This window comes from Haemaphysalis longicornis, unplaced genomic scaffold (genome assembly GCF_048455015.1).
Source record: "Haemaphysalis longicornis isolate Haplotype H1 unplaced genomic scaffold, Haemaphysalis longicornis Haplotype H1 scaffold_5, whole genome shotgun sequence".
Lineage (NCBI taxonomy): Eukaryota > Metazoa > Arthropoda > Arachnida > Ixodida > Ixodidae > Haemaphysalis > Haemaphysalis longicornis.
Window position 1 is genome coordinate 67,187,307 of NW_027526385.1, and position 71,758 is coordinate 67,259,064.

General features: G+C 47.3%; 2 protein-coding genes across 4 annotated transcripts in view; both read left to right on the forward strand.

The window, feature by feature from the left end:
* Positions 1-15,517: 15,517 nt before the first annotated feature.
* On the forward strand, positions 15,518-48,081 carry LOC144138368 (uncharacterized). 2 transcript variants are annotated; one of them, XM_077670615.1, is made up of 7 exons: positions 15,518-15,722; positions 21,229-21,631; positions 27,552-27,684; positions 31,134-31,245; positions 36,482-36,633; positions 44,085-44,254; positions 46,493-48,081. In XM_077670615.1, exons 2-7 carry the CDS (start codon positions 21,409-21,411, stop codon positions 46,870-46,872), a joined length of 1,170 nt encoding a protein of 389 aa, XP_077526741.1. In that variant the 5' UTR covers positions 15,518-15,722; positions 21,229-21,408; the 3' UTR covers positions 46,873-48,081. The 2 variants fall into 2 exon arrangements, with proteins under 2 accessions (XP_077526741.1, XP_077526742.1); XM_077670616.1 differs by having other exon boundaries at positions 21,233-21,631.
* A 16,848-nt stretch (positions 48,082-64,929) lies between these two features.
* LOC144138369 (noggin-2-like) overlaps positions 64,930-71,758 on the forward strand; it is a 15,477-nt gene continuing 8,648 nt past the window's right edge. Inside the window, exons 1-2 of one of the 2 annotated variants that reach the window (XM_077670617.1) lie at positions 64,930-66,803; positions 71,251-71,394. In XM_077670617.1, coding sequence (XP_077526743.1) covers positions 71,273-71,394 — 122 coding nt within the window. In that variant the 5' untranslated portion in view covers positions 64,930-66,803; positions 71,251-71,272. Of the gene's footprint in view, positions 66,804-71,250; positions 71,395-71,758 lie in introns of those variants that run through there. The other variant, XM_077670618.1, reaches the window with a different exon arrangement.

Here is a 71,758-nt window from a genome sequence, read left to right on the forward strand (position 1 = left end):
CCTGATCTCTCTGGCGAGGATGACAGCCGCGGCACGCGGCCTACCGGAATAGGATGGCCGCCCACAGCTCCTAACTCTTTTTCTCCCCTACCCCGTTCCTGTTGTTTCAATAAACGTTTTCTCTCTCTCTCTCTCTCTCTCTCTCTCTCTCTCTCTTTCTCTTTGAAACACGAAACGTTCTAGCGCGAGGCGTAAACGATTGCCCTGGTGTTTTTTTTTTTTAGTGCGCGTTACGTTCTAGCGCGAGGCGTAAACGTGCGTCCCGGTGTTTTAGTACCTTGACTACATTAGACGACGACGACAAGAGACACCAACAGCCCGAGCCCCAAGCCCCTTTGGGGCTCGGGTTACCTGCACGACGCCGCTGCTCCTGTTCTCCCAATTGAATTCGCCATAACCAGCGAAGCTTCGACGCTCCCTCCGATGCGGCCAATGATATGGATAGGTGCGAGATGTGTAGCTACGTGATCTATAAACCCAACCAATCCTCTCCCCTTACTTCTAACACCTCTCCAATCCGGTATTTTTTAGCGCATGCGCGTAGAGTTGCGCCGGAGAAGTTTTCTGCCTACACGGGACCGCCGCAGTTAGTTTTCGTCTACCCATGTAAATCTTCGCTTTAATAAAGGTATACCAATGGTGGGACGAGCCATTCGTATGACGGCGGTTTTTCCGTCGAAGGTGTTTCGGTTTCATTGGCTTTCACACATTCGAGAAACAAAACGCGATCGACGAGGGCGCGGTTCGAAACTCCATTGCGTCTTGCCGGCCGGCGGTGTGCACTTCATGGAGGCGGGAGCGGCTGTGTCGCGTTCGACGCCACACTCTGCTTTTGGACGTTTTTTGGAATTTTAACAGCGAAGGTGTTTAGCAAGTCCTAATTTTTCGTGTCCGCAGTTAAAAATACCAAGAAATTGCCGAGCGCGCGCATGTGAGCGCGGGCCTCGCGGCGACCGACAGGCATTTAACAAAACCAAGAAAATGCCTATAGTGCTCGTATGGGCGTGCCTCGAGACAACTGCCCAGCGTCCCCTGCGCATGTTCGTCAAGCCAAGCTTACCAACTTAGGGAGATTGACCAAGATTGCGGCGACCGCCCGGCAGTTAAAAAAAACGAGAAAATGCCGAGCCCTCATATGTGCATGCCTCGTTGTGACCGCCCAGCGTACCCTGCGCACGTTTGTCAAGCCAAGCATACCCACTTAAGGAGATTGGCTAAGATTGGCAAAAAAAAAAAAAAAACTCCAGCGTTCACCGTACTCGTTGCAACACTTGCTCGGAACGAGTGAGACACGTCATAGCGTACGCCCCTCCAAGGTGAAGTCCAATGATTATCACTTACAAAAAAATGGGAGGAGCTCACACTTACAGCAACAATGATGGAGTAAAGGTCGTTGCGGCAGCGAAGAAGAAGCAAATCGGCTGCAATCGTGGACTTGACCCTTCGTGATAGTCATGAAGGTAGCGTACAGCTTCGCTACCTTCAAGTCTTACGGGTTAGTGAGAGCTTCCTTCATTTCTTTTCTCTCGTCGTAGGGGTGGAGGGCCGTTCAGCATTTTTTTTCCCGCGAAGCGTTGAGCGAGTTTTAATTTTCCTGCACGTAAAGTTGCAAGGCAAATGAAGCCGTGAGAACTAAAACTATTTCGCCATATAATGGGTTTGAACGCCAGCTTTGGCATCTGGATTACATTTCTGCAGCGTTATCCACGAACAGACGGCTACGGAAGTTCAGACTCATCAGAGAACGCCAGAGCGCGATCGGCGTGCGTGGGGAGAGGAGGAACGCCAGGAATTAAAATGGGAGACTGTTAGCATCACGGGAGAAAGTAAGCTTCTCTTGTTTCCTTATGTCTACCAACCAGGCATGGAGTTGTTAAAAAATGGGCGCGGCCCACCCTCCTCCCTGGTCTTGGTGTGATTAGACAAATCTAGAGTTCCTGTATATAGCTCCCGCAGGGAGCTATCCCTGCGGGAGCTATATACAGGAACTCTAGACAAATCAAGCCGACAGCGCCATCGGACGACTCTCTCACCCGACAGGCTGCGCGCGCGCCGCAAATCTGCGAACTAGCCCTAACTGTTTTATCCACAAACGTACGTGGTGAGTCGTGACTCGTGACACAACCCTCAGTGATTCTTTTCGCTGCCACTTTGGAGGTCGCTGTCCCAGCTGAGTCACGCGCATGCGCAGTTCGCCGGGCAACAAAGACCAACGAAACATTCCGCGCCGGCGGCTTGTGTAGGCCAATTGCAACAATTAAACTACTCACAGCAGTTGCGGCAGGAATTTATACCCCCTAACAGCCCCCAGAAGCATTTCGACACCCCACCAAAAAGATTCCCCAACCACGAGCACCCTGCCCAGGAATTTATACCCCCACCCCACGGTCCCCACCCTTAGGAGGATTTCGACACCCTCCCACAATCGAAGTTCTGGGTAAACACCTGTATTGCGTTGAAACTGGGATCTGGCTCGTTCTTGAAATGGCTGCTTGTGCGCACTTGTGGAAAGGCAGCGCGTGAAGAGTGGGCCGCAAAACGCAAATGTGGGTTGCTTTTTGCGTATATTGAACGGCCTCGCAAGTTAAGATGGGCGTTAGGTTGACCCGAAGCGAACACAAATATTGCAGCATTCTGGATCGTCACAGATGGCTACGGATGCAGTCCGCTTGAGTGCACTAGGGTGGTCAAAATCGTTGTACTGTAAACCGTCGCTGCAACGAGATCGCTTTATTGGAATTTTCGCTTTAACCGACGTTTTTAAAGGTCACAGTTGTAATGCAGAAAGACGAATCCGATTAAATTGTATAATTGTACCATTGTTTATTTGTTAAACCATTGTTGAATTGTTAAACAATTGTGTATTGTGTTCATCAGTGGAACAGAGCGAAGTCAGGAGAACGTCATACCGTCGATGGGAACATTGAACAGGGTGTGCTCCAGGGCACGGGCCTGCGACGCACAATCTTCAACGTGGTAATTGGGGAGCTTTTTTTTCCTCCATGGTTCGCTTGGATTTATGGAGCAGCGGTCTCTCTCTCTCTCTCTCTCTCTCTCTCTCTCTCTCTCTCTCTCTCTCTCTCTCTCTCTCTCTCTCTCTCTCTCTCTCTCTCTCTCTCTCTCTCTCGCTCGCTCGCATATGGAAAAAAATTTCACTCCATGTCGCTTCGGTAGGTTTAAGTCAAAGTAACGAAAGGCGGTCGTCAGAATGGACGGATGCTCCGATTCACTTGCAGGTTTACAGTAAAAAGAGTAGCGCATTTCTTGTAGCGAAAATTGCGGTTTAGGAACGCAAAAAAAAATCGCCGCCTTCGAGTCGGTAGCTCCGTTTTCTTTTCTTTTTTTGTTAAGAATGCGTAGGGAGGTTCACGAAGTCGTCGTGGCTGAACCGTATGGAAGCGCACACTGGCCGAAGCAAAAAAAAAAAAAAAAGACCAAGAGATGACGAGCGCGATAATCAAATTATGCCATTAGCATAAAAAAATCCCGGCCATCTCCACTAACATGAAACCTGGGGAGGGGCAAAGCATGCAGTGAATAAGTGCATTCAACGATCGTAAGTCTCACTTTTGCCACACGGCGAGTGCTGATTGGGCGCCGGAGAAGCGCCGGTGGGAGGAGCAATCGCGCGCTTGCTGAGGCTTGCTCTTGCGATGAACCGGTTTTAAGCAATTAAATGAGAAACAAACCGGCCATAAGTTGTCTTCGTGTCACACGCCGCAGCATGCTAAGAAGTATGCTTTACAGAACAAAACCTGGCGTTTAAAATCAATTTAACCAATTTCCGTTATTAAAGGGACCCAGAAAAGCTTTGTGAAGGTGGCAATCAAATTCATTCAGGAGGTAGAACATATAAGGGGGATTTTCGAACCAAGTGTGAGCCCGATACGTCATACGGATAATTTGCAAACAAGTTTTTAAGATAGCCTTTCTCAGCCGATGAGTGCGACGCCGCAGCGAGCCGATCGCTGCTGACGCAACGGCGATCGCGGCTGACGCAACGGCGAGCCGCCCCCTGATTCGCCCGATCGCCGGTGACGTCACTTCCATTGGCTTCCGGCTGCTCTTCCTGCTTCCTGCGGCTATAGTATATTCTAGGCACTATACTGCGGCGTCGGGGGCTGCTTGCGGGCTGCCTGGATCGGGCGACGAGTCGCTGCTGCCGCTAGGCTCCAGGTCGACGTTCAGAGGCGGGGTGTCGCTGTACGGGTCGAAGCCCATATCCGCGCTCATTGCGAGGAGACGCTGTTTGAGGTCAGGATCAATCAGTTGAATGACACGCGATGTCACATGGCTATTCCCAGTGTTTCCAGCTGCTTTGAAAGAAGCAGAGAGGGAGGAGGAACCGATCGGCAAGGTGGGAGAGATGCATTCAATTGCTTCTGGCGCAGCTAATACTGAATGAAGATCAATAATTCCGACGGCATTGCATCGCTATAATGGTGCTACGCGACAATACAGACCTTTGTAACTTTTACAAAAGGCTTTTCTGGGTCCCTTTAATGAAATTAAATCCTTATTATTCCGGTATTTTAAGCTAGTTTAAACCATGTTAGTTTATTTTGAACCGTTTTTATCCATTAAACACCTGTTTTTTTTACCATCGTTTGACAATTTGATTTACCGTGACGACAGGCGACGATGGCGACAGGAGACGCCGGCAGCCCGAGCACCTAAGGTGCTTCGCCCCTAAACACTATGTCACTCATTCTGAGCTGCCGGCCAGTGCTGCGAGCAGGCTTGCGCATTCAGGGCTTTGATGAAGCTATGACTGGGGTATTGGAAGGAACAGGGGATCGAATAGCATACTAATGCTGCCGGCATGGGCTCCAAATGCTGCCGTTAGCAGTAAACTGCGGCGTTTGGAAGACTTATTGCAACTTTATAGCGCTGGTCTTCCCGGTCGCAATTTGGAAGCCTTTACATGATAGCCTTTTTCTTAGGTTGTAAACGAGGTTGCGAACACCCACCGCTGGAGTCGTCGCCCATGCAGTTCCCGCTGGACTGATGAAAGACGTGTATTGGGTGGAGTCCGATGAAGCTGTATCACGAAGAGGTACTTGAGAGCGATCGACGGGGCACGTGCTGATAATAGCTCTTCGCATACTATGGCACACAATGGGTGTTGTAAAGATGGGCTCGCGCGAGGAATTCGCGTTGGTCTTGGCACGTGCAACGTGAACTGAGGAGCAATTTTTAAGCGCCGTTCGAGTATGTGCACACTGAACCGTTTGCCGGACTTTTTTGTTTAATCAGGGCATAGAAGCGGAATATTTTTTTTCAGCAATAGTCTTATTAATTGCTCTAGATTTTCAAAACGTGAGTAATTTTTGTTTCCGAGACAGAAAAAAGCAATAAGGTAAGGTAAAACTCAAATTCGTTGAAGGGGCCCTGCAACCATTTTTGCGACTTTTTTATATCCTACATGCTTTCAGAACGTAGTCAACAAACACACTCAGTACTTATAATAAGGAGTCACAAAGTACTACTACAGCCAAAAGTTACTGCTGTATGCCCATCAGTTAACTTAGCAACTGGCTCAAAAGAATTTTCTCTCTTTCCCAGTCTTAACGTTCTTGGAGCGCTCGAATCATTAGAGTGGTATAGCGTCTATTATCTGGATTCCTTTCAGTTGCAGCTATAAACGCATTCGATAACCACTTTAAATAAGATGCCACAAAAGCAAAGCACAGAGGGAAGTGCCTATCTGCTGCGACGAGGAAATCACGCAGTGCGGCTCCTGGCTGGCGAGAAGTGTAGCTTTCGCGGTGCTTCCAGATGCGAAGGAAAGGGTGAAAGCGTTTATCGGAAGTGTTGCAGGGTCCCTTTAAAGAGGCTTCAATGGAGCAGAATAGCTGGGAGGGAAAAAGGAGTAACAAAGCAGCAGGCAGGAGGACTCCGCCGAAGCAATTGTCGTTATATGCCGAAACCCACTGTTTACATACCCACAGTCTGGAAACAGAGAGAGAGAGAGAGAGAGAGAGAGAGAGAGAGAGAGAGAGAGAGAGAGAACTTTGTTTCCGATGAAGCTAGAAGGGGGAGGGGTGGGAGTTTCCTGTCCTTTTTTGTCGTCAGCTAGGAGTCCTGGACCCCTGGCAGCTTCTTCGATCAGTAGTTGTAGTAAGTAGTTCTTCAGAGCTGAGCAGTGCCGACTGCCATTGCTCCTCATCAAAGATGTTCATTCATGGTGTGCTTCTTTTTCTGTGCATGTCCGCCCACATTAAAAAGAACAGTCGCAAAAAGCGCGTGAAAGGTTGGACATACGTTAAGAACAATAACGACTGAGTTTACGTACGTTTCGGCAAGTGGACTTGCCTTCATAACATACAGACTGACTTCGCAATGCTATGTATGCGCGTGGGAAACAGGGTAAGGAGTGTGGGGAGAACTGGTGCATGTATAGAATCGGGCCGTGCTAGTGGGGCAGCAAGAACGCGCGATAAATGCATTCTTGCTGCTCCACGAGCCAGTCGTATACTGTACACATGCACGCCCTTTGCCCGCACGCCTCCCTCTTTTTCCCACGGGTATATATAGCAGTGTGAAATCAGTCTGTACGTGATGAAGGCAAGTTTACTTACCGAAACGTATGTGAACCCCGTTGTTACTGTTTTCCACGAATATAAATGTTAGCGTTCTAATAATATATTTATTACAGCGTTTTTTTATATCCAGGTGGAATGACGATGTCGTCTGGGTTAGCCATGCTGTCCTTTGTGGCCGCATTTGCACCGCAGCAAGCACACATGTGGCCGCCATGTTCGCTAATTACTCGTGACGCCCAACATGGTGGTTGACTAGGCCCTTCACACTTCAGCGCACCCCTTTGCCATCGTTCGCACTACTACTAAGCGGAACGAAGATACTACCACAGCAGCGGATGTTTGATAAAGTGTTACGCTCCACTAATTCTGATACGCTGGCTTGGTTAAGTGGTTTACTCCTTCCCGCTTGGCTCAGATGAAGGAGGGGGAGAGGATGCGGGCGCTGAGGTCTCGGGAGAAGAGAAAGAAGAAGCCGGGGTACTGTTCGCGTTGTACTCGTCGGTGCTTCGCCTTTTACTGCCTTCGGAGCCAGCACTCTTGCCTAAAGAAACCCTTCCCGGTCATAACAATATATTTAAACGAATTCCGCTGCGTCCTCACGTTCTTTCACAGTATTTTTAGAGGGACACGAAAATGAAAAAGCAAGTTAGCCTATATCGGTTAATTAGAGTGTCGTGAATACAAATGTACCGTTCGCAGTCTCAGCGGAAACGTATTACTCAGCAAATGCCAAAATTTAGAAAACAAGTATCACCGCCCCGTATACTTTCGTGGACCACAATTTGTGACATCACGAATCTCGAATGCATAGTGACACGGCATTGGTGGAGCTGGCGCAAGCGTTTTTCTGAAACAAACACCGATGCAGCAGGAACATATGTTAATGTAGAACAAATGTATGTGAGAACTTTTGATCGTCATGGGCTTTTTAAAGGACCCCTGTAACACTTGTTCAACTTTTTTTCTAAATCCTAAATGCTTGCAGAACGTAGTCAACCAACACATCCAGTACTTATATTAGCGGTCTCAACGTAGCTCAGTCAAAATTACGACTGTGTGCCCATAAGGTAACTTAGGAACTTGCTCAAAAGATTTTAAGGGCAGATCACTTTAGGGGCTCGGCTTAATTGTCGTCGCAGCTCGTCCGGGGTCACGCTATCTATTCACGGAAGTCACGCTTTTTTTTTCTTTATTGCTTTCTTTGACAGGATGACAAAACAAAAACACGCGTAACTGATAATCTGTACACTCAATACTGAATACAAACACTAGAACTGCAGCCCTTCTTGGGCAAGCGGGGAGATTTCAATATTCTTTCATTACCAACAATGCTTCCATTGTGGGTAGCCACTCTGGTTTAGTGGGCTGAAGTTTCTGTATCTGCACAAAAGAACCTATTGACTCTTTGAAGTAGTGTCTGATGAGTCTGGCATCTGGATCGGAGTAGCGTACCGCCATCCTGTTTCTCCAGATGCTATGTAGTCCGTACAACATAATTGTGTCACGCGGTGTCACACACCCGAACAGAGGCTTCGGAAAGCTAAGAGGATGCTTGAACAAGAGGTTTATATGCGCAGAACAGTTCGAAACTCCTGGAACCGGTGGCACTTGTCATACAAGCCCCCATTATTTAGCGCAAAAGAAACTTTAGGTACATTTGAGGCAAAATATATGTAGTTAACCGACCGTCCCCGTGTCAAGTTAGTTATGATGCTCATTAGGCTTGTTTTCACGACAGTAAGCGTAAAAAAGTTGTCGCCGAAGAAAAGACGACGCGTTCAAAATGGCGCAGAAAAGGCGCTCACGTGCGAGATGTAAGCAAGCACAAAAAGAACGGAACTCCCGCTCGCGCTCTTCCAGGCAGAGCAAGGAGCAAAAGATAAAGTAAAAGGATGCCAGCTGTCCCAGGAGAACGCGCGCGAGCACTGCGACGGCGGGAAAATTGAACTGCATTGAACAAACCTCTGTTCAATTCATCAAGACAAGAGTGAGATAGAGGGTAGCACAGTGTGAGGGGTGGTAGCACAGACCGCAGAACGGCGCCACAATTTTTATGGCGAATCAATTCTCTGTACTTCCAACATGCTTCACGGTGAGTGGAACTGCTTTCATTTTTCTCTCTTTCCCCGTATTGGCGTTCTTTTACCGTTTGAAATACGTCATTACAGAGATATCTAGCGGCTGTTGGTCGGTTTTCTTTCAGTTGCAGCAATCAACGCATTGGATAGCCATTTTAAAAAGAAAGCCACAAAAGCAAAGCAGAAACGGAAGGCGTATCTGGTGCGACGAGCGAATCACGCAGTGCCGCTTCTTGCTGGCGATAACTATAGCGTTCGCAGCGCTTCCAGGCGCGAAGAAAAGAGTTAAAGCGTTTATCAGACATGTGCAGAGTCCCTTTAAAATGCACAAAACTCAGCTAGCGAACATTATAAAAGAGGACGCCTTAAACAAGGCGGCAGGATTTGTTTCGGTTTTAATCTTGATTTCGTTGAAATGTTTCGTCTTGCGTACAATCGCCATCAAAGGGGGCATGCACGCGTGTCAGCGCGAGAGCGCCCCATACCTGCTCACCACTAGCGCATATATGTGCAACAGCCAGCGTCAAAATCAGATATTTTTAACGCGATCAGCGCGGAACGACACGGCCGACAACTTCGCTGGAAAGTTGCGCGTGTATGTTGTACAACTCCTCCAGGCGGCAGCACCTTCTAAGAAAACTTCGTTTGGGTCATCAAGCCCCACCTATAGTGGGCGGGGCTTGATGTTCAACTTTGCCTGGGCGTCGTCGTACCAAAATAGAGTGAAAAAAAAAATTATAGCCGTTCCACTCAACGTGAAAGCTGTCGGAAGTGCAGATCAGTGATTCGCCATAACGGGCTGTAGCGCCGTTATCCGCTCACTGCTACCACCCAATGCAATTCAAATTTCCCGCCTCCGCAGTGCTCGCGCCCCCCATTCCTAAAACAGCATCAGCGGGATTTCTGTTCTTTTTTTTTTTACTTGCTTTTCCTCCCGCACGTGCCGGCGTTGCAGTGCCACTTTTTTTTCGCTTAGTAAAAATTAACCCAACGAGCGGTTCTTACTAAACGAACACGGGTGCTGCCGGTTAATTACGTATATTTTGCCTCAAATGTACCTGCAGTTCTCTTTGCGCTAAACAACGGGGAGATGTATGACAAGCGCCAGCGGTTCACGAGTTTTGAACGGTTATGCCTATTTAAACCGCTTGGTTTTCGAAGGCTGTGCTGGACGATTCACGACGGGTACGCCGGGCTCTACTTGGGTCCGTTATCTCGCTGCGTCGCCTGATTCCGGCAGTCGCTTGACATCGAGCGTTACAGCGAGCTACGGTGACAAGGCGAGTCCCTAAACTACTCTGCACTTAAAATAAACCCAGATATAACTGGTTTTCAGTCTTTGCGACGAGAGTGAAGGCCATTAAGAACAGGCCCCCAGGAAGATCTTGCTCTGGGCACTGTGTGTCGGGTTCTTTAAGGTCACGAAGAAAAAAAAACGAAAGAAACCGGGAGAAAGAAATGAAAGCTTTAATCAGTTTTTAGGAAGACATCGTTGGTTGGCGAACAAGAGCCGAAGAAACTACGAGAAGTATTATCTTTCAGTTAAAACAAAAAGTTACTCCGCCGTTAGTGCCCCTTTAACGACATCGCGATGTCGCCTGGTTATCCATGTTAGCGCGATTGCGATGTCGTTTTCCTCGCAGCAAGCAGGTGCGTGATCGACGTTTTACGAGGGCAGGTATTATACCTGGCCACACCCGGTGCGGTAGGGCGAGGAGTGGGCTAGTGGATCGTCACTGCTTCGTCTGTTTTCATTGATATCTAAATTGTTTGCATGCAGTTTGTGTTAAAATTTGTATGAATATTAATGGGGACAGAGCGGTCTTCTCTACGAACCAAACATTTATTAGGGGCTCGGGATTTTGGCGTCTCCTGTCGTCGTTGTCGTAATCATCGTTTCATGTAGTCACGCTACTAAAACACCGGGACACCCGCGCTGGAACGCTTCTTAACGCGTACTAAAAAAAAAAAAACGCCGGGACACTCGTTTACGCCTTGCGCTGGAACGCTTCGTAACGCGTACTAGAAAACACCGGGACACTCGTTTTCCAACGCCTCAAGCTAGAACGCCGCGTGCTTCAAGGACACGATACTTCTACAGCAAAACTGCGCCGGAGCCGCTTGATAGCCGTTTCACGTGGCTATAGTGAACTAGAATACTTGGGTAGTGGAAAAAGCGGCCGCCTCCGAGTGAGGCACTTAGTGTCAACCCCACGAGGTGGCGCTCGCGTGCCCCGCCCGAGCGCTTTTTCGCCTCGGGAAGCGGCGGGCAGGCATGCCTCGGGCAGTCTCCGAGGAGCTACAGTTCTTTTTTCGCGTCAAAATAGTAGAGAATGCTATTAATGTACCGAGGTTTTTTATGGGAAAGGTACCTATGTTGTGTATTTACTGTTTGCTCCTTTTTTTATCACACTTGGCCAGGCCAGCAGACCGCGCACGGCGTGCTCAATCTAGGCTAGCGTGCGGATACTTTTTTCTTCGTTGTTTGATGGTTTTTATACCGTGTTGTGGCAACTGAGGAATGAGCGGGGTGATTAAGGCTTTCTGCTTAAGGTCAGTGTTTCTGCTTTCTTTCTTCATTTTTTTGCTGATTTTTCTATCAAGTTCTGCACACCGAGCAAACAGCGTCTTGCGTGCGCAAACATTTACGTTGTTCTTTTTATACAAATTGTACCCACGAAGCATACATGACAGATGTCTTAAAACTTCAGTCAAGGCAACGGAAAGCATGCAAATACAGGATTCGCGACCGCAATTCTCAGAAAAGCACCAAGCCACACAGCATCATTTTACTGCGCGATCATTTTAAAACTGCATACTGTTTCGCACACTCTACACCGATAAATATAAAATAATTACACCTTATTTACATTTAATTATTTACATCCCCGTTACAAACAATTAAAACAAACAACCAAGAACAGTTAAACAAGTGTGGAAGGATCCTTTTACAATTTCTCAAACCAAGATCATGTGCAGTAGCTAGCTGGTGTTGTCTTCCTTAAGGATCATGTGCACCGACTCAAGAGTGGGGAGATAATGTCATTGTGTCATCTGTTTATTGCTCGCTTTCCACACTGTAAATAATTACCACATTTGGGCGCTCACCCACGCATGTCCAACGAATGTGTGGAGCGCTTAACTATAGCAGACTATAGGAACACGAAGAGAAAAGCAAAACCGAAACCTTATGTGAGTCGAAATGCAAGTGCGAAATAGAAGCTCGGTGCGCTTGAAGCAAGAACAGGTACGAATCAGTACCACACGAAAGCGTCAACTCGCCGGAGCGCACGAGCAACGCCAAACGAGTCCCGGTAGTGCGCGGAAACAGCGCGTGTGAGAAAACACACAAAACAATGGAGAACGGAAATAAATAAATAACGCCACTCGCAGCGTTCGTTTTCGACTGTATTCAAGATGCATCAGTTCTATTGCTGTGTAAATTCATCCCTGGTGCGGCGAATGCGCGTTGCAATAGCTTCGCGAATGCTATTAGTAAGGCAGCAAGGTCTTATGAGAAAAGTACAGCTGGGCCGTGTGTATGTACTATTTGCTCGTTTTTTCAACCCATTTGGCCAACCAAGCAGACCGTGTGTGTAGTGCTTTAGTGATCGAGGCTAGCGTGTGGATACTGTTTCTTCATTGTTTGCTAATGTTTCTGTCGCATTTCGTCAGCCGCGGAAACAGCATGGTGCGTTAGGCAGGCCGAAATACGCACATTTACGTTTTTTTTTAATTTGATCATGCTAGAGCAATGCGCAACTCACAATTCCATGGCCCGGCCCGAACCCGACGAATTTTAGATATAAGCCCGAGCCCCGCCCCTACCCGGCAAAATTTAATAAAATGAACCTGAGCTGGTCGGACTGTTTTGATATATCAGCCAGCATTCCAAAGACTATAAACATGAGTCCGAAAAAAATTGGCCTTTTGAACCTGAAAACGTAATCATAGAGCGAGTATATTGGACTCACAATTTTTAAACTTGGACCGAGCTTTGTAAATATATATCCGGACACAGAAAAATGAATTTCGACGAATAGCGATGAAATATATTTTTAACAGAGCTCCAGTGACTTCGCGCTTCGATTTTTGTTTCATTTACCCTAATTCAATGAGCTAACTTTTTGGTATCAACAATAACGAATTTGCGGCGCATGACTGCCGGGCTTCAGACACTGCGTGCATGCCCCAGGGTCAGCACGGCACGAAAAAAAAAAAATTGTTGAAGGCCGAGCCCCGCTCTGTCCCGAGAAAATTCGTCCCACCTTGCCCAGGCCATTCCAGTGCACTGATACACACAATACACACGATATGCTTTCAATAACTTCACTCAAGGCAGCGAAAATGATCAACATTCAAAACTGTAACTCTCAGAAAAGCACCATATGGCGCACATTATAACGGGATCATTTTAAAACTGTACAGTTAAGTGGTACGCTGGCCATTCATTAACATAAAACAATTACCACATTACGAATGCACAAGTTCATTAAAAGTGCCGCCCACGTCTTCCAGACGCAAGATATTCGGAAATAGTTAGGAATTCAACAAATAAAAGCAGGGTAAAACAAATCGCAAATATGAAATCTGTGTAGCAATCGCATAAATTTATTAGGGGTATAATCCCACAACACGCTATTGCACTATCCTTTCAAACCGCATGGGCCATGGCCCTTCGGAAATAAGAGACCGCCGCAAGCATATGTCCTATCCAAATTACAAACAAAAAAAGAACCAAGAACAATTAAATATCAGCGTAGTACAAGCTAGGCTGCTCTTGCAGTTACACACACAAAAACATCATGTGCAGCGGCTTAAGAAACATCAAAACCGAGTGTGAACCACTCAACAGCAGCATAGCGGCAAGGCGCGCCGCCTCGGGATATCCTCGGGTAGGGCACGCCAGCGCCACGCACGGCGGTTAACATGTTCGGCTTCAAGGGCGCTATGGGGAGTAGGCGGCGCTTTTTCCACTACCCAAGTATTCTAGTTCACTATAACGTGGCTCCTGGAGAGCCGCGCTGCGGGAGGAGCCATGCGCGAGGAGCAGTGACTAGACTGGACTGGACTGGACCGGACCGGACCGGACCGGACCGGACCGGACCGGACCGGACCGGACCGGACCGGACCGGACTGGACTGGACTGGAGGGGAGGGGAGGGGAGGGGAGGGGAGTGGAGTGGACTGGACTGGACTGGACTGGACTGGACTTGACTGGACTGGACTGGACTGGACTGGACTGGATTGGATTGGGTTGGATTGGAAATCGTTTTAGCAACAGTAAGCATGATAATCAGCTAATCATATAGACAACCAGGAAACCTAATAACAAACCAGCTGAACCTTAGTCACGCTAGGTATATCCTGGCATAGCCGAGCTAAGCCACTGCTAATTTTTTGGTCTTCATGGCAACTACTGGTGGGCCACGTAACCCACCAGGCGTAGCACTGGGTGCCTTTATGGAAGCGGATGAGGCCACGAGGCCCGTCCGCATTTAAATCACGGACTTTGTATATTGGCAGACGACGCGTGTTGTCTTCACCCTTTTATAAAAACAAATAAACAAAAAAAAAAAAACAAACGAATACACCAACCAACGTCTATTCCCTGCGGTTTTTGTCGGTGAAAATTACCTATCCGAACGCTCACTGAGTCCGAAGTAAATATAACGCGGTTCATTCCGATCAATCAATGAGCAGACAAGAGTAGGCGCGGATTACATGCACCGGGCGTAGAGTATACGCAGTACACCAAAATTACTCTGTCCCTTCCCCAAACTTAAAGGAGCACTGTCACCAATTTTCGGCGTTAATATTATTGCACAGTTCGCTTCCTTCACTCAACAGAATAGCCTGGCTGAAATATGAGCGGCCTGCGACGCGAAGAACATAGTTCAATTGGATCGCATTTATCGCGCCCACGGAGCAGCGCGCGGAGCGGCACTCAGCGAATGGACATCAGCGTGACATCACTCCAGGAGAGGAAAAAGAAGTGACGCGACAGCGCTCGTCAAAAACTCGTGACGTCACTTCACGCGCGCGGCCCCACGAGCGGCGAGCGGGCGCAACACCCTCTCAAGCGGGCGCCGGTGACGTCCGCACAAAGCGGTGAGGTCAAACCGGGAGGCTGTCATATGCGCCGTTCGGGATGAAAGCGCGGGAATTTGAAACAAACGATTTTCAGGCCGTTCAGTGTAATTAACTATCGCGCGCTGAAGTATTTGAAGTGCTGTTTCAGGTTCACCAGACCATTAAGCATCGATAAATGCAATAAAAGTGTAACATAAAATTTTCGTGTCAGTGCTCCTTTAAGTTCACAGCAGTTGCCGCGGCGGCCGCTTTTCTGATGGAGGCGAAAAGCAAAAACGCCCGCGTGTACGATATTTCAGCGCACCTTAGAGATCCCCAGGTGGTCAAAATTATTCCGGAGCCCTCCACTACGGCACGCTTCATCGCCTGCGTTGCGTCGGCGCGTTAAACCCTACATCAATCAATCAATCAATCAATCAATCAATCAATCAATCAATCAATCAATCAATCAATCAATCAATCAATCAATCAATCAATCAATCAATCAATCAATCAATCAAGTTATGATGAACAGTTCTTCTCTTAGTCATCTCAACTGCAGATTTGTACCTCAAAGTTCGGAGAAAGCTTCATGCGGCTTAGGTAAACAAGAAATTCGCCTGCTCTCCCGCCTGGACAGATCAGTACATCCTCAGCATCAGTCACTAAACGAAAACAGCGAGGCAGATCACTTTACAAATCAGTGAGCCGAGGTTTCCGGCAGTTGTGTATACGAACTCCGATAGGCATGCAGTGAAGGAGGAGGGGCGAAGCTACCTGCGTCATTCGCAGGGCAGAAAAGGCGCACTGATGGAGTGTTCGACCCCGGCGTGCAGATTATCGGCGACCCGCCGTCGGACTGACGTGCTGCGTGCGAGCTTTGTCTCGTTATCGGTTGTCGCGATGATACGCGGACCGTCGCCGGAGTCGATCGTTTTGGCTTGTGTACCGTCGGGAAAGGCCCAGCTTTCTTAAAACGGCGCCAACGACAGCTCGACGCGCTCACGTCGCATGTGTCGGAGGGAAAGGTTTGTCGCTTACATGTTGTCGTTATCGCCTCGGAGAATGTCGTCTTTGCCAAGTTAGCTGTGCCGTACATTTAATGGTGTTGTGTCTATAGTTACTTGACCAATGCTGTAAAGATCTTTCAGGTAACTGAAAAAAAAAAAAAAAAAAAAAAAAACATTTGTGAAGTTCAAAGTGATGAAGATATGTGTGAGACGTCTTGTTTTGGCCATCTACGCACGTGTCAAAACGACGTGTTGATACCTGCACCTAACGGACTTGTCTAAAGCATCGCTGAAAAAGTTGTCTGTGCGAGTTCAACACTCCGTATGCAGTTGGAAACGACGAAGATGAATTGTAGACCTCGTTTCTTACTTTGTTTACTCTTGGCCTTTCTTAAATCCGTAAATATGTCCCTAAACCCACCTGTTGATGTTTAAAACTAGTCGTATGAAAACTTAAACATCGCTTGAAGAGATTCACATTGAATTATGCGAAAGCGTTATGAAATTTGATGTGGCAGTATATCTTCGAAACCTCTTTACTCTCTTAAAGCATTCGGATGATATGTTGTTAAAACGACGTGGTTCTACGTAGTTCTGGCATTTTTATTTTCGCTTGAGTACGTTTTTGACGTCAAAACAACGAAAAACGTACATGTTTGGCACGTGTTGCAGCTCAAATTAGCGTTTATAGTTAGTTTAGAGTAATTTATAGATATCTTCACAGCTGGCGACAGAGTCGCATCCACATTTTGGTGCACTTTTAGAAGTTAGTGAGGTAGCACACCAAATCATTTCCGGTTCACGCCTGAGTTATTGTGCAACTCATTGTCAAGATTTTACGGCGAAAACTGACCCGTTAGCGCTACCATACTCCTTGCGATGACCGCCTAAAGCTACAGTAAAATGTTTCTGACGTTTTTTTTTAAAAGATTAAGCCTCTGAACTCAGTCTGCAAAAAATGAGCTCGCGATCTCCCCGCCTCCTGGAAGTGTTTGTCAAGTGCGTCAAGAAGGTTCGCTGCTATCGCGCGGTGGCTCGGCTCATGTAAACATAAGCGAACACTCAGCCTCTTCAGCGCTGCCGTGTGCGAAAAAACGTAGGCGTTCAGCGCTTTCGGCTCAAGCTATATCCATGGTAGTGCAGCGGTGGATCGTTTTGAACTGCCGAGAACTGCTACTCTGTATGCTTTCCCATAGAAGTTATATTGCGAGAGCAGTGTTGGACTGTTCAAGAACCGCTCAGAGCTATTTTGGAGCGACAAATGAAAGGGACCAGTCATTGGTAGCGGATTAACACGGTGTTTTCTTCCTTGACTTGAACGGGGGGCTTTAGTCTTTACATTAGTACGAGGCGCGCACAATGTTAGTGCTGAATGGAGTGCGTCTTGACGCCTAATCACAATAACGACCATCCCTGGTCCCTGGCCTTAGAAATTCCACCAATGAGACGCATTGGACGCATTGTTTTTTTAGTTACATTATTGCCAGTTCAAAATTTAGAAATTCCACCAATGAGACGCATTCCACACATTGTTTTTTTTAGTTACATTCGTGCCAGTTGAAAACTAAGCGAGTCATTGGATGTTGAAATCTCTTTCTTGTTGTTTTGTTTACACCCGCGACCCTAAATACACGTCCACCCCTTTTCAGTTCTCCTTCATAGGATCGGTACACCTCCCTAAGCCGCCCCCCCGCCCCCCCCCCCCTCCCCCCATTCCCTCAATTTCTTCAGTAGAGTACCCTGTGGGCGTCTGTATGCCAACAAACCACCCTGCTTTTAGTAAACATTTCTCCCCTCAAGCGAATTTCAGCACGGCGATCCGTTCGTTATGGCGGGTGCGTTTTTCTTATCGTCTGCAACGCAAACGACAGACGTTAACGCGCTTTCCCTACAGCAGGTTTCTTTTTTTTTTTTAAGCGGCGAAACGTTTTTGAACTGTTTTTAACTGATTTTTCCAATCGCCGCGAAGCTGAAAGTTGGGGGAGCCGGTACGAATTGGTTTGAACAACGTGAGAGACGAAAGACGAGATGAATTGTTGACAGGGCAGACGATATTCGCCGTTAAACTTTGAAGGGTCACTGAAGTTAATTGTAAACATTGAGTAATCAGCTTAACCAGATTAAAGTCTACTGTGTTGTAAGCGATGGCCCAAGTTTTTCGGCCGCCTTACATACATCGCTAACAAGAAATGCACGCTCAAAAGTGTTGTTCCGCAAACTTGCTGACGTTGGGCAGTACGGCGTACTGGAACGTCCTCGGGGATAAATTAACTAATTTTTTTAATTATCAATGCGACCCGTGCACGATTCTGGTGTTCCCTGGCAAGGCTACAGCCAAAGTCATGCATAGCTTCACTGTCAGAGTTCATAAATTTAACGCCAATTGAAAATTAATCGAGTCAGTACCTGATGACATACCATGCCATACCTAAGCGAGTTCTTACGTCGATTCATCGAGTCAACGAAGCAGAATCAATTGGTGCTACGCAAAACACTGATTGAGGATGACTGAAAGCATTTCGTCTGTGCGCTTATCCCGGTGCACCTATTAAGATATACTTAACTAAATGCAGGGCATTTGGCTGCAGCTTTAAGCAAAATTCTTCCGGCCAAGTCAGTGTAAGGTGGACACAGGTGTAATTTGTAATCACGTCATGACAGTGCATCATTTAATTATGACAAAAATTTGGCTTGCTTCATCGACCTAACACGTACAGCAAACGTAGTAAACGCGCTCAACACTGACACCTGGCACATACCCCCCGCTTTCGTGCAAACTACAAGCTAAAATCTCTTTACGGCACAACCTCCCTGATATTCTTAATAGATTTAAAGCAGTACAACATTTTTCATTTAAGAAAACCCATCGATATTTTGTAGAATTGATACTAATTGATGAAACGAATTATTTGTGGTGTTTCTGCCTGTTTCAGTTCTTTTGGCAGTGTCTGCCTTTATATTTTAGTTGTTGTTTGTTATGTTCCAGTTGAAACCCGCTATCTCTTTTATATTGTCTCCGCTTATACTGTTATTTATTCCACCAATTATCCGTCACTGCTGCATTGCACTAAATTACGTACATCTGCTTGACCTATTTTCTTTCGTTCAGAAAGTGTGTCGGTTGTCAATATGTTTAATTCAGTGTCCTTGTTATATCTTGTGCTTTGTAATATCTACTGCAATTTAATTTGTTGTTGTTGTTTACATACTACACATCTTCGGAAACATTTTACTTGTTCCTAATATTTCTTTACTGTATGCAATATCTTGTAAGCCGCGCTATGAATCGCCTGGGCCAAGTTGTTTTGAACAACTTTTAGCCCAGGAATCCATGTACAGTTGAACAACTTGAACCTCATCATAACGAACATTGATATAGCGAATTATCGGCTCTAGCGAACTAAATACGAACTTTGGTTGGTCAGGCTTCATTGCGATGACACTTATTCTTTTATAACGAAAGTGAAACTGTGAGAGCCGCGCGCACTATCGGATATAACGAGGAATATATTTGACCAGTAGGCGGAGAAGCTACTCCGAGCGTCTGAAAATGCAGAAGTAGAAAAGGCCCCTTTGTTCGTGGACACTGTGGAAAACTTCACCCTGTTCAGTGCTGTGAATAGCCACCAGTCAAAGATCACATCTTCCCTGGAAAAAATAGGAACGCAGGCCTGTTTTGTCAAATTAACTTTGTTCTGTTGTACGTTTCCGTTTCGTGCTCTGGCTCTTTGAGCCTGAAATGCTACAAAGAGAAATATAAGGGTTACCTTGTTTATAATAGGTGCGAAGATAAAAACAATGCGTTTTTGTATCAAGGAATCTTGCGGGAGCCAGATTACCGATTGGTTTGAACCGATTTCTTGCTATACGGTTACAACGAATATCGGATATAACGAACTAAATTACTGTAACTATGCTTCGTTATAACGAGGTTCGACTGTATATCCATCTAGATCCATTTTAGTGAATAAACTGAACTGAACTGAACTGAACTGAACTGAACGTAACTGACCGTAAAATCCTGGTCGTAATTAATTTCTCAGCTCATACATATGCACGCTCAGACATAACTGTCAAAGTAGAACCTCACCATCACAAGAAAATTGGTGTCCTCACACCAGCCCGTAGCCAATGTGCCTCAATGTCGTCATTCCTGCCGCACCGCTATAGTCAGAGCCTGTCGAGGATGTCTTCGTGCGAATTCAGCGCCTGCATTTTTGTGATGTTACGGTGCTGGTACAATTTTTAAGTGACTATTATCAGCGTAACGTTATTCGCGGGTAAGAGTAATGCGTTGAGTTTTTTTTTGTTTTTGTTACAACAAAATTATAAGTAATAAAAAATGTTGAAAAGCCGATTAGGCCTTGATTTGCAACGTTCAAATTATCACCGGATTTTTTTTGTTCGGAATTCACGAAATAAAACAAAACCGAAATGAAATATCATGTATGCTTCCGTACGTGCAGTCATCCACTTGCAACAGCGTTGGTCAGAAACCTGGGCATTCGGCTGTGATATCTGATCCCCGTTTTGTCTTATGTAATGCCCTCGGGCCTTTAAGGATGCAATAAATGAAATGAAAATGAATAAATGTGAATGAATGAATGATTTTATATTCATTCATCAACAGGAGCTGCTGTTCGAAAACCCGCGAAAATGAAATCCTTCTAGAACATTAATTGTGCAGCATCGTTGTAAGTGGATTGCCCTTTATACTCAACACATCGCGACGTTGTACTTGTTCGTTCCAAAGAGGTTTCGTGTGGTTAAACATATCTAAATGTCATACGTCTTCTATGGTGTCCTTCTGGGCTACATCACCACCCCTCGGGCAGAGCATGTAACGTCTCCGACTTGGAAGTTGAGCATTTCTCGTCATTGATGATGCTGGGGCATAAAAATGGGTGTTATCTCAACGAATTATTTGATAACGGAATCCAGGGGGAAAAACTACAAGGTGCTGCACCGGATTCTTTCAGTGTCTCGTAAAATCTGCAATGGTTTTCTGTCGGTGGCGTAACAGACACTGGAACAAGGCCAGTAGAAATGGGAAGATTTTCGGGAGAAAAAATGGCGAGAAGACCAGGAGACAAAATTTAGATGACATCTGACATGACTGACCGAAAGATGGTGCTTATGGCAGTTGTACAGTGGCGGAATTTAAAGCGTTCACACCAAGTTATTGCCGCACAGAAGGGCGTCCTCAAAGAGGTGTAATCTGCAACCGGAGCGACAGTCCATATTCCCTGGCAATTTTCGAAACCATTTAGACACAAATAATCTTTGTTTACCGTTGACGCTGTGCGATTGGCATTTCTCTTCAGGGTGTGCGAATCTTTGTGCTGAACTGAACTCACTTCCCCTTCTTCCCTCCTCCGTACATTTAACCCGCTTCCCCTTGGTTTAAGAACAAATTGCGGCTAATTCGCACTCTAAGAGTGTCGGGAAATTGGTTATGCAATGCTTCCAGTCCATAAAAGCTAATTCCATTTAAAATCTTGCCTCTTTTCCTGCGACCTTGCAGATAGGTGATGTTTCAGATCGGTGACTCTGGCAATGCAAGACTCGGACAGCCAGGAAACCACAGCGTTGACACGGGCCCTATGGAGGGCGTTCTGCTAGAGGCTTTGGCAGCGAAGGGCCTCCAGTGCGCGGTGCTCCTGCGGCTCCGCTGACGGCATCGCCGGCGAGGAAGGGGGCGGCCATGTTGGAGCATGGCGGCCCGTTGGCGGCCATCTTGGCGGCCCTGCTCTGGTGCCCCGGTGCGTTCGCCGAGAGCTGGTGCACCGCCGAAGACGACGACCCCGACTCACGCTGGTACTGGAGGGTCAACGAGTACCCGCACCCGATGAAGCAGCCCCGCTACTGCAACCGCTACAGGGCGTCCTTCGTCTGCGACCCGGACAGGGTCATTGGGAAGAAGCAAGGCGAGTTGTGGCTAGAATAGCTTTTTTTATACAGATTTCCAGCGCACGTGGGGCGCGGTTTTTATTGGACAAAAACTATTGATGAAGTGGACCTTCTACATGAAGAATCACAGCCCAAGCAGCACGGCGTTGGCAGAATCTTTAGGGTATAGCCAATCTGGCATAAATGTGGCGCCCGGAGGCTTGTGATTGATTGATTGATTGTAGGGTTTAACGCGCCGACGCAACGCAGGCGATGAGGCGCGCCGTAGTGGAGGGCTCCGGATTAATTTTGACCACCTGGGGATCTTTAACGTGCGCCGAAATCTCGTACACACGGGCGTTTTTGCTTTTCGCCTCCATCAGAAAAGCGGCCGCCGCGGCCGGGAATCGAACCCGGAGGCTTGTGTCGGGTTCGAATTCCCTCGTCGGGCCTATACATGACCACGAGTGGCTCATTGTTAGGCAGTCTTGGTGGCACAGGGAGCACAGAAGTCGGTCTGGTGAAACCTGTGTGTTATTGTGTTGCCGGTAGTGTAACTAAGAGCGAGTTGAGATGTCTTCTGTGAGGGCGTAATCAGTGCGCCATTGATAGAACATGAACTTTATCGACCATCTCCCGTAACTGCTTCCCTTTTCCCCCGCACGCCATATTGACATTATTGTACAATCAATCAATCAGTCAGTCAGTCAGTCAGTCAGTCAGTCAGTCAGTCAGTCAGTCAGTCAGTCAGTCAGTCAGTCAGTCAGTCAGTCAGTCAGTCAGTCAATCAATCAATCAATCAATCAATCAATCAATCAATCAATCAATCAATCAATCAATCAATCAATCAATCAATCAATCAATCAATCAATCAATCAATCTTTTCTTGTCCTTGCCCGCATGCGCTATGAATTTTTTAAATATAATTAATTAATAATGCCAAAACATTTGATTAAGTAATGACCAATTATTAATCGCTAATAAATTCACCATAAGAAAGTGACTCCAAACAACGCGAGGCAGTTCTGCTAGACGTGTTTCCCATGCAGAAAAAAAAAAGGGAATAAGCGTCGCGGTGCGGTGTCCACGCAGACAGCTTGGCCCTCACTTTTATCTCGGGAATTCATTTCAGTTTCTCTAAGAAGCAGTTGGTACTTGACAGTGGGCAATCATCGCCGAATTTCTAACAGGAGCCCTATAGAACTACTGCATTCTAGTCAAGGAAAGGGGGAAACCTCAGGAAGTCGCCTCCGCAGTTCCTTCAGTTATGGAGTCGCCTTGGTTTAAGTTGCCTACGATTGCATGGAGCACGAAGACGTGCCCGTTGTTGCTTTACCTTTGTTTCCCTGGTTAAACGTTTATTTTCTTCTGCATGGAATTCTTGTTTGTTATTATTTTGCCCCGAGTCGTTGCCGACGCCAGCACCACCGTATTTTCGTGGCGTCACAATGTGAAGTAGGGGCGGCTTTTCCGAGATCTGAAATCGAAGCTCGCAGATGAAATGTTTGTTCCGGTGCCGGAGCGTTACCTTTGCGCGCGACCTTTCAAAGTTCGGCAAGAGGCATCCGACAAGAGGCATCCAGAGGGTGTTTCTTGGTACTCTAAACTTTACTAGGAAACACCCTCGCGGAGCCTCATGTTTGATCCTGTCCTCGAAACGCACGCTCCACGATATGAGCTGTCCGTGATGCCGACGGCAGCTAGTGGGAGTAGAGAGCGGATTAAGCTCGAAGCGTGGGGTGTCATGTTTGAATCACGCGCCTCTTACTCCACACCGTTCATCTTATTTATGTACAACCAAATAAAGCACAACGTGAGGCTGTGCTTCCCTTTAGCGCTGAAGTTCTACGTGTTTAACAAAGAAAAGCTTCGGAGGCGCCCCTAGGCATTCACGTGCAGTACAAGTGATGTGGCAGAAGCCAATCGCAGGGCCCACAGCGACATCCTATAGAAACGGCACCGAAAGGACGGCCGATATCCAGTGGTTGGCAGGAGCAGACGACAGGAGAGGTGAACGAAGGCAGCGAAGGTGTAGCGGAAGTGAGTGGCCGTGTTAAGACACTTACTAGTGCTACACCTCCTCCGCCTAATGTGTGCAAACCACTAATGTGCAAACATACGCGGAAAGGAGACCCCTTCAGGATGGCGCTCCTGATCCCAGTCGAAAATGACAGGAAAAAATTCTGAGTTTGTCGTATTTTTGCGTGTCGTACTGTCGTCTTGTCACATTCTTGTCGTGTCGTGATCCTGATGTTCTGTCGTGTGTCGCATTCCTGTTCTGATTTTGATGTTCCGTCGTGCCGAATTCCTGCCTTGTCGTGATCCTGATGTTCCATCAGTAGTTGCGCATGGTTTGAATGTTATTGGCCATTGTGAAGAGTAGCGTAAATGGCAGTTCTGTTGCGACTGCAGGAATGTTTGTCGTTGAGAAAATTGACATTGTCGTTACGGCAGAAATGTGTGTCCTAACACCAGATGAATTTGTCGTAACAACGGGACTTCTGTTGCCTCAACAAAGTTTTTGTCGTACGACAGGAATTCTTGGCAGGTTTCTGCGGTTTTCTTGTTGTGATTTTAGACTGAGACGCCGCACAACATGTCGTCATGGCATCTCCTAAGCCATATTTCCTCCACGGTTATACACTACGCGCCAGTACCTTGTTACAGCGCTGTAGAAGCTACCAGGCGTGGAAAGGCGTTCACGGCAATGCGCAGCACAAAGTTGTTCTCATGCGCGTCGCATAAATCCATCATGGCACGTCGTCTGCTTTCTCGGCGAGAAAGGCACGGTTGAACATCATTCTCAATACATCTCCTGCCCCTACCGAGAGATGTCGACGTGTCCAGTCTCACTATTGACCGGTGCCTTCTGTGGTTCTCCCAGCAATACACGAGGTTCGCGGAGCTATGCTGGTAGTGGGCTCCCTGGCCGTCCGCGGAGCGTATGTCGTTTTACGAATAGATGGCTTTTACACATTGAGCGAATGCAGGAACAGCGCTGGTAGCACGCTACTTAATTTACTTAGCGTGCAATCTCAATAATGGTGACGGTTTCCGCTGACTTTTGAGGCTTTCATGCTCACCTCACCAGCAGGGATTGTTGGAGGACCTTAACGTGGCCCTAATCTTGAAAGTGCGATTAACAGAAAAAGTAAGGAAACTGCGTTCTGTGCCATTATCCGTGGACTTTTTTACCCACAATTTTACCCAAAATCTCACTGTCACGTTTAGCGCCCTTTTCATTGTCTTTTGGATGCCAAAGCTTCGTGAAGCGGAGTCTCCGTTTACGTGGATTGCTTTTAGATGGGCTCTGTAGTGTCTCGATTTTTAACTATCCCATGTAATATCTTGTAGTTTCCTGCCCTGTAGATCTACAATATATCCACAATACAACATCTCCTGTTTGTCTGATACCCACTTTAGCCTTGTCTTCACTGAACTGATGACCCCGACCACAAATATGCTCACCTAAACTGTGATTAAAATCTCTCTCTCTCTCTCTCTCTCTCTCTCTCTCTCTCTCTCTCTCTCTCTCTCTCTCTCTCTCTCTCTCTCTCTCTCTCTCTCTCTCTTTCTGTACAGAATTGGTGAAACAGCGCATACAAACTGATCCTGTGATCAGTCGTCGAGGAATTCTCGAGGACTGAGGATTGATCCGTCAAACGTTGCCCGGAATCAAAGAACTCCCTTTATTAATATGGCGACCAAATTTGCAGGCGCCCTAGGCATCGTGAACACAAAATCGCTAGGTGCACAATTGCCCCTTGATGTTCTGATGATGGTAGCCAATGTGTACAACAAATTACAAGGTGCTACGAAAAAAAAAAAAAGAAATGAGCGTGTTCAAGTTTTTTTTTTTTTACTTTGCAAACCGCTTCTCCGTTTTAGCTGAAACTTTACACGAAGGTCGCATTGTGTGGTATATTTTGTTTAACACTGACCAAGAGCAAGAACGGCACTTACCTGCTTATTTAGAAAATAAACAAAGACGATTTGCGCCTATGGGAGAGCGGCGGGCGGCTATACTGGACGTTTTATGACCAACTTCAAACGGCGGCGCCATCTACGGGATGCAGAATGAAATGCACGATGCAGGTCTCTCGAGTGGAAAGGGCCAAATGCAGCGGTAGATCAAACACCTCTTTCCCACGCTAGTTAAAGATGGTCATAAAGAGTTATACTAAGAGGTCACACTAGTCCCAATAAATATTCACACTGTTCACCGTTACCAATAGTAAAAATCATGCGCCCCTCCGTCAAATGACGACAATGGTTGAACGCGAAGCTTTCTCGGGACGAATTGTTTGGTTGTCGTCTAAGTTTTCCGAACCACTTCGACCATGTTGAACTGGAACAATCGGATAAACGCCGGCTTCACTACGCGAGGGACTGAGGTTCGATTGCGACCACGGGAAGCATTTTTTCTTTCACTTTGGCGTTTTCGCGTTACAGACGCCATCAGTGTGATTGATTGATTGATTGTGGGGTTTAACGCGCCGACTCAACGCAGGCGATGAGGCGCGCCGTAGTGGAGGGCTCCGGGTTAATTTTGACTACCTGGGGATCTTTAACGTGCGCCGAAATCTCGTACACACGGGCGTTTTAAATGCAGAGCATTTCAGTAACTCACAATGTCACCCGCGTTGACTTCCGTAGTCGTAGTCGGCACCCCTCCCCCTACACTATATAAAAAAGTACTATCCGGCGCCTGGTTTCGATCCCTCGACCGTGCAGGCGGAACGCGAGGTACATGGTGCTCTACCCACTGCGCCGCAAAGCCGACACAGAATGGGAGGCTACGAACGCGCCTTATATCCTTGACTCATTCAAACTACGTCAAGAAGCTGCTGATACAACGCATTCCCTACCACCAACTCCCCAAACACTAAACGTTAACGCAATACACCCACCCCCTATGCGACGCATTTACTCGAGTCCCCCTCGCGGGGAGATGGGCCCAATTTTTTGCTTTTCGCCTCCATCAGAAAAGCGGCCGCCGCGGCCGGGAATCGAACCCGCGACCTCGTGCTCAGCAGCACAACGCCTTAGCCACTGAGCCATCGCGGCGGGTGACGCCATCAGTGTGAACACTAAAGCTTCGCTTTAATAAACGTCGTTTTTTTTTTCATCTGCTTTCGGATGGCTTGTCGTCGACTGTATCAGATTACCCAGCTTTTAGAAATCACACTTGTGACTTTTTCCTCATGCTTTCTGACTGGTTCTCAATTCACTTCTAAAGGGACTTTGCAACACTTACGATAAACACTCTCACCCTTTCCTTCGCGTCTGAAAGCATTGTGAAAACTACAATTATCGCCAGCACGGAGCGGCTCTGCGTGATTTGCTCGTCGCAGCCGATGCACCTTCCGTTTATGCTTTGATTTTGCGGCATTGTTTTAATTTGGCTACAGAATGCGTTTATTGCTGTAACTGAAAGAAACCCGGCTAATAGCCGCTACAACCCTGTAATGACGCAATTCGAGTGGTCGCGGAACGCCAAGAACCGGAAAGAGAAAAATCTTTAGAGCCAGTTTCCAAGTTACCTGATGGGCATAGATATGTAATTTTGGGCTAAGGTATTTCGTCACTTCCAATTCTATGTACGGGACGTGTTGGTTGACCACGTTCTGAAGGCATTTAAGATTTAGAAAAAAAAATGTTGAAAAAAGTGTTGCAAGGTCTCTTTAGTGGTTTAGAAGAAACCAGCTGAACACGGAAAACAAAGAACTAAGTGTTAACAAATGAGTGACGGGGACAGTTAGTCACTTAGACACTTGTTAACACTTAGTCATATGTTTTCAATGTTCAGCTGGTTTCTTCTAAACTTAATATGCACGAACTAGCCCAGCAACAAACTCTCTTGTATTACCTCTTTAATGGGCACGCGTGTGTCTGTGCTTGTGACGTTTATGAGACGTTTCACTGTCTAAGTCGCGCATGCGCTGTGACCGACTGCAGCGGACGCTCTGGACGGCATCATCGAGCGCATCCGGAACGAGACGCTCTGCATCTGCTCCACCTGCAGCAGGTCCCGGTCCAGGGGAATCACACTCGGAGTCGCCATCATGGAGCACGTGCACAGGCCGAACAAGTGAGTTCGGCACACTTCTTGGCGACGGCCATCTTGGTGCCCTCAAGGAAAAAAATCCCGGGCCATCTTTACTAACGTGATTCCTGAGGAGGGGCGAAGCATGCAGTATACGTGAACTCTTGGCGCCTTGGTGTTTTCGCCAATGGAGCTTAAACCATCGGGGGATAGAGGCATACAGCTCTGCTGCACAGGTCTCGTACCTTTGAAGCACGAAGCGTTCTAGGACGAGGCGTAAACGAGTGTCCCGGTGTTTTAGTATCGTGACTACATGAGACGACGGTTGCGACGACGACGACATGAGACGCCGACAGTCCGAGCCTTTAAGGGGTTCGCCCCTAAAGCTTTCTGCTGCCGTATGGTTAGGTACATTTAGCGAGACGAGCTAGAGAGCCAAATGAGGCTGCGAAAAGCGAAGGGCAGCAGTTTTGGGCGTGGACTCTAGCTTCGAGCTTCTCTCGTCAGGTGGCGTAAGAGCGCGAAAATTCAAAGTCCCACCTATGAATCTCCCATCCTTTTCTCACCTTCCCCCTTTCCTCCATCTTTACAATAACGTTTATTCAGTCAGTCAGTCAAAAAATACACGCCGCCCCTTCGGAAAGTGTGGCAACGAGCCGCACATCCCAAGAGTCCCGAGAAGCTACTCGATTTTGAAATTGGGTGCCTGCCGGTAGACGGGAATAGAAGTTCGAAAAGACCGCTAACTCGATGTAGGGACGAATCGAAAAAATTAGTGCCCTGCAAAGAGTGGGCTCGTGTAGCACAGGACAGTAGTGGTTAGCGGTCTGTGGGAGATGCCTTTGTCTCGCAGTAGACCTAAACAGGCTACTGATGATGAATGATGATACTCATATTGGGGCACACACAGTCCAGGGATTCTGGAGTCATGAGAGTCCAGTATTAACGTCCGATAGGGTTACGCTATAGCATTCGCGAGCGCCTCAAGAGATGGCGGTACTGAAACCGATGTCCCGGAAATTTAACCTTGGTAGAAGCATCGAACACAGCTTCTGTCACGTCACACCCCGTTTACCTTCTCTGAAATATCAGACAACAGAAGCTTGCTAGCTTTGCAATTAGGAGTGGTCAGGCGCGGGTCGTCTAGCAGGGCGACGCCTAGTCCGTCACACTGACTCGGAAACTGTGAAGTGTGAACTAAGTTTCAAGTGTGAACTAAGCGTGAACTGAGTGTGAACTAAGTGTGAACTGTTAAGTGTGAACTAAGAACTGAAACTGGTCATACTCTATATATCCCCCTTCCCATCCCAACCCCAACCACTCCCTTATTGGCTTTGGTCTTCCTGTCAAATAAAAGCTTCAACTAACTAACTTGGTAAGAAGGGGCATATTTTCAAACTTCGCGCGATGGTGTTACCAGTCGGAAGAAAGATGTAAAAATTGAGACTTGATGGAGGCGAAAAGCGAGAACGCCCGTGTGTTCGAGATTTCGGCGCACGTTAAAGATTCCTAGGTGGTGGAAATTAATCCGGAACACTCCACTACGGCGCGCCTCATCGCCTGTGTGTAGCGTCGGCTCGTGAAGTTCAAAATAAATAAATAAATAAATAAATAAATAAATAAATAAATAAATAAATAAATAAATAAATAAATAAATAAATAAATAAATAAATAAATAAATAAATAAATAAATAAATAAATAAATAAATATTGAGACTATTTCGAAAGTTCCGCAAGCTGCACGTACGCTTAGAAGGCCCGAACTTTGTTGCAGATTATTGGAGGGACCAAATTTCAATAGTATTGCCAAGCATCCGCCTCATCGGGTAAGGAAGAAATGAGTGTAGAACAGCGTCATCACTGTAATATCAGAAGCTCTGAAGTATGATTATTATTGATGTATAATGGGTACAGTAGACACCGGTTAATATGAATTTGGCGAAGACGAACTCGTAGATAAGTCGCAAAGCTTGTTTTCTTGTAGCAAAACAGACCATTGTTGATAAGACGAACCCATTTCCTCGATCCTTTCCAGTCGTCTTATCTGCAGTTCATTGTACCCTGAAAGGTGTTGAATATGTATCTTTTTGTTACTCTCCATTCTATCACCTATCCATTGTTGGAATTTTTTCACAACAAGGTTTAACTTAGCACGTGTCCTCGATGAAACTGATTGATTGATTGGGGGGTTTAACGCGCCGAAACTGATTGATTGATTGTAGGGTGTAACGCGCCGACGCAACGTAGGCGATGAGGCGCGCCGTAGTCGAGGGCTCCGGATTAATTTTGACCACCTGGGGATCTTTAACCTGCGCTGGAATCTCGAGCACACGGGCGTTTTTACTTTCCGCCTCCATCAGAAAAGCGGCCGCGGCGGTCAGGAATCGAACCCGCGTCCTCCTCGTTGAAACTAGCTCGTGTATAAGGATGCGGTACTTTTCCCACCAGTGGATTACGCTTACATTTTATTTCACGCCTACTTACACCGAAGGTTATTGTCAGGAGATAGCGTAGGAGGACATTTAAGGGGCCCTGCAGCACTCACCATCGACTACTAGGAATATATTTTGGGATAAAGTCTATCGTCCCAGCAATCTCCTTCCTCAAGAATTATGATAATCTGTTCGCTATCACCGAAACTACGCGCGATGAGAAATCGCGCATAATCGTTCCCCCTCAACTCGACCGCGGACAACGCGACGAAAGCTGCGCGCTCTCTCCCGGAGAGGGGGCCGGCTCGCGGCATTCTGTTCCACGGCCTTTATTGTATCACAGGCCGGGGAGTTTTCTCCTTTTCTCTGCAACGTGGAGGGGTCTATTTCCGGTCTGGTGCCACAAAAAAGCAGGCATGGGTGCCTGCTCGCAAGCGCGCGCTCGGGCTGGTAGGGCGTTTTTGAAGCAATAAACGTTTGTTGTCGAGTGGTCTGGTTGAAAAGGAAGTACAAAAGTGCAGGTACGTTTCAGGCAAAATATACGTAATTAACCGGCAGCGCCCGCGTTCATTTAGTTAGGAACGCTCTTTGGGTTGGTTTTTACGGTAGTAAGCGAAAAAAAGTGGCAGTGCAACGCCGGCACGTGCGGGAGGAAAAGCAAGCACAAAATTAACAGAACTCCCGTAGGCGCAGTTTCAGGCAGGGGGCGCGCGAGCGCTGCGAAGACGGGAAATGTGAAATGCGTTGGACAATTTTCCGTTGAATTCATTAGGAGAGGAACGAGACAGGGCGGCGAAGAGCATTATGGGTGGTAACAGTGAGCGGATAACGGCGGTACAGCCCGTTATGGCGAATCTCTGCTCTGCACTTACGACAGCTTTGACATTGAGTGGAACGGTTTGAATTTTTTGCGGTTAAACCCGTTTTCGACTTCGTCATAACGAAGTGTTTTCTGCACCGAGGACGTCGTTACAATGCGGGTTTACTGTGTGTTAGAACGTGTGAGAACGGCCATCATATTTTATGGGGAAATTAAAACCAGTGGATCGCAATTTTTCGCAGCAAGCCCATCACGGAGGCAGTGCGCCTCTTTGCTGAGACCCTGCGCAAGCAGTGGGGGCTAGGACACTGCGACGACGACATACTGCTACTCATCGCGACCAAGGACAAGCAGGTAACAGGCATTGGAACTGTGTTTGTGAGCAGGCGAAGAGTTTGCCCTATAGTTTCGCATTCCAAACTCTTCCTGAACATGTGTCCCAGTATATCGACGGAATTGTGGCAGGCCTTACCACACAGCAGCTGTACTTAGTTATAGTATTCAGTTTGGAAAGAAATGCCATGGCGAACTTCTTGTACAGTTTCAAGAAAGAATTCACCCGCCATCATAAGCGTAATCCTCCATTTTCCCCCTTCCACCCCTGGAAGCCCAGCAGTCCCGATGTTGTGTACAGAAAAGTTTTTCACACCCTTAGCAAACAATAAAGGTGTAAATATCTTCTCCTTCGCGGACACCCTTTAGAAGTGTCTTTTTCTGAAATAAAAAAGGGGATTCAGACAGGAAAACTGTGTTTAAGGGTGTTTAGGTGAAAATTTTCGCGTGTTGCACACACGTCCTAGATTATGGGTGCGCGGTAGCACACAACAAAGTACTCATACATTCAACGCAAACAACACATAAACGATTCTTCCACCAATCAGATAACCAGGCAAACCAAAAGCAGGCTAAACTTGAGAAAAATAAACCGAAAGGATTGCACTGCGCACACTGGAATGTACGGGAAGATTAGGCCACGTGGAACAGCACCCGATATCAGTGCACTGATTTAACGGTTCATATGGTACCTTCATCGTAAACACAGCGGCAGCAGCAATAGACCACTGATGGACGAAACGATGTCAGAGTGCTTTTTAAGTGGACACCTCTACCACACGTCACTTCATTCATTTCCTGTTGACCAATCTTATCTCGTCTCACCGCTCCGTATGAATGTGTAGTCTCTTGCCCGAGTTATCCACGTGCCGTCGGTCCTGCGCTGTGACGCAGCCGACGGCGGGGGAGTTGTAACCCCCGTACTCACTAGAGGTCCGTTGACCGTCCCCGTTTCCCCCTCCATTTCTTCCTCTTAACTGACAGCCGAGGTCGGTTGTCCGAGTGGCATTAATGTAGTCTCGGAAGCTCCTGCTGATGGATATTCTTCGTGCAACATTTAAAAAATATATATATTGTTTTACCACAGTTGGCCAGAAAAGAGGCACTCACGTGGCGACGGTTTCTGCAGACAAACACATTTCCAAGTCCAGTTTCTCTCAACTGCTATTTATGCAGTAGCCGACCGATTTTTCGGACCTGGAGGGAAACGACAAATAGTCCGAATAAAAGAGCATGCATTCTGAAAAATACGTGAGTCGTTACTCCTATGGGAGAACTGGAGGTTCTGCGTAGAGATGCAAGTTTTCATGAAAATTTGAGGTGCTTGAAAAAAACAGGTTTTTTTCTAGTTTTTTTCAGAAAATTACGAAAACTTGGAAAAAAAGACTTGTGCGCACACTGTTTTAAAAACCCGACACATTTATTTAGTAGCACTTTCCAGAATATAATTGTTTCATTACTGCACACAAAAATTCCAGCAGAGCTTTCAGTTTCAAAATCAATGGAGTGATTTCACGTCAATTCCTAAAGTTCCGATCAAAAAGTGCGAACAGTCGTCAATCCGTGTCTGATTCGGTTCCGCTTGCCACGTCGATTCTTTGCTGTGAAGCCGACGAAGCCTTCCGGACATTCAGGTTCGAGTGCACGTACACGAGCTTCTGCACGCGATCGCCTGAAAGCCGGTTGCGTAGCTTGGTGTGCACGTTTCCGAATTCCGACCAGTTCCTTTCGCAAGCCGCAGAAGAAGGGGGAATTTGCAGTATTTGACCGGCGATGGGATTTAAGGGTTCATTAAAGCAAAGTCCTTCCCACCACGTGGATGGGTCTAGATGTTTCGCAGACTCCCAAACTCCTTCACTGGACCAAATTCCTTTGCAAGTCCGGTATTGTGCGACGTTAGATAAAATTTTCTCGACGTCTAGCGAGAGCTTCTTTGCATGTTGGGAAATCCAGTCAAACGTGACCACAATTTGCGCGTCAGCTAGGTTCTTGCCACGATACCTTGGATCCAGGAAATTGGTTGTTCGGAAACAGCAAGGCTTGCACCCCCGTTTCCTGGCGATCACTCACGCGAAATAAATGGAGCGGTAAGAAAGAAGCACAAAAATAGTACAATTACTAAAAGTTAAACAAGAAACTTTCAAGCACGTCAAAAGGAGCTGCATAACAACACAATTCCGCGGAGGAGGGGGGGGGGGGTACTGTGTTTTTTTCAATTTTACCTTGGTTGAAAAAAACGAAAAAAAAACAGGTTTTTTTCCTAATGGTTTTTTGTTTTTTGCAACTGCTCACATCTCTAAACTTCTGCGGGAAAGTCCGAAATATCCAGCAAGGCCGAATTTATGGATTCCTAAAAAAAAAAAGGTGCTGTGCTACTGTGCTACCCGTTCTATTCAAACCTCTCCACTATGTGCTCCAGCAAAGCAGACGTGCTTCACACGGTATGGTCCTGCCTTGCCATGAGCTGCAGAAAAGTGCAACTGGCAATGATTACAAACGCACTCCGAAAGTACAGTATTAGGACTATAGAAGATTGGGAGACCATTCTGCTGAGATCCACCCCGAAGCTGCAACTCACGGCAGTCCGGATGGCCGAAGCCGCCACTAAGGTCCAAGAAATTTTGGCTGACGGCTGAGGCGGAAAGATCGTCCAAGGCGTGGACCTTTCAGAACCCATCTTGGGCATAAATAAAGTCCTTTCTCTCTCTCTCTCTACTGACAATTAAAAAAAGAAAAAAAAAAGGAAAATGGGAGCCCGAGATTAGATTTGTCGGTATGTTTGACCTCAAGCTACGATCGACATAGCGAAAAGCTAGTCCTACATGGCACCGGCACTCAGCGACGTTCAGTTGGACGGACATCCGTGGCTCACAAGAAGTGCCTGTACAGACGGAATTTTCGCTGGAGTCATCGTAAACGGAATGACGGCGACCACGCATTGTAGCAATGCAGCGAATTTCCAGCAAATTCATGTTATTCCGTGACTCGCATCACGTCTTGTGCCATGGTGAACCCGGCAAAAAATTTATCATCCAACAGTTCTGCGAACCTTTTCGGTTAAAACTGAATTTGAGAAATTATTTCGGCGCGCGTTTATCTGCTTTTTCTGGGTTTTAACATATATATGCATCCGAACCTTAGTTATACCTTGGCGTTAACGCCATGCGCACGCCATCTTCATACGCCGCATAGCAAAAAATACGAATTAAAAAAAAAGCGTAATTTCCTTGCTCGAAGGAAATGCAACCTGTTGCCTTGCCTATGGAGAGCGTGAGTCCCATCAGTTAGCTTCATTCTTTTTTTTTTTCGGCGTGGGATTCGCAGGAAACAAGAGATTGATGAGGCCAGTATGGTAGTTCACGGAAGTACTAGGGCTGGTTTCTGCTGCAGCGTTTGTAGTTGGGAAAGTTGGTACATAATTTACCGAAACAGCGCGATGCACGGGACAAAGGGAACAAAAGCCGACACAAGCGCTGCCTAACAACTGTTTATTTGAAAACAAAGAACGGAATATATCGCCGAAACGTTATCGAAGAGCAGCCGGGCGCACGATCAGTGAAAGAATTAGGTCATTTGCAAACAGAGGGAATGTTAAATTCAATGGAAGACGCTATCTTGACAAGTATGATATTTCTTTTTCCAGGAGTGCTGCTGAAGGGGTGCTTACGCACGAGGTTCCTCTCTTGTGTATCACAACCGCTTCACTGATTTCGCGCGTGCGCTGGCCATTGTATCTTCGTAAGATACTGCATTTCTCGAACTGTGGTGTGCATAGGCAAGCCCTGACGTGTTGAGCAAGGATGCTGCCCATGCCGGTCTTCAGTGCGTTGGCATGCTCCCTTAACCGGTCGTTGATGCAACGCCCGGTTTTTCCGACGTACGACATCTGCCTGTGTGCTATGTGCTATGTGTGTGCCTGAACTGTAGCTGCCACTTTAGAAATGTGAAACATGGTCAAGTAGCGCGGCAAAGACGGGACAAAAGTATAGACCACACAGGACTAGCGCTAGATCAGCTGAAATTTTTACTATACACATCAAAGGATATACAGGAAGGGCGCATGCGTGAACATGCTCAAAGAAAGAAAAAAGACAAGGACAAGTGGTGCATTTTGTTACGCGCGTGGCAAGTTCGCATCGACAATCTATTTCTTTTTTTGATAAACTAATAGATGCCGTACTTAAACACTTTTCACCGGCTTTCATGATGCGCCACGCTTCAAACAATTCACGGCTGGCTTGGTCCTTAAAACAGCGGAACAAATTGGAACACAGTGTGGAACGCACCGGCAGCGGCGGCAATGGTCAGCTAAATGGCCCCCCGCAGCGAGCGCTTGAACAGCTGTACGGTGCTCCCGGAGCCTGTCATGTATGCACCTACCAGTCCCGTCCCATCTTTACCGCGCTACTTGATCATGTTTCACAGTTCGAACCAACAAGCCCACATATACGCGTTGACACTTTAGAAAGCACCGGAAGCGCCTTTTGAAGGGGCAGACAACCGATTTTTGTGGGGTGCATGCCCTCGATAGCTCACATGAAACCCAGCGTTTTATATACCACAAGGAATTTATTAACAAATTGGCGGAAACAATTTGAATTTGGCGCTAAACTTCCTCAAGTCTGAAAGGTGGCGCCATGTAGTGTCGAAACGTGAAACTACAGTACGTGTTTCGGTCACGTGACGTGCAAACCTTGCAGCTACTTAGACGTTTATTCACTCATTGAAAAGTTTTTAGAACAAGTTTTTGTATCGGTTATCTTCTGTTTGCCATTTCGAAGAGCGCCTAAGAACCTTAATCGCGTGCAACGAACAGCTCCGTTTCGGTTTCGGAAAACTGGATTGGCTGTTGGCGTCGCGGCTGTTTATATCGCGAAAAAAAAAAAAGATTGCGTGATTAAAAAAATGCATAAAAAATAAGAAAACTTGTAATTCATTATTTTTTTAACTGGAGAAAAGTTTTCAAGTACCGCTTTTGATCTCGAATGCATACAATAGAGTTAATCCCAAAGTATGTTGCCGCGCTGCTCTACGTTATGGTTGCCAGTTTTAGTTTTGGCAGGACAAGGACAGCTCGTAGATATAAAAATTCCTATTTCAAAAGTTCTAGGGCGCTATCAGCAAAACCGTTTTGGGTTAAGGCGTTGTAAGTGATGCTCTTTCATTTGTGATAGAGAACATAACTTGACAGAAATCGGTTGTCTGTCCCTTTAACAAACCATTGTCTTCCCCCTGGTCATGCATGCGGCCGCGACAGTCGTACACGCTAGTGGGTCCGGCCGTGTCGGACGTGTTCCCGCAAGAGGTGGCCGACCAGATCTACCTGGAGAGCCGGGGCCACTTCACCAACTGTGACTTCTACCAGGGCCTCGAGTCCATGGTCCAGTCCTACTTCGACATGCTTCGCAGGTGAGAGTGCGTGCATGAGCGATCACTGTTTCCCGAGAACCGCTGAAAAAAGTACAGCCTAGTTAGAAGCGAAAGTGGAACGACTCTCTGGCCGCCTGTGACGACTGTTCAAGCTGTCATTATCATTATCAGCAGCTTATCTACGCCCACTGAAGGGCAAAGGCCTCTTCCATTAATCTCCAATTATTCCGGTCCTGTGCTAACTGTGACCAGTTTATCCCCACAAACTTCTTGATCTCATCTGCCAACCTAACTTTCTGCCCTCAGCCTGCCACGCTTGCCTTCTCTAGGGATCCACTCTGTTGCCCTTAATGACGTACGGTTATCTTGCCTTCGCATTACATGCCCTGCCCACGTCCATTTCGTCTTCTCAATTTCTACTAATACGTCCTTAACACGTGTTTGTTCCCTGACCCACTCCACTCTCTTCTTGTCCCCTTAATGTTACACTTATCTTCTGTTCCATTGCTCGCTGGGTCGTCCTCAATTTAAGTTGAACCCACTTAGTGAGCCTCCAAGTTTCTGCCCCGTAGGTGAGTATCGGTAAGATGCAGCTGTCATACACTTTCTTCTTTAGGGGCAATGGTAGGTTGCCATTGATTATCTGAGAATGCCTGCCAAATGCACTCCACCCCATTCTTATCCTTGTAATGATCTCTGCCTCATGGTTGGGATCCGGGGTCACAACTTAGCCTAAGTAGATGTGTTCACTTACCACTTCCACGGCCTCGCCACCTATCTCAAACCGCTGTGCTCTCACGAGGTAATTGATCATTACTCTAGTTTTCTGCATATTAATTTTCAGGCCCACGGTTCTACTCTGTTTGTCCAGTGCTGTAAGCATACTTTGCAATTCGTCCCCCGAGTTACTTAGCAAGGCAACGTCATCAGCAAATCTAAGGTTACTGATGTATTCCCCATTAACCCTTACTCCCACCTGTTCCCAATCCAATGTTCTGGATACTTCTTGTAAACATGCTGTGAACATTGCAGAGATTGTGTCTCCTTGTCTGACGCCCTTCCTTATAGGTATTTTACTGCTCTCCTTATGGAGGATGATGGTAGATGGGGACCCATTGTAGATATACTCTAGTATTCTTACATAATGCTCGTCTACACCCTGGTTCCGTAATGCCTGAATGACTGCTGAGGTTTTGACCGGGTCAAATGCTTTCTCATAATCTATGAAGGCTATATATAGGGGTTCAGTATACTCAGCGTACTTCTCGATCACCTGATTGATCGTGTGAATATGGTCCATTGTTGAATAGCCTTTACGAAACCCTGCCTGTTCTTTAGGTTGACTGAAATATCATGTTGCAGAAATTCTGTTAGCGATTACCTTGGTATAAGTGTACCTTGTAGATGACTGACAGTAAGCTGATCGGCTTGTAATTTTTCAGGTCCTTCATGTCACCTTTCTTACGGATTAGGATGATGTTCGCGTTCTTACAAGATTCCGGTACACTTGCGGTCATTAGGCATTGGGTATACAGGTTTGCCAGTTTTCCAAGTACAATTTCTCCGTCATCCTTCAAGAGGTCTGCTGTTATCTGATCCTCACCAGGTGCTTTGCCCCCTTTCATTTCTTTAAAAGCCTTCCTTACTTCTTCGGTCGTTACTGGTGGGATGTCTATCTCCTCCGAACTGCTTTCTCGTTCGGCATTATCCTGGATGTCCCGGCTACTGTACAGATCTCCATAGAACTCCCCGACTACTATGAATATTTTATCCCTATTTGTGATGACATTGCCTTGCTTGTCTTTAAGTGCATACATTTGATTTTTCCCCATGCCTAGAAGCCTGTTTACTGCTTTCAGGCTACCTGCGTTCTTTACAGCATGTTAGATCTTCTCCATATTATACTTCCGCATGTCAGCTGTCTTAGGCTTATTGATTAACTTCGAAAGCTCTGCCAGTTCGTTTCTGACAGCTGAGGTGGAGATTATCATGCTTTGCCGTTTCCTCATTAAATCTTTCATCTCCTGGGAAATTTCACCAGTATCCTGTCTAGCCATCGTGCCCCCGACTTCTACTGCACACTCTGTGATAATGCGTACAATGCGGTCAAGCTGTACAATAGCGAAAATTCAGAGATGCAGTGCGGTGGAGGCTGGCTACCCTATTGTGGCCCCGACGATTGCGACAACTACAAGGAATTATGTGTCCATCCCTTCAGTTCCGGGTGGGAGCTCTGCAGGGTCTGCTCCCAGTGTGAACCAACTGGGCCACTCAGGTCGCAGAGAACATCGCATTCTCCGCCACCACTAGCTCTTTCCTAGACACAGGCGTAAATAAAGTGTTTTTTTTTACTCCTCCTCCTTACACCTTTAGTTCACATCTTACTGCGAGTAAGAAGCACTAAGAAAGCGCTGATAGACGAGCGATTTCGCCGTCAGCTTTCATTGTATTTCAGTTCTAATGCATCAATATGCGCGTGTGTATTTTTTTTTGAGTCGTGTGTTGGTGTAGAAATGCTCTTAGAAAGGTTGGTTTTGGTATTGACTACCTCACGGCGTGACGCTTCACTGGTGGCGCTGGCGTCGGCAGCGATTTCAGGTACAAAAAAAGCGCTAATAAAAGCGGCTTAAATGTTGTAAAAATGAAACCTAACAGAGCAAAGGTGACGTAGCAACGAAATGACGGAGTGTTTTTTGCGATAGTAAACAATTGACTGAACCGTGGCTCCTGTTAGGGACAGTTGCGGAGGCGAACGCGATGCCATTCATTTACGAACCTGAAGTAGATCTATGGCCGGTATTCAATAGCGAGGCGCGCATGCAGGCAACCATGTGAATGCGTCGTCACTGGTTACGTCTGGCTCCGCGAGATGGCGGTACTTGTCCGTGTCCGTGCTAAGCGCATGATATGGTTTGGATATTCCAACCTCTAGCCCGCCGAACGCAAATTAATGCCTCGACTCAAATGTGAGCGCGATAAATAAACTCTGTTGGCACTGCCGTCGAGAATATGGTTGAAACGGAGCAGACGACGCACGCCGGTGTTATTTTTGTTCTTCGGCGTGCGGCCGCAGTGGCATAAGCCGCGCCATGTTTGTGTCGCTTCGGCCATGTCCGTGGCCATATCAGTGTTGCCAAATGAAGAAATTGGCAGCTAAACTTTTCAATGAATACCGGCTATACAGTCTGCTTCTAGAGTAGTAGTAGTAGTATGAAACTTTAATGAGCCTTATAAAGTAGGAGTGGTTCCCTAGTCCGGGAATCCAAGTGACGACCGGGCGACCGACGCCCTAGATGCCAGTAGTTGCTGGACGTCCAGGTGGTCGCTGGTGATCAGGTTCTCCCACAGCTCATGGAGGGGGAGGGGGGAAGGAAAGGGTGGGAGGTCAGGGTTATGCGTACACTCTAATAAAATGTGGACGAGTGTGCCAGGCTTAGAGCAAAAAGTGCATTGGGCGGGAAATTGAGTGGGAAACATGTGGTGTAAGCGAATTGGATGGACGAAGGTATTCGTTTGGATGCGACGAAGAGTCGTTTCTTCTGATTTGGACAGTTTGGAGTGAGGTTGAGGGAATTGTTGCCTGTCGAGTCGATAGTACCAACCCCTAGAGAACGGGGGGTATGCGTCCTCTAATACTGCAGTCCTGTTTAGGCTCTTTCAGTGGGATAAATTATTACAAAGCATTATACAAACAGCTCTGATTCAAGACAACCAACAAGGTTGAACCATACACACGTAGTTTCTAATAGGGAGCCTACATGTGCGTGCCTGCGGAGGCACGGAGGCGCACACATGTAGGCTCCCTATTTTGTAAAAGTTCACGGGAATCAATATTGCCCATAGCAACGATGTTTGGGGGCTGTTCCAATCGGCTATTGCACTGGAGAATAACTAGTAAATAAATGCAATAGGCAACTGCATTATAATATTAACAAGAGTTCGTAAACACAAATGCATTTCTTCACAAAATGGCTTTCCTGAAGCCGTTACGTAGAGGCGGTTGCTCGTTTCGTAAAGAATCTGAAAAAAGGAATGCCCGATCCATTCTGCGATTCCACGACGTGCGTAGCAATTCATGAGGTAAATTCATGAGACCATGTAGTAGTTACTTGTGACGGTACTTGTACCGTCACGTACACACGCAACTCATCAGGCGGGGAAAGTCGATTTACTCTTGTTATACGCGCTTAGTTTACGACCTATCATATTCAGCTCAATGAGCCATAGCAATAAGATAGGAATAAGAATGATAGGAGTAACGCTTAGGAGTAACGAGTATCCAATACCAGAGTACATACTCAGATGGAAGATATCGCAGGTGAAATTTAGAGGAAGAGCTGAACACTGGCTGAGCATGTATACAGTGCATGGAACTGACAACCGCTGGACTGACAGGGTAACGGATTGGTTGCCGATAGAAGGGACTATACGTGCGGAGGAAGACCTATAACTCTGTGTAGAAGCGAAATCAGAATGTTCGGAGGCAAGACGTGGACTAGGGCACTCCAAGACAGGAATGGCTGGAGGAACGCGGAGGGCATCATGCTGTTTTGAGTGAAATGAAATCGAAAAATAAACTGTAGTTCAATTAGGTCAGATTATGTAAGGTTAGGTTTAGGTTCGTTTTAGGTTAGCTTTAGTTTAGGTAAGGCTAGGTTTAGGTTAGTCTAAGGTTGGGTTTAGGTTAGGTAACATTACGTCAGGCTACGTTAAAAGAGCCTTTTTAGGTGCGTGGTGCTTCTGCGGAACGACCTGCAGACATGCTCTCCCGACCTAGACAGGCTGATGTTGATGATGATGCTGATTATAGCCAGCTGCAGAGTATTGGCGGTGAACGTACGCGACTACGGGCGGCGCTGCGAAGCGCGTCTTCGTGACATCGGCTTAGGGATTCTTGCATTTATCGTCTGCTTCACTCAGGCTCGCTCTCCCTGGTGTTTCCTTGCGCTCGGTTGACTTTTGATGCTTGTCCGCACCAGATTTGGCGTGTGCGTAACTTTTTATCATAATAACAGACTTAAAATCGCATACACCAGCTCAATGCGTGATTTGAAGCATAGTTTTTGATACCGCTCCGGAAGAAACATTGCCGGCGTCGCCCCATTGCTTCCGAAGCCGGTCCTGTGCGGAGCGCGAAGAGTCGGAGCTAGGCGTCAGCTTCTGTGTTCGGCAATGTTTAGAACAACGGGAACAGCCAGCTGCTAATAACCGACCACAGCGAAAATGCATGACCAAAACAAGCTCCAGGCCTTCGGAGCTGTCGGCTTTGGCATAAGCCACAACAATTCCCGGTAATCGTATGTAAGGTAAAACGGTTTTGGCAACCTTGCCGAACGCTCGAAATTATTGTATCACATCACTTCACGTTGTCACGCCGTCAAAGTATGCCGACATGCCGTATGGGGCGCAAAAATATAGGTTGAGTTCCGAATAGCATACTGTGTGTGCAGGTGCGTGCTGATTTTATACCACGCTTCTAACCAGTATGGAGGCTTATTAGGCAAAACGAGTCACGTGTACGGTAAAAAAAAATGTTCGTTCACACCTGGAGGATTATTTCGGTACGTTTCCCACGGCCATATCTTCCCATTATTCAGATATGCGTTACAGTAAAAGTTCACTCAAGAGGAGGAGGAGTAGGACGAGAAAACTTTAACAGTAAAATCGAGCTGGTTTGTAAGCGGGGACGTAAGTCCAGGACAAGAAAGTAAGAGTAATTTTCTTCGATTCATAGAACGCCATCCCGAGTAGGTCAGTTCTTTACGCCTGAAAAGGTTGGAAAACAATAAAAAGCTGCTTGGGCATATTCGTCGGTTTCGATTCTTGTTATTCTGGAAACCAGCACGTGCACTATTAATTGCGTTCACTAGCGAGTATATCAAGCCGTAACTATGCCGTAACCGTTCGGGTTGAGAGTCGGTTCGTTATGATAACGATGGTTACGATAGAAATTCGGAGCACAAAAGCCGCCTTCGTGTACTCTGGACAACGTTGTCTGGGGGACGATCGAGGGGGCGTGGCGTAGCACAGACTCTGTCATTGTATTTGCATGGGAATACACAACGCACGCTGCGGACACGCACCTTTTTGCACGCAGCCATAACGAAAGCCAATTTGTGAATAAGGGATTTTATGCCATACAGCCTGAAGAAAATATCCACACGATCCTTGTGCGCCTCCTAAACAACCCCAAACCTCCCAATCAGGCGTTTGTGACGATGCAGAAAAATTAATGCGTTGGGCTCATAAAAAAAAAAAAAACATTCATCTGGTACACGTGGACAGCAACGAAAGAAATAGAAGACAGCCGTTTTATTCCCTGTTTTGCGATGCGCGCGTGTAGGGGCCCGCTGCTTGGTGCGTAGCATTTGACTGTTGAGTCCTCATGAGAGCATCTCAAAAATACTTGTGGAAAGCCTACGCGTTTTGAATACTTATCGTGGAGCTCTGAGCAGTGAAGCTCGCAAATAAGCTAGAATGGACGAGGTACACACGATCATCTGTCCGATGCTTTGAAGAAAGTTGTTCTCTGTCTCCTCGTGTATTGCAAACTTGGGCTGGATGCAGCTTGAAATTGTTCAGGGGTGTCAGAAGCTGGCAAAATAAGTGAATAACTGTTTATGCACTTTTTATTGCACTAAAGCATGAAAGCGGGTGATTTCTAGTACAGGTACTGCTTCCCCTCACAAGCTGAGTGTAGCAGACAACAGCGGCGCGAGTCCCTAAGCTGACGTCAGAGCCAGGGGGCGCCACTCAAACATCTCAGAAAAGAGGCAAGGTAGACAGAAACGAATAAATGAAGAGAAAAAAAATGGAAGCTAAAACTTCGTTAGATATATACAGGGCTGAGAAATTAGACATCAGAAAGGAAAATTTCTACAATAATTCCAAAGGCAGGGCTTTACTTTTTGAGGCTAGAGCAGGTTGCTTACGAACTAAGAGCTTTGTGGGGAAGTATACACAAAATGATGGGGTATGCGTGGTCTGCGGAAAAGAAACAGAAACTATGCGGCACATAGTGCTAGAATGAGAGGGTATCCATCCAAATCTAGAAGGAAATATTCGGCTTCCAGGAGCCCTAGGATTTAAGGGTAGCAGAGAGGCAGTTAACTTCAAGGCTGTCGAGGCGACGAAAAGAAGATTAGAATGCTGGTGGACGAAAAGCAGATAGGGGAATATTGCTTAGGACAGCTACCACCTGTAACAGAAAAAATAAGTACTTTGTGACTAATAGGTTTTCTGTGCCTGCCCTAAGAGCAGCGCTAGTATTAAACGAAAAGTGTAAAACATAGATATATTAGTTTCTTTTTAGTTTTTCTTGTAAGATGACGCGTCATCACCCCGCTACAAAGGGGATACCACTATCAACCATCGATCACCATAATCATCATCACCACCAGTAATAACCGTCGTCCTTGCGACACGAGTACAAGCCTTGGCCGGTCGCAGAGTCACAACGGTGTGCTTGCGTGTGGGTGGTCCTTCTCAAGGTTGCAGGTGAAGGGTCTGGTGGCCGGGGCGCGCGTCCAGGAGACCAGCGGCACCAGCGCGGGCGCCATCGTGGGCATCGTGTTCGGAGTCCTGGCAACCGTGCTGCTCGCCGTCGGAGCCGTTCTCCTTGTGATGCGCCGATGCGACTCTCCTCCCATCTCGAAAAAGAGTGCGACTTCTTCCTTCTCTACATGTTGGTCCAGAAGGTTCCAGTCGAAAAAGACGACAAGCAAAATTTCTGTAGTTTGTCGTATTTTCGCGTGTCGTACTGTCTTCCTGTCGTATTTTTGTCGTGTCGTGATTCTGATGTTCTGTCGTGTGTCGTATTCCTGTCCTGATTTGGATGTTCCGTCATGCCAAATTCCTGTCTTGCCGCGATCCTGATGTTCCCTCAGAAGTTGCACATGGTTTGAATGTTATTTGCCCATTGTCAAGAGTAGCGTAAAGGGCAGTTTTGTTGTTGTACAGGAATGTTTGTCGTTGAGGAAATTGACCTCGTCGTTACGACAGAAATGTGTGTCGTAACAACAGGTGGATTTGTCCTAACAACAGGACTTCTGTTGTCTCAACAAAGTTTTTGTCGTAGGACAGAAATTCTTGTGAGGTTTTTGCGGTATTCCAGATTTGGTTTTATACTGGGGTACCAGTAGATAGCATGGCTACTAGAGTCACAAGTACAGCTTTGTTGTGCCGTAGCAGCATACCTGTTTCATCGTGTTGGTCATTCGGTTCTCTGTGTTCTGTCGGGTACCAATTGTACTCTGGTCGTACCTGTAGGCGGCAATGCCTCTTTACTCAATGTGGGCATTGAGGTGCATGTGCAGAGATGTGTACTTAGGAAGGATGCTTACTCGCAATTCCTACTCGAGAGTTCTGTTTCATCGCGTTGTTCTGTCTGTTCCCGGTGCTCTGTCTGTGTACGTACAGGTGCGTGGGCCGACATGAGTCCCTGAAAGGGATGCGTACGCGCTACCTCACAATTCCTGCTTGAAAGTGCCTACAACATTTTTATATGCTCACTGCGCGCGTAGTCCTTTCTAGAAACATACAATCAGATCTAGAACGCTGTCGATCAAGCTGGAGTAATCTAACCAAGGGACGACCGCGCTACACTCTTTCCACAAAGAAAGGATGCCGGTGGCTGGCCGGCCTGGAAGAACAGGTGAATACGCTCAACTTTCAGCCCAGGATAGCCGGCTAGGGCCATTAACCGAGCCTGCTTCGCGACCAGATTGCTTAATGTTCCCCAGAAGTGACAAAAATTACATTTACTTTCAGGCGGGCTGGGTGGAGCCCACGACGGGGAGTGTACATCACTTCCTATACTTAAATGCTTTGCCACATACTCGTTGTAACGAATTGTTCGGGGCAGTAAACTGACCTCGTTAAAAGCAGTACTTCGTTAACTAAAAGGTGGTTTACTCTACCTGCACTGCATATGGACCGTAAAAGACTTCGAGTAAAACGAGCACTTGGATAGAAAGATTTCGCAATAACTACGGTTTGATCGGCACTGTAAAATGAATTACAACCTTAATGGTGTAAATCACTGTCTGTAACACCTCTACACCGTAGCATAAAACAGAAAACACCCTTCAGGGTGTCTTGTCAGTTATAACACCCTTATGAAGGGTGTCTTATTGTCAATTACACCTTTTCAAATGGTGTTTTTCTTTGTTTTTTGTTAGAGAGTAAGGGTATTACTTAGTCAAAAAGGGTGCAAATAGTTTTGCAGTGTAGGATGAGCGGAAACTTTTTTGCGTATACAATGTAAAGTGATTTGCACGTCCCTTTTGTCTATATATAACACCCCTATATCCTATCAGAAAACAAAGAAACACCTTTTTTGAAAGGGTGTAAATTAGGATAAAACACCCTTTATAAGGGTGTGTTCCTGTGTTTTTGCTAGGGTGCAAAGGTGGTGTAAACGACAAAACTCCCTAAAGTGTGTTTCTTTGTGTTTTATGCTAGGGTGTAAGGGTGCTAGTTATAGACAGTGATTTACACCTTCAAGAGTATAAATAATTTAGCCAGGCATGTGCAGCATATAACGGCACAAAAAGGACAGTGTAAGGTAATAGGTGACGAGATTTGGGCGTCTTCTTGTCTTGTGCAGCTCCGCTTTTCTGATGGAGGCGAAAAGCAAAAACGCCCGTGTGTACGAGATTTCGGCGCACGGTAAAGATCCCCAGGCGGTCAAAATTAATCCGGAGCCCTCCACTACGGCGCGCCTTAGCGCCTGCGCTGCGCCGGCGCGTTAAACCCTACAATCAATCAATCAATCAATCAATCAATCAATCAATCAATCAATCAATCAATCAATCAATCAATCAATCAATCAATCAATCAATCAATCAATCAATCAATCAATCAATCAATCAATCAATCAATCAATCGTCTTGTGCAGCTATCCCGGAAGCCTGGCGAAGAATGCGCGAGCTGCGACCGACGAGGCGCGGCCCACAGCAGCCACAAGGACGTCTGAACAACAGCGTCACGACCCCCCAGCCGGATCGAACGGCCGTGGTGGTCCGGATGACGCCGAAGGCTCCGGACGTGTCCGCGGCGCTCATTGCCGCCGGAACCCCGCCGCCCACTCCAACGCTGCTTAACGGACGCTGTGAAGCTCGCATCCTCACCGAGACCGAGATCAGCGGAAGCTCCGACGACGACGAAGGCTCGGTCAGTGACAGCGAGGGAGGCAACAGCTGTGACAGCGCGAGCGAAGGAGAGGACAATGCGAGATCTATGACGTCTTCCAGCGCTGGGACACGTGCCACTCTTTAAATGTCTCGCCAAGCCTGAGCGAACGAGCACGTGTCCACCAGAGTCTGGACCACAGCTACGTGGACGCTGTTGGGGTGCCCTTGCAGTTAAGACGAACAGAGCACGTCCCTTGACTGAGTCTTGGAACGATAACTCCTGAAGAGCGTTAAGGCAAGGAAATGCGCAGTGTGTACCCAAAAGAGGCTGGACCACAGCTACATGAGGGCTGTAGCCGAGTAATGACGCGTGTCCCCTGACTGGGCCTCAAGTCTGACCTTCGAACAGAAACTCCTGAAGCGTTTAAGGGCAAGGTGTGACACGGAAGAATGACCTATCCTTACTATCTTTGTGCACTCGTTTTCTGGTTAGTTTCAGTGCTCCGTGTCGGTTGGATTCAGGGCGAAGACATTTGATCCACAGATAACCTGGCTTAACCACTCTGTTCAGCTTGGGCGCTTTTTACTGTCTTCCGGGACGCACCACAGAAGGCACTGGAACGTCGCTGGAGCTTCCGTGAGGGTTTGTGCTGGTTGTGAACCGTAAACTATAACCGCGCGGTGTCTGTGCAACTGTGAGGAGTGCATGGTTAGTGTTATTTTGGCGACAATGCGGGAAGTCCTCAGTGTCTTCAAGACGGCAACCAGGGCGAACGGCTGTGGTGATGTCGGTGCCAGTCGCAAGTCAGATACTCTTGGTGAAATGTCTCAACTCTGGCAAGCGCACGTGCTTGCGAGGTGATAACTTTGGTAGTGGCGCCGTTTGAAGACGTAGCGTTGTAGAACCCAGCTACACTGACTGCACAACGGCTGCAACGAAGCTTTCGAGGGAATTCACCTGCTGTTCCTACAGAGTAACTTTTGGGCACTTTCATGGATTGTCGGGTAAAAACATTTCGCACTGTACAGGTAGGGTACCCGCAAGTAACTTTCTTGTGTGGTTTTAAAAGATAAATGTAAGCTGTTGCTTAAGTCACTACCAATAGTTATGGTCAGATACTTCCTGACAACCAAGCATGAAGTAGCGACAGCACATCGGCATGCTTTGCCTGCAAAGGCCTGTTGCTCCGCTCCGGTGGGTCTTCTTCGCTGCAATACTTTACTGCCGTGCGGCGTATAGTAACCTTACGTTCGAATGACTTCAAAGTGTGGAAGAGCTCACTGCATTACCCGGATGCTGCGTGGCGTAGACGCATTGTACAGGAAATAAATGGTGCACGTTTTTTTTGCAATACTTGAGTGTCGTGTGGCGGATAGTACGAGTGGCAGTGTTTTTTTCTCCAGCACTCCGATGCGATGTGACGCTAGTACAATTTTCATTTGGGTGTAGTGCAACGAAGGGCAAGAATTTCCGTTTCAATTAAGTGACTTTAAAAGCACGTCGCGGGACTCGTGGTGAATTTATTTATTTATTTATTTATTTATTTGTTTATTTGTTTATTTGTTTATTTGTTTATTTATTTATTTATTTATTTATTTATTTATTTGTACGGACTGCAGAGACGGATGGGGTTATGGATGGATGGATGGACGGTTGTGCATTGGGTGGATGGCGGAATAGACTGGCGGATAGTGAGAGAGGGAAATGGAGATAACGAAGAGTCATTGCGCAGACTTACGGCGTGGTGTTCTTAGCGGTTCCACTCAGTCGCGCGCATCCGATAGTGGTTGAATGTTTTGTGCCATAGAAGTATGACTGGGATTGCAAGTGTCAAACAGCGCGGTAAGTGCGCTAGGTTTCTACTCAGCATATTCGCTGAACGCCTTTCACATCCCGGCACCGATATGGGCCAGCTATCGTTGCTAATTTATCAGTGTGCAGAACAACTGCAAAAGAAAGTTCCGCTACGAGCTGGAGTGTACTGTCCACATAAAAACGAAGCCACGAAACGGGAAACTAGAATACGGAACTCACAATAGCGAAAATTTTAGTTTGCGAAGAATAAGTTCTCGAAAAGTGCCGTGAGAGCGTTGGCTATTTTAATTTGAATCAACCGTGGCGGTATTTGAACTTTATAAAACAAAACTTATAGATAATGGTGTTTAAGCTGACATTTTGGTGATAGCATTACTTATTTTTTTCGGGCTTCATTCAGCCACCTCCTGCATCAATAGCATTGAACGTTAATAATGTTTTCATCAGGTGCTTTGTGAATGGCAAAAACATGAGTTGTAATACAGAAACCCCACTGGAGACCAAGTAACGCCCCACTGTATACCTTTAGTGTTGGGGTCTATCATGGATACTCGCTATCTGCAACGATGTGACATTTAACACACACAGCCCGTGCGCTGATAACCAGGCTGGAGAAAAAACTTTCACCATCTTCCCGTAGGGGAACCCTGAGTAGTATGCGAAGCAGCCATGGGGTCGACTCAAGTTCCCATTAGTTTTCAGTTCGATCACGGCGTTGCGGGAGGAGATCGAGAGGAGCGGAGCGCGCGCGCGCGTCATTTATAACGCGGAGCTACAGTGGCGCCCCCAGCGGAGTATGCAGCGGCTACCGTCGCGTCTCTAACGCTTAGCTGCTTCGCATTATCGCGCGCGGAGCCGCAGGTGTTGCCATTCGTTGCGCAGTCCCGGAGAGGAGAGGAGATGAGACAAGGAGAGGAGAGGTGGGGAGGAGGATGCGCATGCGCAGTGGGGGTGTGGACGCCGCACAATGGCGGAGGGAACAGGCTCGACCATAAGCTGCTTGGGATCTAAAATTGCGTCACGTCTTTTCAGGAAATGTCGGCTGTATGACATTTGCCCGAGCCTAAAAACACATTCACCATCTCTTTCTAAAGAAAGTCGAGAGAAGCAAAAGCTATACGTGCGTCCAACCGGCCGTTGAAAGTGTCCGTGCGTCCAACCGTCAAACCTTGAAAGACCCAAATCACAAACGAAGAACGAACCCATGTAACGATTTTTCGCGCACTCAGTAAACGCATCTTCGAACGATGTACATGTGTACCGATCATGGTTGATGAGAGGCACGTATACTGTTGTGCTTCTTCTTCATGAGCGATGCGTGTACTGTCTCATCTAGAACTGTTCCTTTTACGCGATGTTCACGTAACCGTTTGGACACAATGAAGCCCGGTTTCACGCATGCGCCGTCTGTCCAGAGATATTATATCGTAGCATTACGGTCGACCAACAGGTCTATTGGGCAATGCATTAGTTTTTTGACGCAATTGGTCCCACTAAGAAAGCTTTCGCTTTAAAAATTGTTGAAACGAAGACTTTATCATTTGCTTATTGACCGATTATGGCGACAGCAGTACCAAGTACAACGGGTCTTTAGCATGTTCCATGAGTTACCGAAGATAGAGCATGATAGAGCGTGGGTTGCCGAATGCTATGTTAAAAGGCGGATTCCTTCTCAGCTTCTGTACCCGACGTTTTGTCATCGTACGGAGCTAGCGGCGCTCTAAATTGGCGCAGTCGACAGGACGAACGAACTGCGCATGCGTAAAACAGTTCTGAACATACTGGAATATTAGAAAGTTTAAAGAATGAAAAAATCTATACTGCGTGACGCACCTAGAATGCCTGAGCAACCCCTAACTCTAGAAACGAAACAATGTTGTTGCATTCATGTCATTACGGTATGGTACGGTATGGATGGTATGGTATGGTGTGGCACACAAAGTGTAGCGTGAGTTTCAGGTTAGTGTTTTACTTTAGCTTTGTTTCAAATTAAGGCCTATATAGCGGAAAAAAAGTATTTCAGTGTCGTTCGGTTACCACTAATCTTAAAAAAAACCAATTACCCCTCTGTCGGAAGGACGACGATGGGGGAGCGCGAAGCTTTCCAAAACCAAGTCCAGCACCAAACGACCAACCCAGCAGTTTCTTTACTGGCTTTTCACCATGGAGGAAGAAAAAGTTAGGAGACGGCATGACGTCACGCAGCTGAAGCCCAGCTCCGTTGACGCCGCTCCCTCCGCCATTTCCCTTTCTCAAGCCGCCGAAGTCGGCCCAGCACGTGACCTTTATTGTCGGGTGGGCCGGCGGCGGCGATGGTCTCCGACTCCAGCGCATCTCTCGTGTTTGGTTGGCGGTGGCTTTTCCCCGTCCTTTCTGCATTTGTCTGCTCGGCGATCTCATGCCCGCGTGCGGGCAGGAGTGCCGCGTATGTGCGATAGACAAAAGCCGTGGAAAAAAAAACAAACATATAGCAGCCTTCGCGACAACGGGCCGCAGAGCAGTTTCGAGCAGACGAAATTGAAGAGCGCTCGGCGGCCCATACGGCGGTGGTGCGGTGGGGTCACGTGGTGCAGTGACGCCTGGGCCGACTTCGATTTGACTTTTTATGTATGGGCTTCGTGTTTCTCTGGTGGCGCCATCTCCTAACTTTTTTCTTCCTCCATGCTTTCCACGACCGTCTAATTTCGCACGTCCACAAACCCCTCTACTAATCCGTACTACTTCGACCGTGCCGCAATGGATCGGATACACCATAGAGTTTCATACTAATGTATACTAGAGGGAAATCTGTCGCTGCAGTCGCGGGCCGCCGCGGGTGGCGCCATTGCTGCTAGCGACGTTCCTCGCCTGCTTGGCGCTTAGCTAGCCATACGGCTTCTTTTTTGTCTCAAAGCCAAACTCAACAAGAAAAAGTAACATCTTTTTTTGTTCATCGTACATTAAGCTTCTAAAAAACTACTGTCATTTTGGAGGCTCAATTTTATAATAACAAAACAAATTTCATGAACCATCTACGGTAGTATTGTTGCTTTTTTGCAGCCATAGCCAACGTTTCAGCCTGTTCATGAGCCATGCCAAGGACAAGTGGAACGTACCTGCCGGGTACATGACGGCACGCTCGCTGAAGCGCGGCTCCCTTAGACAGTGACGCCAGATTTCCCTCTAGTATAACTTACTATGAAACTCTACGGGATACACGTCGGATACAATCGGATCGGATACAATCGGATACGCGTCGGCTTCATAACGTAAAGGACCCAGGCTCGAATCCGATCGGGGGAAGTGTTTTTCCCCCTTAGTTCAGCCACGTTTATCATCATCGTCAGAGAAAGTTGGCGTTTCTGCATTTCTTTTGGTGGTAAACTACAGACGACACCAGTGCGAGGCTGAAAGCTTCAAAAGTCTACGTTCTAGTACTCCGTCTGGCCGGCGGGAAAGGTGACGGTCACTCCCAGTCTCTACAACTGCGCGGACACTACTTCATGCCTATAAAAGAAGCCCACACGCGAAAAGACTTCAGAAACAACAGTGGCGTGTTCAGCACCCAATAATTCGGCTCATAATTTCGACACCAGCGCGACGGCGCATGTACCGCTACTTCGTAGACGCACCGAATAGCCTCAGGCCCTGTCTGTCGCCGCCGCTGTCAGCGTCATAGGTTCTTCCCCGGACCCCAAAATACCACAAATAAAACGCTAAGTCAATTGATCTTAAAACGTGACGGCGTAGTGAAAGTCCGGCTCGCAACTCTGGCGGAATCACAGACCCTCTCCCGGCTGAGACGGACGAAGGCCTCAAAAGCTGGCGAACGGATCGTACCGGCTTCTGGATTGGCTAGAAACGTGCTTCACCGCGAGTTCACGCTGTCGCTTTGATGAAAAAAGAATGGTTTGGGTAAGCGCCCAAGAGTCGTCACTGAACGGAAATGCAGTGCTGAGGCTTTCTGGTAACCTTGTTGGTGTTGAGCCGACGTGCGCTGTCGCAACCCGTCGATGCACGCGCGTTTTTTTTTTGTCGTTTCGTTTTGTTCAACCCCCTCTCCCGTCTGCAGCGGACGGACTAATAATCGAACAGCTGCTTCTGATCACGGCTGCGGGTGGCACGCCTACGTCGAGAGTAATTAATCGCCGATTTGGGCCGCGATTAGCGTGGCGATCGCGCCCCCGCCGTCGGTGCCGCTCCCGCGACGCGGCGCCTAACAGGAAGCGCTGGAAACACCGTCGGCCTTCTTCGTGCCAGACGCGGCTGCCGAGAAATCGACGTGTAGGCTGCTGGGCTATTACTAGTATATTAGCATAGCGTGTTCGGAATGACTTGGGGACGATTCAAAAGTATCTGTCTTTATCTAGACGAAGGGGAGAGTCCGCGTTCGCGAAACTTTAAGATTGCGACGAATGGTGATTATACTGACCGCCGCGGTTGTTTGCAAGGACGCTAATCTTTCTTGGGCTATTTAAATGTGAGCATTTTGGTCTGTCTCTCTGTCTGTCTGTCTGCTCGCGATACGTATGTGGTACGGGTTTGGGCTGTTATTTTAAATTACAGCCCATTTAACTTACTGTTTGTCTGTCATTGTTTGTCTGTCTGGTACCGTAGGCACCTATGCCACTTTGCTCAATGTCTGTCTGTCTGTCTGTCTGTCTGTCTGTCTGTCTGTCTGCCTGTCTGTCTGCCCGTGATACGTATGTGGTACGGGTTCGGGCTGTTATTTTAAATTACAGCCCATTTAACTTACTGTTTGTCTGTCATTGTTTGTCTGTCTGGTACCGTAGGCACCTATGCCACTTTGCTCAATGTCTGTCTGTCTGTCTGTCTGTCTGTCTGTCTGCCTGTCTGTCTGCCCGTGATACGTATGTGGTACGGGTTCGGGCTGTTATTTTAAATTACAGCCCATTTAACTTACTGTTTGTCTGTCATTGTTTGTCTGTCTGGTACCGTAGGCACCTATGCCACTTTGCTCAATGTCTGTCTGTCTGTCTGTCTGTCTGTCTGTCTGCCTGCCTGTCTGTCTGCCCGTGATACGTATGTGGTACGGGTTCGGGCTGTTATTTTAAATTACAGCCCATTTAACTTACTGTTTGTCTGTCATTGTTTGTCTGTCTGGTACCGTAGGCACCTATGCCACTTTGCTCAATGTCTGTCTGTCTGTCTGTCTGTCTGTCTGCCTGTCTGTCTGCCCGTGATACGTATGTGGTACGGGTTCGGGCTGTTATTTTACATTATAGCCCATTTAACTTACTGTTTGTCTGTCTGCCGGTTATACTCAAGTGGTACCGTAGGCACCTATGTGCCACTTTACTCAATGTCTCTCTATCTATCTGTCTGTCTGTGATACCTATGTGGTACGGGTTTGTACTGTTATTTTACCATAAGCCCATTTAACTTACTGTTTGTCTGTCTAGCAGTCATACTCAAATGGTAACGGTAGGCACCTATGCCACTTTACTCAATGTCTGTCTGTCTGTCTGTCTGTGTTGTGACACGTACGTCGTAGGGGCTGGAGAACTGGAGAAAAAATAACTTTATTGAGTAAAAGCGGATGTCTAGTCAGGCTTTTGGCGCCCTTGGCGACATTCTTTTAGTTTATCACCTTCTAACTTTTTCCCTGTCGGCCTGTCTCGCCCGTGATACATATATATGGGGTATGGGCTGGGCTCTTATTTTTTATTTGATAGTCTTTCAACAGACACACAAAAAAATTTCCCCGCATTTCCCCGAGGGGAAGAATGTGAAAGTGCGAATGCAGGAGTTGAATTTGCGCGGTTCGGTAATGTTCGCGAAAGAGAGATCACACACACACACACAACTACACAGAAAGAAAGATGCATTTATTCACAGACACCTATTTGTGTTGTCGTTGTACTTGATTGCTAGAGCGGATGTCAGCTTTGAAATTTCGTGTCAGTACTCCTTTAAGCGGGTGCATTAGCCCTTCTCACGCCCGATTCTTGGCCAATCGCCCTAAGTGGGTATGTGCTAAAGAAATTAGGAACTCTTCTTGGCCAATCGCCCTAAGTGGGTATGTGGTGCGGACGGACGGACGGCGGTGGACGCGTGATTCAGGGTCGCTTAAGAAGTGCATTCGCACTTAAAAAATGTATGTCTATCTCTCACTCACTCCATTCAGCCACGTGCTGTCCGGCCAAGAAATTGACCCCTTACCTGTTTCTTGCTTTGCTGCAAACGGATTGCTGCCGTTGCTCAGACACGTCCACATTAGTCCACGCAAAGAAAACCTCAGCCCTATTCGAAACAACATCTTGCAACATAACCGAGAGTGGATTGGTTTTTGCCATAGTAAACGAAATTTCCCCGCATTTCCCCGAGGGGAAGAATGTGAAAGTGCGAATGCAGGAGTTGAATTTGCGCGGTTCGGTAATGTTCGCGAAAGAGAGATCACACACACACACAACTACAAAGAAAGAAAGATGCATTTATTCACAGACACCTATTTGTGTTGTCGTTGTACTTGATTGCTAGAGCGGATCTCAGCTTTGAAATTTCGTGTCAGTACTCCTTCTCACGCCCGATTCCTGGCCAATCCCCCACGTGGGTATGTGCCATGTCAGCGGCCAGGCAGCGCGCGCCCATCTCCCCCCGTTGCCAAGGAAGACGAGGAGATTCCTGGCCAATCCCCCACGTGGGTATGTGCCATGTCAGCGGCCAGGCAGCGCGCGCCCATCTCCCCCCGTTGCCAAGGAAGACGAGGAGCGCGCGCACCCGCAGCTGTTGCTATGTGGACGGACGGCGGTCAACGGAATTCAGGGTCGCTTATAAAGTGCATTCGCACTTAAAAAAACAACAACGTGTTGAAAACGCTGTTGAGGCGAGCGGGGATAAAAGGAAAGATCAAAACTTTAGATGTCGGTTCGAGATGCTCGGAGCACAATAGAAGCAAATGGCCCAAATCGAAGGCGCGGGAGCAGTACTAACGCCAGGGCATTGAATTTAAATTGAATAGGGCAAACTTTTGTTGCATCCTGACAAGAGGATTGAGATAAAATAGAGAGGGGGTGTTAATATCGCCTTTCGGCGGCATTTTCAGGGAGGCAAGCATACACGCGGCCATTTTTTTCTGACGACGGAGGTGAGCACCGAACTCGGCCGCGAATACAAGATTTCGGTTCACTTTTCAAAGATCTGCGGCTGATTGCAACTATTCCATAGTTTGCAACTACAGCACTCCAATGCGCAGACCAGGTGTCGTATCGGCGGGGAGAACTCTCCGATTTGAATTAGGACGAATCAAACCTGCGTGAAGGCTTAATTTTGAGACATTTTTGTAAATAGCGATAAGGAACACGGACTTAGGCAAAGCACGGAAAGGTCGAATTCAGGAAACCATTGGATTTAAAATGGAATGAAAGCAAGGTGGCAAGGGGACTTACTGCAGTGACGCTCCCTGTAAATGAAACAGCTTCAACTGCAGAGGAATCACTAAAATTATCGCGAAGGGAAGTGTAGGTAAGTGGGACAGTGTCTACTATCCCGCTATTGCGGATTTCTTTTTCCTTCAAGTTCTCACATCTGGCGAATTTAATTTAGTTACGACCAATAAAAAGCTCCAAGGACACCTCCAAGGACCTTCTTACGAGTTGTGAATTCGAAGGTATTTATGTCCACTTGAATGACGCAGAGTGGCCCTGCGTCATGACTGGTGCAGTCACAGGGTCACGCAGAGTGGCCCTGTGACGTCACTGCCAATGGAAATAGGTGAATCGAACCTACAAGCTTGTAATGGCAGGTGCCGCTGTCACCGGCCAATTCCACTGAGTGGGTGCGGGGAGAATTTTGGGTGACTGTGGGAACGTTGCAGATAAATGGGAACTGGTGAATCATCCAAGAGCTTCTGACGACAGCTGTCGCCGTCATTGGCCAATACCCCGCGGTAGGTATGTCAGAATTTCGGGTATGTCGAAGTCGCAGCTCAACAGGAATTGCCAAGGCGGTCACGAGCTTCTGGCGGCTGCTGTCCTCGCCATGGAAAATACATCGGAGTGGGCACGTTATGCGTACACAGGGTGATAAAAATTAAGTCGACACGTTTTTGGGAAATTAGACGCTTAGCTTAACGCGAAGACAACCTCTACAGTCAGGTTATGCGCCTAGGGTGACGCAACATTAGATGGCAATTATTGATGTCGGTGACGTAATTATCTAAACTTGAATAATATAACTTTTTAGTGGCTGCAGTAAGCCGGCATGTTGGTATTGAAGAGTTAGACGCAATCGTGTTTCCACGCAGCTTCATTTCACAGAATTCTAGCGCTTCCGTACTGCGAGATATCGAACTGCGAAGTTCAACTGCCGTTTGCATGATTACGCATGCCAGACAGCGACGACCGGCGCAAAGCTCCTTCCTTTTAGTTTGTGTTTTGATAGTGGTTCCGCCTACTGTAGATTGCGATAACGCCAGCGAGTCAAGATTGAAAGGGTGCTCCACCCCGTTGTCAAACTAAGCACCGTACACAGCAGGCACGTCACAAAAGGGAGGAGCTTTGCGCCGGTCTTCACTGTCTAGAATGCGTAATCATGGGAATGGCAATTCAACTTTGCATTTCGATATCTCGGAGTACGAATGCGCTAGAAGAATTCTGCCAAATGAACCTGCGTAGAAACAATATTCAATACAAACATGCCTGTTTACTGCAGCCGCTAAATAGTTAATTATTCAATTTTTAGGTAAATAAGCCCCCGACATCAATAGTTACCACCTCATTGTGAGTCCCCCTTGGCGCATAACGTCACTGTAGTGGTGGTCTTCACGTACATCTAAGCACCTAATTAAAAGAAAACCTGTTTACTTAACTTCAATTACACTGTATATTCGGCCTTAATGTGTGGTCAACCCTGGCGACGTGCAAGGCATCGTAGAACACTGTACGTCAAGCTGAAGGCACCTGTTTTCGACGTTTTCTGAGTACAAGGCCACAATGCCTGAACAGGGTTTACCTCAAGTCAGCTAGGAACATGGAGCCGAAGTGTTCCCGGGAACGGGGTACCACTCCCATTCCGGAAGCTCCGTATTCGATCCCCGCCCAGTACAAAAATGTTCTTTCGAACTCAGTTACATCACTTTTATTCTCTTCGCCCCGTCGGCCATTTTAGGAGCCGTTTCGGTGCTACAGACGCCTTACGTTAGCCTTTATGCTCAATAGGCCATTTAAGGCTTCCGAATTAAAAGAAAACTCATTTTACGAAGGAGACATTCAACTGCCATCGTACGGGAACGTTTTATTCGATGAAGACGCTGGTGGTAGAAAGTGGCAGTTGAAGTGTAACGTATAATAGTTAATCAAAAGAAATCACAAGGCTTACGACTACAGCGACAAGAGGTAGAGCTAAGATTATAGGTGGGAAAAACTGCAACCGCTACCGCCAGTATGGACAGGGAGGCTTCGCTATAAGGGAAACACTTTTGGTCACCATTTTCAGCACATTCTCTGTCACCGACTCTCTTTATTGTATAAACAGATTACAGCAGTGAATGTATAATTTTTTTTCAGGATTATTCTCGGTGTCATTATTAACCCTATGACCTGGACAGTGAGGTGACGAACGATCATGAAAGATGAGCATACAGGGTCAATTTGGATGAGATAAGTTCGGCAAACAATCGACGAATGCAAGCCAAAAGATATGTTCGATAGGAGTTAAAAAAATCGCCGCGTATCTGCTCCTTTCGTTGCAAATGTCGACGAAAGGCGATAGTCGTCTGGCACCCCTGCCAAGTAAATGCCTCCCTTCTCTTTCCCGCTCACCCGCTATGCTGTTCCCCTCCCGTCTCGTTCCTCCCAAGATGAACACGCTAGAGGTTTGCTCGAGTCAATTTAAATTTACCGCGTTCCGCCGCTCCAGGCCGGGTGCCTCGATGCCAGCGCTGCCGTACGGCGGAGGCACGCGTGAATCGAGGCACCCTACTACAACGTTTATAGAACCTCGTTGCCACACTCCACGTGCGTTCCAAGCAAAACGTGGAACATATCTAGTAGAACCTTTCGTTACTTTTGCGCTTGATATCTTAAAATTCCGCAAGAGCTATAGTGGCCCTGGCGACTGCAGGCGAAGGAGTGAATTTTTTTTACTTGCAGTGGATGTAGTTCGCGAAAATCAAGCATCCATCAACTCCAGGAGCATCCAGAAACACTGGAAATATCACTCATGTATTGAATTTCTGTTCACCAATTGAGTTCAACAATGTTGACAAGGATGAACATTGCCACCGGACTTAGAGGTTTAGATTTCGCTGTGGGTATATAAACCCATTGTAATGGTTCTGTTTCCCTTTGTCCGGGTGGCTGAATCAAGTTACAGACAGACAGACAGACAGACAGACAGACAGACAGACAGACAGACAGACAGACAGACAGACAGACAGACAGACAGACAGACAGACAGACAGACAGACAGACAGACAGACAGATCAAAATTTCTGCGTTCAAGTAGCCCAAGAAAGACTATCGTGTTTAATAAAGAACGTTACGAAGGACGGTTGAAATCATTAGGGACCCTTGAAATGGCTCTCGGCGTCAATGTCGCAAGACGAGCTGATTAGAATCGGACTGGCGTATGTCGCCACAGCGCTAAAAAATAGGAGCCCACAATTATCCTTCGTCGTCGCCACGGGAAGAAGGACCACATGGAGAGATTTTGCAAGCGAAGCAGGGAGCGATGCGACCAGCGCCCAACTACTTTTCGGCGTGGCGGAAATCTCTCGTCCCTTCGTCTCGCCAGAAAACATCGCTGGTCGCCCGGAAATAGCCTAAGCTACTAGCCAATGAGGGAGCGCAAGCTGTGGAAGGGGCGCATCTTCCGGCATAGGAAAATAGCGAGAGGAAGCGGCGATCGACTTTCTGTCTCAGCACTGCGTAATACTGTCATTTCCCTTTTTTGTGAGAAATGCACACAGAAGAACCTTGCTGCCACATAAATATTGCTAACATGACTTCTAAATAGGCACAACGTTTTTCCATCGCTCGCGCCGTCGCTCTGATGTGGCTGCCTCGGTGAGAGAGAGAGAGAGAGAGAGAGAAAAGAGAGAGAGAGAGAGAGAGAGAGAGAGAGAGAGAGAGAGAGAGAGAGAGAGAGAGAGAGAGAGAGAGAGAGAGAGAGAGAGAGAGAGAGAGAGAGAGAGAGAGAGAGAGAGAGAGAGAGAGAGCAAAGTTTATTGCGCGCAGGACCTAGGTCCAGGTTCTAATTGCAGTCTTCAATTCACCGGATCCAAATAGTGTTGAAGAATGTTCGTGGGGATACGATCGGCGAGCGACGGGGAATGACTGCGAAACCCCGTCGCGTCGCTCGTAGAAGTCACTGCATGAGGTTGCCGCTTCGGTGTCGCTGCGGCTTGTGGCGCGAAAATGGCAGAGCTGACGTGAACATTTGAATGGGAGTGAATGTGGGCAACGTAGTAATTTTATTCCCTTCACGCTCTCCTCAATTCTCCTCGGTTGGTGCGCCCCGCACGGATACTCATCAACACAGCTACAATTGTCCACAAATCATTCCTCCGCTGTCAGCGGCGGTACAAAGTTAGGGAGTAATATAGGAGTAAACTGGACTCTCTTAGAAACTGGAGTTATCGATGAGTTTTCAGGACTTCTTTGTAAACTGGAGTCGTGCAATTTCGCCCGAAATTTCGTCCACGCATTTTGTTTGATCGCTGCATGCAGATGCGTGCACTGCATAGTCTGGAGGGCTTATAATGGCATATATTTCTGCAGGAGTCTGGGAGACAAGAAAAGGCCTGGGGTTTCGTGACCGTAGCCAATCCAATCGGCTTCATGAGAGATAGCCAATCCGACGAGTAAAGAAGCTGCAGAGCCGGCGCAGTGCTCGCGACCTGCGTGTTTCGGGTGGCGAGACTTCGCCTGTCGTGCTATCCTTTGATTGCTTATTTCGACTGATGAAACCTCATGCACAGCGAAGGAGGTGCGTCACGTGGTCTTTGTGTCAGGAAGAGATCTGCATTTCTTAATGCGAACACCCGTCGTGAGAACAACCCGCCCTGTTTTGCGATTCGTAATCGCACGCGTGCCCCGGCCATGGTCATTCATCCCAACAGAGTACAGCGCGCGGAGTGACCAAGACCCCCAGCAACGAACAGTGGGCGCGGCGGTCGTTCCGTACTCTTTAATATACTGTCGAAGAGAGCTAGCAAGTGAAAATACGAGCTACTAGAAAGATTCGACAGATGGCGCGAACAGTAGAGGCACGCCAGCTTTGCGCTATGACGCGAATTTTCGAATGCACAATGGATAATGTACCGGTACGTCAGTGACACTGCGGAGGGGAAATGCGAAAACGTACCGGTACGTCAGTGATAGCGGCAGGGTTAAAGGGGCCATGTAGACAAAATAAGTTTGGTTCAGTAAAAACACTGCTTTGTCTGAATAATAATGATACCACTGCGCGAACTTCAAACGAATAGTCAAGATATTAATGAAAAACAGACCAAGCAGTGGCGACACTCCACTCGCTTTCCGGCGATTTCTTTATGACGTCACAGAACCTTGTATGTGTGATTGGCACCCGGCAACCTAAGCCACAGCCAAGAAACATGATTGGACGAGTACGGGGCCTCTAGTGCTGTTTGATCGCATCATTTGAATGCTAACCTGCAGTTAACGAACCCATAACTACGGTTCTCGCTGGCCCATATTACGTCACTCCTTCCCATAACACGTCACTGTAGCGGGAAATTTGAGTTTTTTAAAATTTATTGTTTCTGTGAGTAAAAAGCTTATTTCCTGGCAGTAATGGCACTGAGTGAGTTACCGAAGGCTAGTTGTGACAAACTGAATAAAGCTGTATTTTGTCTTCAAGTCCCGTTTAAACCTCTAGTGCTTCGGAATTCGCTGACTTGGTTCAGGTAATACGGGCAGGCCGAAAGGGTTTCGTGTCCATCTGTGTGTGATGCTTTCCTGCACCACACGTCTCCTCCCGCAGGCATGCATTGCGGAAAAGCGGCATGACGGAAGAACACGAAGGAACAAGTGTTCCCGCATACATTTCAAAATAGACTCGCTTCCGGCTTAAAAAAAGTGGAAGGATCACCCAAACTCCCTCTAGCATCAATTGTACAATAATTTGTTTACAAGAATTGCCGTAGCAAAGCAGGAAATCGAGTTTCGAGGCTTCAAACATGGTAAGCGTATTTCGTGGTCAACCTGGAATTGACAATGACTTGAGTGAACTGCAAGTGACTCAGCGAGCAATGGAACGGAAGATGATAGGTGTAGAATAAAGGGACAAGAAGAGAGCGCAGTGGGTCAGGGAACAAACGCGTGTTAAGGACATATTAGTAGAAATTAAGAAGAAGAAATGGACGTGGACGGGGCATGTAGTGCGAAGGCAAGATAACCGTTGGTCATTAAGGGTAACAGAGTGGATCCCTAGAGAAGGCAGGCGTTGCAGGGGTCGGCAGGAAGTTAGGTGGGCGGATGAGATCAAGAAGTCTGCGGGGATTAATTGGTCGCAGTTAGCACAGAACCGGGATAATTGGAGAATAATGGGAGAGGCATTTGCCCTGCACTGGCCGTAGATAGGCTGCTGCTGCTGCTAATGATGATGATGATGACGACGACGAGTGAACTGGTAACAGGGAAAACGCCATCATTTTGATCCTCTCCTGAAATGCACTTGACAAGACCTTGTGCAGTTTACTCTCCGGCGGAACATTTGAGGTGAAAATTTTAAGACTGGTTACAGCTCGTTTTCTTCAGTTTTATCGAATTTTACCCTGTTTTAGGGGCGAAGCTCCTAAAGCCATGGGTCTGTCCATCCCTTGTGTCTCGTGGTACGTGACCGCCGCATGCTTTCGGAGATGTCGCAAAGTGGGCCGCGTTGCACGCGCAAGAACCGGCTGCAACCGGCAGCGCAAACTCGGCACCGGGAGCGCGAGCTTGTCTGTGTTCGCCAACGGAGGCGCTAGCGCACGTTCACTGCGAGGGGGAGATCACGCAAGAGATCACGCCACGAACGCAGGCAGTCGTTCTCGGAGATCGAACGAGACGCAAGGACCTTTGCTCGTTTCCTCTCGTCTTGTTCGGGCACAAGTTCGCCCTAAATAAAAGTTCTTTCTTTACCATCTTTACCGTTGTGTCCCATCCTACGTGACAAATTGTGGTGGAGGTGCGGGGTAGTCCTCGATGGCGCGGGGTCTTTCACCAGGTCTGGGCCTGGGAGCATTGACTCCGAAAATAAAAGTTGATTTGTACAATGTACGCACACAGTCTTACGTCTTTCTTAATGATGTAATGGGCGAACTTTCACGGGAGAGTTACGGTTACCGATGATCTCCCCCTCTCGAGCTTCGCCCCACTTATCATCATTCATTCCGTGGATATGGCGTGATTTTTTTTAAAGCGCAGCTTTCCATGTCTCGCTGAGGGAGTATGTCGCGTCGAAAGCGCTTTGCAGGAAAGCCAACCTTCTATGACGATAATGATAACTGCGCGTGAAGTGAAAGAAAAACAAACGCTTCCCGTTGTTCATATCGAACCTGGATCCCTTCCACTTTGAAGCCGACGTCGACCCAATTGCGTCACTTCGACACGGTAGAAGCAGTTTGAATTTGGAGAGAGGTGCATGGACGTGCAAAGTTTGGCCGAAAAATCGTGCACACCTCTGTCTAGCGACGACGGCAGTTGAACGCGAAGCTTTCTTCGTGTGAAATCAAATGGCGAAGGGTCAAAGTCAGAGCCGCATCGATCAAAAGTCCAGACTGCGTGCCAGTCAAAACAAAGCTCAACGAGTCGAAATCCAAACCGTCTTCGAGCCAGACGGCAACTAAGGAATCCGTCGCGACCAAGCTTCGCGATCAGCCATCATCGTCGTTAGACGGAGGGGTGCATGATTTTTTCGCTTTCCCATAATTCTTTTTTCAACATTATACTTGTGGCGTGTGCTATTTCATATTATTTTATCCTGCGCCCACTAGACTGTAATTGTGAAGAAAGCAAACAAGGAAATAATGTTTCTATAAAGAATGCGATTTTTATATTGTGCTCTGGCGACTGCATCCGCGGTGCGGCCGATCTTGGCTATTCAACCAAAGCTTGTTTGGCGCCAATTTCGAAACTATGGAGTCATGCGAAAACAGGACATGATTGTTTATTGGGACAAAAAAAAAAAAACAAAAACGGAATGGCAGAAGCGGACCCCAAAAACGGGACTGTCCCGGACGAAACAGGATGTCTGGTCGCCCAAAAATCTAAGTGTTGCAATAAATTAATAAACAAAAGCATTCTTGAAGGAATACTCAAAACAGCTTTGGGCTGTGCCTATTCAACAAGATACCTTCATCAGTAGATCGTCCTCATCAACAGAAAAGTACTCTACTCGGAATAATAAGTGGCTGATAAAGCTCATGTCTTAGAGTAACAATTTTATCGTGGCCCTTTCCATTACATGGCAGTAACTTCCGCTGCAAAAACAAGCACAGCGAGGCCAACGACACTGACGTTATTACGCTAGAGCGCCAATTAAGTGCATTTCCTCACATCTTGTGCTGTTTCACGTTACAACATCCGTATACTCCGTACATACTTCCCAGAACAATTCAGCGTATCTCTCTACGAAGACGGATGAGACGAGGAATATAGTGAGGCCAACGGCAACTAACGTTGCTATAGAGCGCAAATTAAGTGCATTTCCTCACAGCCGCTGCTGTTTCACGTTACAACATTGATATACTCAGTACAAACTTCCCAGAACAATTCAGCGTATCTCTCAACGAAGACGGATGGGAAGACGATGAATGAAGGAGTGGTGAGGAGCCAAGCGGTAGTCGCCGCTGGGCGCGGAGTACGTACTCCGCCCAGGGCAGGATTCGGCAGTTTCGTAACGGCTGCCAAGGGCGTTCGCGACATAAACTCACCCACGTGTAGGACAAAACCACGTCGCCCGTCGATGCCCCGAGGCCCCCAGAGCGGACTCAATGGCCCCTCCCACCGAGACGTGACGTCGCCCAGTTGAGAAACTTGTCTCAAGTAGCGTGACTTGCAACACATTCCAGGTACCCCACAAGGCTGCCGACTGTCCTCTTGCCTTTTCTTTTCTTAAAAGCAGGGGGTTGGCGTTCGTCGTCGGACTTGACGGGTATTTTTCCGCACCTATAGCTCAGAAGGAGTTGAAACTTGTCGCCTGCGGTGATAGTTCAATCAGAGCTCAAAGGCGTCCATGCCTAGACGGTGTCCAACTGGCCTGACGCGGATTCGCCCAGCGTTTGCCCTCTCCGAGTCCTCGTAGTCTTCGCGTGCCCACCGGTACTCCCACGTCTTCGAGACAGAGGGAAGGCAGGGCGAGGGGCGAGGAGAGAAAGGTGGTGGATGCGGTGACGCGTGTCTCTCACGTGACCCCTCTCCGTCAGCACTTTTGTTGTTGTTTTCGTTCGTTCCACTTCGTGAACGAACGTCGTAAGCGCGCGCGCGCACAACATCGAACGCCGGTAAAGGCGAGCTTCCAAAGCGATGGGTCGGCCGCGGCAGCAGGAGCCGGGAACGCCCCTTTTTTGCGGCAGGAGCAGCGGCAGACGACGTTGAAGAGTTTCCGTCTGCGGCGGCATTTCTCGCAGACGACGTGGTTCCGAGTGTGACGTCAGGCTCGTTCGTCGTCGGGCAGGAGGCGAAGAGTACGTCACGGTTTGGCTACTATAAACTCTCACCATTCAGCTCGCAACGTGCATCATCGAAGATACTGAGGAAAAGGATAAACCGTTTCCAAAGCCCCACGCAGTGAGCTGGCCTGAGCAGACGATTCCAGTATTGCAGACGACGTGTAATGGTGTCGACACTGAGTTAATAAGAAGCGGTGCGACGCCGTTGAAGCTAGAGGTGCAATTAGCGGCGGATCGTCTCATCTTCCAAGTTTTCCTGTTCCGCATGCTTTGGGAATTACTAGGAAGGAAGCACACAAGACCAGCGGAGTAGACGCCGGAGCTGCCGCTTGGGGAAAGTAGATATGACGCCGTTGCTTACGGAATGGGGAATTGTTCTGAACAGTTGTGTGTCGTGAATGATTGGTGACGTCAGGTGAGGAGTCCGTCGACTGAACTCGGAATGTCAGACGATCTCTATTGGCTCGTGCTCCTGCAAACCTGTCGTGAGGAGGTCAAACGAGAGGCACGAATCAGCACAACTGAAGTAGTGAGGAAGAACCAACGACCAGCAGAGCACCACAAGCGAGAGTGACAGGAAACGGAAAGTGATTTGTAAGTGCGGCCCGCAAAGTATTCGCATTGAGTGCTTTTGCTTCAGCTGGCGTCCATCCCCAGAGCAGCCGTGGTACCTGCAGGAAGGGATTAAACGGCAGCACCAAGAAAAGAAAATCGTGGGATCGTTTACCAGGAGGATTACGTTACCAGGCAAGAAATTTGTGGCACCCCATTTTTCCGAGGGGCACCAAATGATACCACCGACCACAACAGGCTTCGAACCAGCATAGCATTGACCATCCTTCAATATGACCGGTAAATCGGTATACCCTTCGATTACCAAATCCAAAAAACTGACGTTGTGACATCCTACAACGGAAAGAGGATCTTGCTGCAACAAAGGGAGGAAGTTGCATAGACAAACGCTGGAAGCATCAGCAACAAAAAAGAATTGTTGCAGAACATGTTCTTGCTCTGAGGTTCGAAAAGCCATGAATGTCTTACTGCGGTGTTCAAGAAGCTTGATGTCACAGAGAAATGAAAACGATCGGTTAAATCCACAGTCGACTGCCATTGTGGACCAAAAGTAACCATTAGTTCCGCGAACGCAAGTTCGATGCTAGCGGAAGACGTTCCTTCCTAGACAGGTCCACAAAAGCACAAGGATAAGTTGAAGAAAGCCAAGGATCGACAGCCGGTTAAATAGGGAACCGGAGAAGATTTCGCTGTATTCAACTTGAGCTCCTTAGAGAACGGCGTAGCTAACATACTGGTCGTGCAGACGACTCACGAAAAGGGAGCAGACGCCATTTATCAGTGTTGAAGGGAACATCGACTCCGCCGAGCTGCTCTGAAGACGCTAAACACAGCGTCTGTGTGCAATCGGCGTTGAACACGTGCGCGAGAAAACTGGAGCGGGCATCGTGATCGCGTCGCTTTCTTTTTTATTGTTGTACCTGTTCCGTGCTGCTGCTGCTCTTCTCCGGAGGAGACGGAGCAGCCGACGTCAGCGCCGACGCAGAGACTGCGGTGTCCGCGCTAAACTCACAGTCATGAAGACCGACCGGAGGACGGCGGGCAGTTCGGATCGTGTCCCCTGACGCAAAAGGTGGGTGACCCGTTATGGCACTTGCGAGCCTGCTGTGTGGTTGCGCGCGAAAATGCGTATCCGTATTGCGCGCAATCTTGTCTCTCCCGCAATAATTCTAATTCTATGGAGGGAAAGTGTAACGATTCTGGCCTGCGAACGCTGGCACGTTTTGGTATAGTGCGCTAGCTTCGTTTTCGGGCGGTAATTTTGATTTAGCGGAGGGAAAGCCCAGTCAGTTGGTTTATTGTTGCATGGCCAAAAACTAGCGAGAAAAAAGTGAACGGAGCAATGCAAGAATGATGCCATAAAAAGAGGCAGCCTACACGGGTGTCGCTTGCTTCGGTTTATGTTGTCCTGCTCCTTTGTATTGAGTATATTTTTCCAATATGCGCCAATAATTTCGGTCTGAACCCGATTACTCAAAATCGATACTATAGAGGTAGATGGTGATATCGGTTTTAGCATTCTTGTGTGCTTTTTTAAAAAAATGGCGTCATTACGTGTTCACAAAAATACAGTTAGCGAATGAAAAAAAAAGAACAGATGAAGGCACAGATTGAGTCCTTGGGGGACGCCACTACCATTCGAAAAGCGAATTTTCGCGCCTTCTTGCGGACAAGGAAAGTGTGGCTCTCCTTCGCTTCCTATCTGGCAGGCTAGCGAACAACGAGATCTGATCTATGAACGCTGAACACGTGTCTTCCTCATGCCGCATAACGCAGGAAGTGAAAGGGGAGAGGCAGAATCTCCCACATTTTATGCAAATTTGGAGGTGTACGGGTGGAATTGACGCATGGACCATGATGTACGCTAACAGGTTCTAATTTTTGCTTTCTACCACGGGTGATCATTTTCTTATTTCCGAGTTCACAAAAAAATGTCGTTGCGGCCAGGAATGAAAGTTATGGTCCCGTACGTGGCCACGGCGTCGTTCCACATGGTTCATTGCTAAAATTTCAACCATTGCGCGATGCCGTTCAACTCCTGTCAACTTGGTCAAGCTGCATTACTGAAATATCGTAGCAATGACAGTTCCACAATACTTTTCAACATTTTAAGATGCTTTGGATATAGTCGTCAAACATGCTTTAATTGCTGCTACTTGAGCTAACCCGCACATTGTATTTCAAGATTTTGTTCTTTTTTTCGTTTTGTTTCGTCAAATCATTGTAACAACGCTTCTAGCGGTCGCGGGTGGCCAAGAACAAAGATTTACGAAATATGTCCTTGCTTTTTCAAGTGAATACATTTGTTCTGTATTGTATAGTTCGGCACTCCGAAAAGACAAATCAGAGAGGGGGGGGGGGGATAATTCTCTAGCGCACGAGAGGGCAGGACAGCAAAAGCAGGCAGTAGAAGTGCTGGTACTCTTTCGTTTTCTCGTTCGCGGTGAAACATTACGCGCTTGTCCTGTTCACTTCCTCTGTAAACAAGACAGCAAGCAGGACAAGCGCTAGCGCATGTCCTGCTTGCTGTCCTGTTTGCTTTATATCTTTCTTTCGTCTCTCCCATAAAAAAAAAAAAAAAAAAAAACTGGCGTCGTGGCGGGGAGTCGATCCGTTCACCAGCACAATGCAGTGAACCACAGCGCAAGTCACTTTTGTAGCTTTGTGGAGGTCGAAAACGAGCTTCTGTTGAGTTTTGCGCAATGATCCGCCTCCTGTTTAAGGGTTGGGTTCCCTTTGCATTTGTGGCTGGTATTTAAATCCAGACAAAAATGCGCGTTCATGTTTCGAAGCGAATAAAAAAGAATACCAGCTGCGATGATTGTTCGGACGAAGTTACCCAACACAAATTCACAGATGCATGTTGTCATTAAACATCATCTCCTTGCGGGGACACCTTTATACTGAAATGCAAGTGCAGTGGGAACAAGTTTCTGTTTTAGCCGACAAGCTACGGCAGATTCTGGAATTCATTCACGAGATGCTTATATTGTCACACAAGTACCCCGGCAAATCACACTCGTCTAGAATAGCCGCGTCCTACCTTTTCCCAACAAAACGTTTGCGGAACCAGAACTGCACCCTGACCCGCAACAACTTCACACAGCACTACCGCACAAAATAACACTCTATTCAAACGAGGTAATGGCACGAGTACTCTGAGCGGGAATCTTCCCAGTTCTATTCGCGATGGGCTGTTTTGCCAGGTCCAGCAGTTGTGGTAGACTCATGCCACGAGGGAAGCTGAAAGGAACTGAATCCTCGTCAGCGCGATCAAGGAGTGAAGCAATGAAATTCAAGCGCTGCCCCATCGGCTCCGGTCCTTTAACTATCCTATTGCCTTTCCATTCCCCCATTTAGACTACTGGCCTCCCGTTTCAATGGAAAAGTTTACTACCACTTTTAAGTTTAAAAAAAAGTAAAACAAAATAGTGAGGACTTGAAGAAAAATGTGTTCTTTTTTTTTCTCTCGGCTCCTTGTACAAAAGCTAAAAGAAATGGACAAGGGACATCAGGTTATTTTGTAATATTCAGGGTGGACGTTCCTAAACATAAATACTGTTCTTTTCTGTTTGGGTGGGAGGCAGCGCGGAAATTTTCAACCTGGGATATTTACACTAACAATAAATGCTAGTATGTACTTGTGTTCGTGTGCGTGCTCTGGCACACCGACTGTATTCGGTCGCTTTCTTAAAAATGAAATTCAATAACCTAATGTTCTGTGAAATATTTTGCCCTAACTTTCTTTGATATCTTGCATAACTCGTTAAAGCTTACACAAGCTTGACGTTATTGACTAAACCTCAGTTGCTACTAAGAAAGAATCACATGAAATATTACCGACGGTTTGTTTGCAAACGTTGCGAGGCTCTGTTGTTAGCCCAAAGAAAACTAGAAGAATCCTGTTTTTTTTTTTCTAGTCTGGATGTATAAGTACAGGGGGCGGTATTCTCGTAACTGTCCCCTTTGAAAAACGTCCCTTTTGCGTCCCTTTCATCGTGACGTACTTCCAGTTAAGCAGTGGGCCTTTGATTTACCGTAACTGTTCTTGCAAACGCATTTTAAAGAAGTGAAACCGTATCAGAGTATATTTTATGTGTTTTTTGTTCCGCGAGCGAACCAACAATAAGGTGACGAAAAATCGTCTGCTCCAAAACGTCTGCTCCGAGTAGCCACGGCTCATAGCTCCGCCTGCTCCGCCGTGCTTGTAAGGCGTCACATCCGGGTGTTCGCTTTTAGCCAATCAGGGCTAGCTCAAAAGGGACACTTTTGAAAGGGACACAAAAGGGACAAAACACGGGAATACCACCCCATATTGATTTATTTACCATGTGTTGCCATTGCATGGTAGTTGGTTACTTCCGGGCAATAATTGCTGTCCCGAGCAGAGTTACGGCCACTTAGGGAAGCGATGGGTGAACAGCAGTTTTGTGTGCTGCTTTCCTGGAACAGCACAATTCATTGGCTCACAGAACTCGCACAGCGAGGAGGAATATAAAGATCATATAGCAAATGGCTAAAAATGCTTTCAATACCAGCCTCAAGTTGCGTGAATTTCTTTGCGAATTCCCAGCCAAGGTGAATCATAAAAAGCAAGATGCAAAAAAAAAATCACCTTAAGCGGCGTCATTGAAAACCGATTCCGTCAAACGTGCTACGTTTACAAAATTATTAGAATCTAGAGAACGGTAGGGTAAGGATGTTATGGCATCATTATTGCAAAAAAGCAAGCTGTTTCTTTCCTTGGCGAGGTTTCCTATTGAATGTAAAGCGACGAGTGACGCCCATGGGGCTGATTATTTCCTGTTGATAATACATGGCGTATTATGTAAAAAAATATGTGCAGCGTTACCACTTATGCAACGCTATTGGAGAGGCGTTACCCATGTGTCATTACACCGATGCGGCGTTACCAATGTCGCAGCTACGCCAATGCGGCCGGCGTTACCGATGTGGTTGCTACACATATGTGGTGTTTCCGATGTGGCCGTTACAACGGTGGAGCGTTACTGATGTGTCTGGTACAGTGATGCAGCGTCATCAATGTGGCGCCACTTAGCGAACCCCGAATCATTGGGCTGAGACGCAGATAAAAGTACGTCTGTGTTGATGTTAATGAACCTTAATTATGGATGAATTATATAGTTAATATTGATATGTTACCAATTAATCTTTTTTCAACACGAAGCTGCGCTGGTGGGACAAAGTCAAAAGATATTTCATGGCTGTGCGGACTATTATACGTATTAATAAAAATGAGCGAGTCCCAGTATGTATGAGTGGACATATTTAAAATGATGTGTACCCATTGCAGTAGTACAGAGGTGCGTACTAATGCACGCACTTTTGCACTTACTTGGTTTTCTGATGACGTCCGCACTTTAAATCACCAGTTAAATCTGCACGCTTATCCACTCAAGAGACGCTCTTTCCGTGTTATAGGTGCTCCAAGTCGCGCAGCAGCGAGTTTGTTCTTGTTGCATTGCTTCAGCGCTTGACTTACTGCGCATGCGTCGTAGGCTGGGCGGCGTGCGCAGGACCATGCGACGGTGGTCTGCAGCGGGTCCGGTTGCCCTTGGTCCGCTACTACTGCTGCTGCTGCTCCTCGCGATGACGTCACAGACTGTCCAGGCCCGCACCGGTGCCCCTCCAAAGGTTGCCAGGTTGGTGGTTTCTTCAATTCAACTTGGTTAAAGGAGCCATGAAGACAAAATACAAGTTGGGTTTATTAGAATGACTGCTTAGTCCCGATAACAATGATACCAATATCATCGCAATCTTCGAACAAATAACGGAGATATGAAAGAAAACGTGTGAAGCAGTCACGACCCTCTAGCCAATTTCCCGCAACTTTTCTATGACGTCACGGAACCTTGTTTGGGGGATTGGCGGCCGCCTAACTGACCTGTCGCGACGACACATGACTGGACGTCTGTAATGGGGCCTCTAGTTCCATTTGAGCGCATCACTTGAATGCTAACGTGCAGCTTTTTTGTTGGCCCGTATGACGTCATTCTTGCTCATAAC

Coding starts and splice junctions, on each gene's coding strand:
- LOC144138368 (XM_077670615.1), top strand. CDS start 21,409: ATGTTGGAGCATGGCGGCCCGTTGGCGGCCATCTTGGCGGCCCTGCTC. Junction 27,685..31,133: donor CACGTGCACAGGCCGAACAA/GTGAGTTCGGCA, acceptor AATTTTTCGCAG/CAAGCCCATCACGGAGGCAG. Junction 31,246..36,481: donor TCGCGACCAAGGACAAGCAG/GTAACAGGCATT, acceptor CGGCCGCGACAG/TCGTACACGCTAGTGGGTCC.